This window comes from Coregonus clupeaformis, chromosome 15 (assembly GCF_020615455.1).
Source record: "Coregonus clupeaformis isolate EN_2021a chromosome 15, ASM2061545v1, whole genome shotgun sequence".
Taxonomy (NCBI): Eukaryota; Metazoa; Chordata; class Actinopteri; order Salmoniformes; family Salmonidae; genus Coregonus; species Coregonus clupeaformis.
In genome coordinates, this window is record NC_059206.1 from 28,317,755 (window position 1) to 28,389,843 (window position 72,089).

Genomic DNA, 72,089 nt, shown 5'->3' on the forward strand with positions numbered 1-72,089 from the left:
AAACTCTGAAATGTCCATCCCCAACTACAAAATGTTCTGTCTAGATAGAACTGCCAAAGGGGGCTGAGTTGCAATCTACTGTAGAGATAGCCTGCAGAGCTCTATCATACTATCCAGGTCTGTGCCCAAACAGTTTGAGCTTCTACTTCTAAAAATCCACCTTTCCAGAAATAAGTCTCTCACTGTTGCCGCTTGCTACAGACCCCCCTCAGCCCCCAGCTGTGCCCTGGACACCATATGTGAATTGATTGCCCCCCATCTATCCTCAGAGTTCGTACTGCTTGGTGACCTAAACTGGGATATGCTTAACACCCCGGCCGTCCTACAATCTAAACTAGATGCCCTCAATCTCACACAAATTATCAAGGAACCTACCAGGTACAACCCTAAATCCGTAAAAATGGGCACCCTCATAGATATCATCCTGACTAATTTACCCTCTAAATACACCTCCGCTGTCTTCAACCAGGATCTCAGCGATCACTGCCTCATTGCCTGCTTCCGTAATGGGTCCACGGTCAAACGACCACCCCTCATCACTGTCAAACGCTCCCTAAAACACTTCAGCGAGCAGGCCTTTCTAATTGACCTGGCCCGGGTATCCTGGATGGATATTGACCTCATTCCGTCAGTAGAGGATGCCTGGTTGTTCTTTAAAAGTGCTTTCCTCTCCATCTTAAATAAGCATGCCCCATTCAAAAAAATTCAGAACTAAGAACAGATATAGCCCCTGGTTCACCCCAGACTTGACTGCCCTTGACCAGCACAAAAACATCCTGTGGCGTACTGCATTAGCATCGAACAGCCCCCACGATATGCAACTTTTCAGGGAAGTCAGGAACCAATATACACAATCAGTTAGGAAAGCAAAGGCTAGCTTTTTCAAACAGAAATGTGCATCCTGTAGCACTAACTCCAAAAAGTTTTGGGACACTGTAAAGTCCATGGAGAATAAGAGCACCTCCTCCCAGCTGCCCACTGCACTGAGGCTAGGAATCTGTCACCACCGATAAATCTACGATAATGGAGAATTTCAATAAGCATTTTGCTACGGCTGGCCATGCTTTCCACCTGGCTACCCCTACCCCGGCCACCAGCTCTGCACCCTCCGCTGCAACTTGCCCATGCCCCCTCCCGCTTCTCCTTCACCCAAATTCAGATAGCTGAGGTTCTGAAAGAGCTGAAAAATCTGGACCCCTACAAATCAGCTGGGCTAGACAATCTGGACCCTTTCTTTCTAAAATTAGCCGCCGAAATTGTAGCAACCCCTGTTACTAGCCTGTTCAACCTCTCTTTCATATCATCTGAGATCCCCAGAGATTGGAAAGCTGCCGCGGTCATCCCCCTCTTCAAAGGGGGTGACACTCTAGATCCAAACTGTTACAGACCTATATCCATCCTGCCCTGCATTTCAAAAGTATTTAAAAGCCAAGTTAACAAACAGAACACCGACCATTTCGAATCCCACGTACCTTCTTCGCTATGCAATCTGGTTTCCGAGCTGGTCATGGGTGCACCTCAGCCATGCTCAAGGTCCTAAACGATATTATAACCACGATCGATAAAAGACAGTACTGTGCAGCCGTCTTCATCGACCTGGCCAAGGCTTTCGACTCTGTCAATCACCGTATTCTTATTGGCAGACTAAATAGCTTTGGTTTCTCAAATGACTGCCTCGCCTGGTTCACCAACTACTTCTCAGACAGAGTTCAATGTGTCAAATCGGAGGGCCTGTTGTCTGGACCTCTGGCAGTCTCTATGGGGGTGCCACAGGGTTCAATTCTCGGGCCGACTCTATTCTCTGTGTATATCAATGATGTTGCTCTTGCTGCTGGTGACTCTCAGATCCACCTCTACGCAGACAACACCATTTTGTATACATCTGGCCCTTCATTGGACATTGTGTTAACAAACCTCCAAGCAAGCTTCAATGCCATACAACACTCACCTTCCGTAGCCTCCAACTGCTCTTAAACGCTAGTAAAACTAAATGCATGCTCTTCAATCGAACGATGCTTGCACCCGCCTGCCCGACTAGAATCACTACTCTCGGCGGGTCTGACTTAGAATATGTAGACAACTACAAATACCTAGGAGTCTGGTTAGACCGTAAACTCTCCTTCCAGACTCACATTAATTATTTCCAATCCAAAGTTAAATCTAGAGTTGGCTTCCAATTTCGCAACAAAGCCTCCTTCACTCATGCTGCCAAACATGCCCTCGTAAAACGGACTATCCTACCGATCCTTGACTTCGGCGATGTCATTTACAAAATAGCCTCCAACACTCTACTCAGCAAATTGGATGTAGTCTATCACAGTGCCATCCGTTTTGTCACCAAAGCCCCATATACTACCCACCATTGTGACCTGTACGCTCTCGTTGGCTGGCCCTAACTACATATTCGTCGCCAATCCCACTGGCTCCAGGAAATCTATAAATCTCTGCTAGGCAAATCCGTGCCTTATCTTAGCTCATTGTTCACCATAGCAACACCCACCCGTAGTATGCGCTCCAGCAGGTATATCTCCTTTGGCCGCCATTCCTTCCAGTTCTCTGCTGCTAATGACTGGAACGAACTGTAAAAATCTCTGAAGCTGGAGACTCTTATCTCCCTCACTAACATTAAGCATCAGTTGTCAGAGCAGTGTACCGATCACTGCACCTGTACACAGCCCATCTGTAATTAGCCCACCCAACTACCTCATCCCCATATTGTTATTTATTTTGCTCATTTGCACCCCAGTATCTCTATTTGCACATCATCTTCTGCACATCTATCACTCCAGTGTTAATACTAAATTGTAATTATTTTGCTCTATGGCCTATTTATTGCCTTACCTCCATAACTTACTACATTTGCACACACTGTATATATATTTTCTATTGTGTTATTGACTGTATGTTTTGTTTACCCCATATGTAACTCTGTGTTGTTTTTGTTTTTATCGCACTGCTTTGCTTTATCTTGGCCAGGTCGCAGTTGTAAATGAGAACTTGTTCTCAACTGGCCTACCTGGCCATATAAAGGTGAGAAAAAAAGAGGAAAAAAAACATAACGAGAAAGCTTCAGCAATGTATTACATCATCCATGATAAGCTTATTCCATTAAATGCCAATGGAGCTCTACTGAAATACTCCAGTCTCAGTCTCTGTTTTGGGCCTGTAATGGGCTGTGTTTCACCTTGAAGAAAACCCTGATGGCAGGAACATGGCTGGCACACAGTTTATTTATTTAATATTTTCTTAACTCTATTTTTTGAACTGCATTGTTGTTTAAGGGCTTGTAAGTAAGCATTTCACGGTAAAGTCTACACCTCTTGTATTCGGCGCATGTGACAAATAACATTTTATTTTATTTTATTAAAGTTCAGCACTTGAACTGTTTTAGGATGTCAAAATAGGCTGAGGAGGAGGAAACACACAGGAAGAAAGATAACTCCAACCCTCTTCTGAATGGTCTAGGTTTTTTATCTAGATGTTCTATCCAGCTGGGAGAAGAGAACTGAGTGCCACCAAGAGCTACGGAAGGGTGGATACTGGACAGAGATCCTGTCGCTATCTATCCCACCAATTAAGTCGCCATAGGGCATAGCATGAGTCATATATTATTTGTCTGTGCAAAATGTCCCCTGGCATTTAGGCTACTATTCTTTACATTGCAATGCACATTGGTTGTGTAGGTCTGGTGACTTTTAAAGTTTGAAATGAAATTAAGGTTAGAAATTAACTTCATTAGTTGATGTTGAGAGTAGGCCTATAGTGAATTGACTTATATATCTGTAGATAGTCCAATGATGGCAGAGACAGTGAGACAAAATATATTTATAACTAACCCAAGATAGTTCATCCGTTTCATTTTCAATGTGAGCAAATTAAGCATAGTGGGTAGCACAAGCAAGGAGATAGGCAGAGCCTAGCATGAGCTAGCGAGATCCTATGGCGCGATCTAACATGTATTTGCATATTTCTGTTAGGGAACGCCTTCTATGTGAAATGCGCATGTGCAATAACTAAATTCGCCCTTGCACTCCTTGTAAACAACGACATTTTTTGAATGGTCAAATGGTCAAGTCTTCAAAACGTAGTATACTCTGTTCGTGACAGATTGTAGTTTTGAGACCAGAAAAATGTATTCAGATCGAGCTTTTCTTCGAGGAGAAAATCAGCAAAATGTCGGCCCAGTTCCATCTCGCTCCATACTCACTTGGATTCCTCTCCTCACCAATTGGTGGGGGGTGGAAATACCAACCGGATGCTTCAGATTTATACATCCGGTGAAACATCTGGCTTCTTGTTCTATCTATGGTGAGACTGTAGGCATGGTCCGTGCTATCGAGAATCCTTGGGACGTCCCTACCCCATTGAAGTTGACATTTAAAATAGTTAAGTTTACGGTTAGGTAAGGGTTATGGTTAGTGTAAGGTTTCGGGTAGGGACGTCCCAAGGATCAATAAAACTTAAATAAAATGTATTTATAAAGCTCTTTTTACATTAGCAGATGTCACAAAGTGCTTACACAGAAACCCAGCCTAAAACCCCAAGAGCAAGGAATACAGATGTAGGATCCCGGATAGCACTGACCCTGTAGGCATAGGCTACACAAGCATGTAAAAAACGTCATCATTTTCAACCAATGGGGACGCGCTACATACAGAAAATATATATACCCTTTCAATTACTCCGACGTTGCTACAGCAGAGTGGCGCAGCGGAAGCGTGCTGGGCCCATAACCCAGAGGTCGATGGATCGAAACCATCCTCTGCTAAAAGTTTATTTTGCCCTCTAAATTTCAAATACTTTATAGAATATACTCAGTAAACTATAAAAGTAATAGTTTGCAACTATTTGTCTTAATGTCAAATGTAATCCTAATAAATACAAACAGCTGCTGACTGTCACAGAATGCCTACCTAATCTACATTTCTTTTAAAAAAACAAGAATAGGCTAGTTTTGGAATAGAAATATACAGCGCAAAACTAAGACTACTAATTAAAAAGTGTATTGACAACAGATTATAAAGCACGTGCAAATTAATTATGACATACAACATTAATAAAATACTCTTGGAGATGTGAATAAATCTTGTCCGTAATCATACCAATTAATTGATGAACGTGGGTTCAGAACGTCCTCTTTCGCCGTTTAGACTTCTACAGCCAGAGAGAAGTCTAAATTAATTGCTTGCATTATAAAGGTGACTTAAAAAAAGCTGAATTGCTTCATCCACTCCAGTCAGTTCGCAGGATACATAGGCTACGCTTACTGAAAATAGGAAAAAAGGACATTAACCAATACTACTCCACTATAAAATAGAATATTGCACTGTTTTGTAAATTGCCATATGTTTAGCGCGTCTTCTGGAATGTTGTGAACCTGTCGTTGGATTACCGTTCATGAGAGTGCATGAGAGAACCCATTGGAGGAGAAGGTCAGAGGGGCGGGACCACTGGCTTTCTCATCCAATGGGTTTTGAGAAGGAGTCGAGAGTGGGCTCAAGGGTTGGTGGTGGAGAAGCGAAACAGAATCGATCGTTCTATATTGTAGGCAGTTTAGCAACAGCTGTGCTGGACTGTGGTCGACATGGATGATAGTTCTGATGGTATGGGTGGGGATGATTAAAGTCAAGGACCTGGATGGTCTGTGGTGAAAAGGAAAAGGAAAATAATGTCCCTGCCATAAGCGCTGCTAACAGCAGTGGCACTTCTAGTGTTGAGAGCGTGAAGAGGGTGAAGATAGTGAAAACCAAAGTAATGATGTGTCGGAGAGTGAAGTTGTAATCGTGTTTGATGCGACCACGGGGTCGCATCTACACCCTATTCGATTAACCAATGCCATTAAGAAAGAGATAGGTGAAGTCACATTAGCCTGGTTAATTGGTAATGGTAGACTGTTCATATTCAGTGCTGACCATGTTCAGCAAGCCGTGGCGATTTTAACATGTAATTCTTGGAGGGGCAAACAAATTATATATATTTTTAGATGCATTTATGCAGCAGCATACAATACATTTTTGGACTCACGTTGTTGTGGTGTGCTCACTTGAACAGGAAGGTGGTGTGGCGGTCCTTGTGGGCAAATTCTGTCATCAAAGTCTGGCATTATGGATTTATGTTGCTTTCAAGACAACTGGGAACTCGGAAAAAAAACAAGGTCGAATCATGACGTCAGTGAACTTCAGGTCGGCGCTCTAGAAAGAGGCCCGAGTTCCCAACTTGGAATTCCGAGTTGGATAACCGTTGAAAACATATTTTCCCAGTCTGAGCTTGTTTTTTTCAGAGTTCCCAGTTGTGTTGAACTCACTGAAGTCTGAGATTTCCCAGTTCTGAGTTTCCAGTTGTTTTGAATGCGGCAGAAGTCATGTTGGATTAACAGCATGGCCAACGTATTCAACCTTTTCTGGCCCATGGCATGTGAATGTTTATCCTTTTAAACTTGGAAAAGAGACCCTTAAACCCAGACTTGGACCACACACCCACTCCACTGAATAGCAGGCTAGTGATTGCTTTGCAACGCTTGCAGTTAGCCGCTGATCCCTTCCAAACCACTCATTGTTGAATTTGCGATTTCCAACTTGTTGTGTAATGTTTATGTCCAATGGCCGATGAGCACCGATACGTTTGATCTATAATTGCTCTTCATATGACAAGGATTGAAAAGAATTTGCCAGTAGATTGTCAACGTGATTCATGATGATGACTGCTTGTCTAGCTTGCTAGCTAAGATTTTGAAAGTATAATGCTGACATGATCAGTCCAATCAAAGCTACGATAGATATGCGATTTGACGTCATTTTATCTGTGGCCAATGACCTTGAGCCTTCTTGGATGGGCATTTCTAATGTAACTCTATAGCAGCACCCAATGGGCTTGAATTTTTGAGCTCTCCCCATAGATTTTGCGGTGACGTAGTGTCCCCATGAGTGACAGAACAATGAGCCAATCACGGCGCAACTAGAGAACATTACCAACCCCTACGCTCTGTGTTTTCCGCTGGCTGCCCCACCACCACAGAAAGCAGTGAGCTAGGCTGAAACACCTGCATTTTGGAACTGCCTAACTCAAGAAAGCAAAAAAGAGACCATGTTTGCATGCGGCTTTATTAACTCAATTATTATTATTTTTACATTGTTTGCAAACTGATATGTGACACGTATTAATGCCGAAATAACATGCAAAACAGGCAAAAATATAACATTTACAGTACCAGTCAAAAGTTTGGACACACCAACTAATTCCAGGGTTTTTCTTTATTTTTACTATTTTCTATATTGTAGAATAATAGTGAAGACATCAAAACTATGAAATAACACATATGGAATCATGTAGTAACCAAAAAAGTGTTAAACAAATCAAAATATATTTTATATTTGAGATTCTTCAAAGTAGCCACCCTTTGCCTTGATGACAGCTTTGCACACTCTTGTTATGTTTTTTTTTTTTCATCTTTCAGTGGAATGCCAGAAGCCTTATTGCTAACGGTCAGGAGTTTAAGAAATATGTAATTGATTTAGAGATCAAACCTGATATGATATGTGTTCAAGAAACGTGGCTTACACCACATCTTGATGTTATTATTCCTGGTTATTGTTCAATCAGATCTGATAGATCAATTGGACAGGGTGGTGGTTGAGGTAGTTCATAAGGGAAGGCCTTGTATATCGTAATATACCTGTCCAATCTGAATAGGAATGTGTGATGATGGAAATCTACAGTGCAGGTAGTAATATTAAGTTGCAACATTTTTACAACCATTGTCATCAACTATCTGTAGCGATGTTGATGAAATATCAGGAGGATTGGACTCTAGAGAGATACTGTGAGGCGACTTTAATGCACATAATAGTTAATGGGGAAACACACATACAGATGCTAATGGTATTATTGTGGAAGATATGATGGAAACGAGCATTAGTATGTCTTAATGATGGATGTGGTACAAGAGTTGATGTTTTTAGAGGGGTTACATCCTGCCTGGACCTCACACTGGCTTTTAACTCTATTACATCTATGAGTGAATGTAATGTAATGAATGATACTACTGTTGGAAGTGATCGTTTCCCGATTCCGTGTATCATGAACTGTGATTTTACTATTCCAGATAGGGTACCATTCAGAAAATGGTGCTTTCATAAAGCAGAATGGGAAAAGTTTGATGATTATTGCTTAAAGTCTATTAGAGAGTTGAATGTGCTGCCTCTGTGAACTCTCTGATTTTGAGTTCTGCAAATTTAAAACTGTTGAATTCGACTGGAATAAAACTAAACACATAATGTTATTTCACTCTAATAAGTTAACATTTTGTCCATCACACCAATTAAGTCACCATGGGCATAACATGAGTCATCTTCTTAGTCTGTACAAAATGCCCCCTTGCCTTTAGGCTAATATTGCAATGCACATTGATTGTGTAGGTCTGCTGACTTTTAAGATTTGAAATTAAATGTTTAGAAATGAACTTCATCAGTTCATGTTGTGAGTAGGCCTATAGCGAATTGGTTTATATACAGTATATAGTCCAATGATGGTCAGATAGTCAAATTATGCACAGTGGGCAGAACAAGCAAGGAGGTGGGCAGAGCCAAGCACGAGCTAGCGAGATCCTATTGGCGCGTTCTAGGGAATTCCTTCTCTGTGAAGTGCGCATGTGCAATAGCTAAATTTGCCCTTGCACACCTTGTAAACAAAACAAATTATTAAACTTGGCAAATGGTCAAGTCTACAAAACTTAGTGCACTCTATTCGTGACAGTTTGTAGTTTTGGGATCAGAAAAGTGTATTGAGATCGGGCTTTTCTTCGAGGAGAAAATCAGCAGAATGTCGGCCCAGTTCCATCTCCCTACATTTTCTCCCACTGCCGGCTACTGGGCTTCCTCTCCTCACCATATTTGGTGGGGAGTCGAAAGTCCAACCGGATCCTTCAGATTTATACATCTGGTGAAACATCTTCCTCCTTGCTCTATCTGTGGTTAGAATGTAGGCATAGGTTACAGTACACTACCATGAGAAAGAAATGTGAAAACATTTTCGAACGGTGGGAGCGCGCTACTTATAGAAAAGGTATAAATCATAGAAATGGCAAAAAGTCGCTATAGCAGAGTGGCGCAGCGGAAGCGTGCTGGGCCCATAACCCAGAGGTCGATGGATCGAAACCATCCTCTGCTAGGAAGTGTTTTGCCCCCTCAATTTAAAGAATGTACTCAGTAAACTATAACAGTAATCGTTTGCAACTATTTGTCTTCATCTGAAATATAATCCTAATAAATACAAACAGCTGCTGACTATCACAGAATGTCTACCCAATCTACATTTCCTTTAAAAAACAACAATAGCCTATTGGAATTTAAATACACAGCGCAGAACTAGGACAAACTAGTTGAAAAGTGTATTGACAACATAGAATATAAAACAAATTGGTTATCAAATACACAATTAATAAAATACTATTGGATAGGTTATGAATACATCTTGTCCGTAATCATACCAATTCATTGATGAACGCGGGTTCAGAACGTCCTCTTTCGCCGTCAGCAGATAGGCTGTAGAAGTCTAAATGAATTGCTTGCATTATATATAACGGTGACTTTAAAAAAGTTGAGTTGCTTCATCCACTCCAGTCAGTTCGCAGGATACATAGGCTACGCTTACTGATAATAGTAATAAAGGACATAAACCAATGTTACTCCACAAGAAAACAGAATATTGCACTATCCCTACACTTTGTTTTGTGAGTTAGCGTTAGGTTTAGTGCGTCTTTGGGAATGTTGTGAACTGTCGTTGGATTACCGTTCATGAGAGAGCGCAGTGGCCATTGGCCACTCCTCCGTCCGCCAGGCAGCTCAGTGTGTGTGCGTGACTGCCGTAGCTTCACCCAAGTGGGTGCTTCATTTTGGTAGTAGTGAAGTAGTAGCTAGCTAGCTACACCAGTGGCTATGGGGAGTGATTCATGCCAAAATTAAGCCTAGTGAAGCTACTGATATCTCTCACCAAGTCATCTAACATCTTCCTAGTGCCATAAGATACCGCCATGAATTAACATGGACTGTCAATGCAGACAAGTTTTTTTCTAAGGTGTCAAATTGCCTACCCCTTCACTTCACTTTCATGTCACGTGACACATACACATCATGTAGACATAGTATTTAGGTCTTGTACATGTGACACTGACATTTCAAGTGTCAGTTTGTGTGTAAGTTGATTATGAAAGATCTCTCCATGAATGCCTCTACTGACGTCTACCTGTACATTATTTTTAAAATATATTTTTAATTGCCAGAGTAATCTATAAAAAATATATTAGGCAAGTTGATTTGCAGCCAGCCACCATTACTGTGTAGATGAGGGCTTCTTTGTCGGAGGGAGACCTATTCAGAAATAAGAGGTAGCCTAGGTCTCTAGTGGCGCGTTCAAAACAACTGGATATTCAGAAAAAAAACTAGCTCCGACTTGGAATAATAGTTTTGAACGGTCATTCAACTCGGAATTCCAATTTGGAAACTCTGGCATCTTTCTCCAACTTTCCGACCTGAAAATCATTGATGTCATGATTTGACCTCGTTTTTTTCTCAGAGTTCCCAGTTTATCTGTTTAACAGACACAATCACGGTCACCATGCACTTCTTAGACTATCAATTTCTGTGGAAATGTCTTATTGTTAAAAGCAGGACTTGAATTGAGGTGGTATGTGAGGATATAGGCATATGGTCCAGATTATATAAAGCGATCTCAGCTATAACAATTATTAACTCAAAAATGATTTCTGCATAGTCTACTAGCCTATCGAAGGTCTTGCTCAGCCTCAACATGGGTTCATGGTAGGCCTATAGACTTATGAAAACATTCACCTTTATATGTAAAGCAAGTGTCATTATCCCACAGAAATTATGGTTGTTTTAAATGCTCTGTAATTTAGAATATTAGCGGTAGGCTATGCCTAGTATAGAAGCGGTATGGGTCTATTCATAGACCAAACAGTTGAACAGATAAATACATTTTATTTTCTCAACAGAATCGCATTGAATCAGGCTATTAATTTCAGAGCAGTTTCGTTATTACACAACCTATAGCCAAAACGGTACCTAAAACACCCCGGCCTATTTTGATCACAGATTATGACAAAGCCTGAACATTTCTGCTATATTTCTCATTGATTTAGCCCACTATTGATTACAGATTTGATACACATGAGGGCATATCATTAATCTGGATTTGACAAACAATAGCCTGACTAGGATCCTTTGACTTTTCCCCAAGTCTATACAGTGCCTTCGGAAAGTATTCACACTCCTTGACTTTTCTACATTTTGTTAGGTTAAAGCCTTATTTAAAAATGATATATATGTATATATTTTAATCAATCTACACACAATACCCCATAAGTCTGTTTCTGCTTTAGTCAACTTATCGGGCCAAAATAGTTTTTCAATCAACTTCTGCCTGAGCGTTATGTGCACTCAGGATCCAAACAATACTGAAATATCACATTTATATAAGTATTCAGACCCTTTACTCAGTATTTTGTTGAAGCACCTTTGGCAGTGATTACAGCCTTGAGTCTTCTTGGGTATGATGCTACAAGATTGGCACACCTGTATTTGGGGAGTTTCTCCCATTCTCTGCAGATCCTCTCAAGCTCTGTCAAGTTGGATGGGGAGCATTGCTGAACAGCTATTTTCAGGTCTCTCCAGATTTGTTTGATCGGGTTCACGTCCGGGCTCTGGCTGGGCCACTCAAGGACATTCAGAGACTTGTCCCGAAGCTACTCCTGCGTTGTCTTGGCTGTGTGCTTAAGGTTATTGTCCTGTTGGAAGGTGAACCTCTGCCCCAGTCTGAGGTCCTGAGCGCTCTGGAGCAGGTTTTCATCAAGGATCACTCTGTACTTTGCTCCGTTCATCTTTGCCTCTATCCTGACTAGTCTCCCAGTCCCTGCCGCTGAAAAACATCCCCACAGCATGATGCTGCCACCACCATGCTTCACCGTAGGGATGGTGCCAGGTTTCCTCCAGAAGTGAAGCTAGGTATTCAGGCCAAAGAGTTCAATCTTGGTTTCGTCAGACCAGAGAATCTTGTTTCTCATGGTCTGAGAGTCTTTAGGTGCTTTTTGGCAAACTCCAAGCGGGCTGTCATGTGCCTTTTACTGAGGAGTGGCTTCCATCTGGCCACTCTACCATAAAGGCCTGATTGGTGGAGTGCTGCAGAGATGGTTGTCCTTCTGGAAGGTTCTCCCATCTCCACAGAGGATCTCTAGAGCTCTGTCAGTGTGACCATAGGGTTCTTGGTCACCTCCCTGATCAAGGCCCTTCTCCCGTTTGCTCAGTTTGGCCGGGCAGCCAGCTCTAGGAAGAGTCTTGATGGTTCCAAACGTATTCCATTTAAGAATGATGGAGGCCACTGTGTTCTTGGATTGGGGACCTTCAATGCTGCAGAAACTTTTTGGTACCCTTTCCCAGATCTGTGCCTCGACACAATCCTGTCTCGAAGCTCTACGGACAATTCCTTCGACCTCATGGCTTGGTTTTTGCTCTGACATGCACTGTTAACTGTGGGACCTTATATAGACAGGTGTGTGCCTTTCCAAATCATGTCCAATCAGTTGAATTTACCACAGGTGGACTCCAATCAAGTTGTGGAAACATCTCAAGGATGATCAATGGAAACAGGATGCACCTGAGCTCAATTTCGAGTCTCAAAGCAAAGGGTCTGAATACTTATGTAAATAAGGTATTTCATTTTTTTTATTTATTTTTATATATTTGCAAAAATGTCTAAAAACCAGTTTTCACTTCGTCATTATGGGGTATTGTGTGTAGATTGCTGAGGATTGTTTTTTTATTTAATCCATTTTAGAATAAGTCTATAAAGTTACAAAATGTGGAAAAAGTCAAGGGGTCTGAATACATTCCGAAGGCACTGTATGTGTTCCCAAGTAGGCTAAATGTAGTCCTATTAATAAGGTGTGAATGTTTTTCTATTAATTTGCATAGGCGAACCGTTGTGATTAATTATATTTACTATCTTCTGCTTTTTATGAATAAACAGGCATCAGCAAAAATAAGAATTGGTTTCAATGCTCCGCATGGGCCCTTTGATTTTTAATTTGTTTTCCATAAATGACTACTGCTTTATAGTTGACCACGTTTTTAAGGTTACGCCTAGGCCTATTCCTTGTAAAGATTAGGCTATGTGTATTGAGTACCATACAAAAAATTCCAGCCAAGGAGGTGTGTGGCAAAGACCCACTAAATGCATGTTTCTGTCTCCCGACAAATCATGCACATTTATTGTGTCGTGTGAATTGTTTAGGCTACCCTTTGTTCATGTTGATAAATTCCCCGTTATGTACAGTTGAAGTCTGAAGTTTACATACACCTTAGCCAAATACATTTAAACTCAGTTTTTCACAATTCCTGACATTTAATCCTAGTAAAAATTCCCTGTCTTAGGTCAGTTAGGATCACCACTTTATTTTAAGAATGTGAAATGTCAGAATAATAGTAGAGAGAATGATTTATTTCAGCTTTTATTTATTTCATCACATTCCCAGTGTGTCAGAAGTTTACATACACTCAATTAGTATTTGGTAGCATTGTCTTTCAATTGTTTAACTTGGGTCAAATGTTTCGGGTAGCCTTCCACAAGCTTCCCACAATAAATTGGGTGAATTTTGGCCCATTCCTCCTGACAGAGCTAGTGTAACTGAGTCAGGTTTGTAGGCCTCCTTGCTCGCACACACTTTTTCAGTTCTGCCCACACATTTTCTATAGGATTGAGGTCAGGGCTTTGTGATGGCCATTCCAATACCTTGACTTTGTTGTCCTTAAGCCATTTTGACACAACTTTGGAAGTATGCTTGGGTTCATTGTCCATTTGGAAGACCCATTTGCGACAAAGCTTTAACTTCCTGACTGATGTCTTGAGATGTTGCTTCAATATATCCACCTAATTTTCCTTCCTCATGATGCCATCTATTTTGTGCACCAGTCCCTCCTGCAGCAAAGCACCCCCACAGCATGATTCTGCCACCCCCGTGCTTCACGGTTGGGATGGTGTTCTTCGGCTTGCAACCAACCCCTTTTTCCTCCAAACATAACGATGGTCATTATGGCCAAACAGTTCTATTTTTGTTTCATCAGACCAGAGGACATTTCTCCAAAAAGTACGATATTTGTCCCCATGTGCAGTTGCAAACCGTAGTCTGGGTTTTTTAATGGCGGTTTTGGAGCAGTGGCTTCTTCCTTGCGGAGCGGCCTTTCAGGTTATGTCGATATAGGACTTGTTTTACTGTGAATATAGATACTTTTGTACCCGTTTCCTCTAGCATCTTCACAAGGTCCTTTGCTGTTGTTCTGGGATTGATTTGCACTTTTCGCACCAAAGTACGTTCATCTCTAGGAGACAGAACGCGTCTCCTTCCTGAGCGGTATGACGGCTGCGTGGCCCCATGGTTTTTATACTTGCGTACTATTGTTTGTACAGATGAACGTTGTACCTTCAGGCGTTTGGAAATTGCTCCCAAGGATGAACCCGACTTGTGGAGGTCTTGGCTGATTTCTTTTCATTTTCCCATGATGTCAAGCAAAGAGGCACTGAGTTTGAAGGTAGGCCTTGAAATACATCCACAGGTACATCTCCAATTGATTCAAATGATGTCAATTAGCCTATCAGAAGCTTCTAAAGCCATGACATCATTTTCTGGAATTTCAAGTAGAAATAATTTGGTTTAAATTGTGAAAAACACTGCAAACCAAAGCGAATTAGATATTATATACCAGATTGTGGTTCCCCAGGTCTTGAAAATAACTGTGCCAGTGTTTGGTACAAATCCATGAAACAAACAAATATATATTTTGGATACTACTGCCCACATCTGTTTTTCAACAGTACAAAACAAAATCAACAGAAACATACATATTTCTTTTTAAGCTACATTCCTCTCATCATTGACATACATTTTCATCAACAATGACAAAAAGGAGACACGAGGGCACTCCACACTCATTTTAGATCCCATGGGGTCTTTATTTTCATATGCTGTCACCCACATCACTATCTCCTTTGCCATCTTCCATTTCAACATATACACAGAGGGACACATCACACTCATGTCTTTTCTTGGAACTCCATCCATACACACACACATACACACACACTACTGTAGCATCTTGTTTACATTTCTCACATTTTAGGCATCCAACTGAGGCCTTGAAAGGATCATGTTGTACTGAGATGGGCATATGGGTATGTACAGTCCTTTTCTGTGTGGCGGCAAATTAGTTGAACAGGAGAAGCGGATGTGGTTGCTTGTGGAGGGAGAGCGGTGGGGGTGTTGGGTTGAACAGCTGCAGTGAAGCTGATCAGTTGCTCTGGCTCATCACATCTTCTTGACTAAAATAAAGACAGATTTAGACATTAGTTTGACATTGCCATAGTTCAACAGCTGAAAATCCTTCATTAACATGATCCCAGAGACAGCAAGACATTCAGTATTTACTAGCCTACCCATCCCTATTTACAATTTCATTAATCAATGAAATACATTATACTATAGCATATTCAATGACGTTATTACTGTAGACTATAGGCTACTCCTGTATCTTGTACAATACCGTAATCATTGAATGAAGTAGCGTACCCATCCACATTTACATTTTCATTTATCAAATAAATAAACAATACCAGCACATACAGTTACATTATTGTAGAATAGGTTACTCCTGTATCCACACTATAATAGGATACTGTTATGATTTCATTGGCCTTGTCAAGCGGGATTTTAGGTCTTCAATCGAAGTTGTATGTTTTACCTCCTTTCCCTCCTTTCCCCATTTAATTCAGTGTGGGTGTGAATGTGTAGGCCTACTGACAGTGCAAAAATAAACCCACAGCTCCAGCACACAATGGCATGTAGGGGTAATGCATTACAATGTAAAATATATATATATCCTATAGCACCACGTGTGTATATTTTCATTTACAATTTAATTCATCCATGAAATAAATAATACTAGCACGTCAAATTACATTATTATTGTACACTAGCCTACTCCGCTATCGACACAGTAAATAATATTGCCTACGTGCCTTCGACAATACGTTATCAAGTCAGCAAAAAATAATTTGTTTCAAATAAACCAAACTTGCCTTATTTTACATTTTAGTAGACGCTCTTATCCAGAGCGACTTACAGTTAGTGAGTGCATACATTATTTTTCATACCCCCTGTGGGAATCAAACCCACAACCCTCATGCTCTACCAACTGAGGTACATCCCTGCCGGCCATTCCCTCCCCTACCCTAGGCCAATTGTGCGCTGCCCCATGGGTCTCCCGGTCGCGGCCGGCTACGACAGAGCCTGGATTCGAACCAGGATCTCTAGTGGCACAGCTAGCACTGCAGCCTTAGACCACTACGCCACTCGGGAGAACCGACTTATCAACACAGTAGGCCTAAATATTTCATAACATTATCACAACTTAAATATACTTACTCCTCAATCAGATCAAGGACATCTTGGTAATTATTTTAATTGTCTCTAAGGAAACTATCTGGGGCAGACACTTGAAAATCGCGTCTGCCGCTTGTTGTGTGGTGTACCATTTCTTTGCCATAGTTTTTCCTGTTAAAAAACAAACAAATGAATGTCTGTGTTGCCGACGATCTCTCAAATACCGTGCCCATCTCTCACTCTATGAACGGTCACCGCTATCAGGATTCCTTGGGACATCCCTACCCTGAACCCTGAACCCTAAACTCTAACCATAACCCTTACCTAACACTAAATTTATGTAGCGGGTGATGTTGGACGGAGTCAGACGCAGGAGAGGAAATCACGGAATAAATGGCTTAATCAATAAACAGAGGTACACAGCAATGCGTAATACACACCAGTGCGGACAAACAGCGCACTGGGGAAATAAAGGCACACGGGTGAATAACCCAGCGATACACAATAGAATCGAGCTCCACCGAGCTATAATCTCCTCTACAATAAACAAGACGAAACAAATGGAATGAAGATATGAGGAGCGGCAGTGGATAGAAGGCAGGTGACGTTGAACGCCAAAGCCTGCCCGAACAAGGAGAGTAGGCAGCTTGGGAGGAAGTCGTGACAACTTAACCCTTACCTTAACCATTTCATTTTACATTTCCACTTGATTGAGGTAAGGTAGGGACATCCAAGGATCCCAGATAGCACGGACCCTCTGGGAAATCCTATGAACTCGTCTATTAGACTGAAAGTCACGAACACAACTCCTATTGGTTGTCTGACATACTGGGAACTGACAACAACACAGTCTGTAAGTGGCTAACAATGTTTAGATCTGTATACAGCGAGATGCGATAACGTACCATCCCATGAGGTGTTGAGGGAAAGCCAGATTACCTATGGATTGGACCTAATCTTTTCTAGGCCATGATAACCGGAAATACACAAGTTGTAGGCGACACTATAGCTCGATGTGGCTACACCGGAATCTATGGTTGAGATTTAATTAATATAAATATGCACCTTATGATTTTTATTAACATGCAGGCGTCACACAGACTTTAGTAAGGCATTGGTATGATGACATGCTAGTTACACGGTCAATGGTAGGAAACAGCATCATTTTATTAATGTGCAGGCGTCACACAGAAGTTAGTAAAGCATTGGTATCACGTCATGTCAGTCAGACGTTTAATGGTAGGCGACAACCTGGCGCCGACAAAGATGGTGGCCTCACGACCTAGCTCTTAGGAAACGTTGTGGTATTTAGTTTTTTTGTGTATTATTCTTTACATTATTAGCTTAGAAAGGGTTTTGTATCATTACATACAGCCGGGAAAAACTATTGGATATCAGAGTGGCGGTAACTCACCAGCATTACGACCAGGAATATGACTTTCACGAAACAGAGCCTTTGTTTGATCTCCCAAGGGCAATTGAACTGATCCCAGCGGCTGACCCAAAACATCGTTGGCGGAGGAGAGGCACTCGGAGCGGCCTGCTGGTTCGATTTAGGAGGCGCGCACACCACCCACCGCTTCCAAGTATACTACTCGCTAATGTTCGGTCTTTGGATAACAAAGTCAACGAGCTCAGGGCAAGGATTTCTTTCCAGAGAGACATCAGGGCCTGTAACATACTTTGTTTCACGGAAACATGGCTCTCTGGGGATATTCTGTCGAAATCGGTCCAGCCAGACGGGTTCTCAGTTCATCGCGCAGACAGAAATAAATATCTCTCCAGGAAGCAGAAGGGCGGAGGTGTGTGTTTTATGATTAACGGCTCATGGTGTAATTGTAGTAACATACAGGAACTCAAGTCCTTTTGTTCACCCAACCTAGAATACCTCACAATCAAATGCTGACCGTATTATCCCCCAAGATAATTTTCTTCGGTTATAGTCACGGCCGTGTATATCCCCACTCAAGCCGATACCACGACGGCCCTCAAAGAACTTACATTTACATTTACATTTACGTCATTTAGCAGACACTCTTATCCAGAGCGACTTACAAATTGGTGCATTCACCTTATAGCCAGTGGGATAACCACTTTACAATATGTTTCCTTTATTTCTTTCTTTGGGGTGGGGTACGGGGTGTAGAAGGATTACTTTATCCTATCTCAGGTATTCCTTAAAGAGGTGGGGTTTCAAGTGTCTCCGGAAGGTGGTGAGTGACTCCGCTGTCCTGGTGTCGTGAGGGAGCTTGTTCCACCATTGGGGTGCCAGAGCAGCGAACAGTTTTGACTGGGCTGAGCGGGAACTATGCTTCCGCAGAGGTAGGGGGACCAGCAGGCCAGAGGTGGATGAACGCGATGCCCTCATTTGGGTGTAGGGACTGATCAGAGCCTGAAGGTACGGAGGTGCCGTTCCCCTCACAGCTCCGTAGGCAAGCACCATGGTCTTGTAGCAGATGCGAGCTTCAACTGGAAGCCAGAGGAGTGTGTGGAGGAGCGGGGTGATGTGAGAGAACTTGGGAAGGTTGAACACCAGATGGGCTGCGGCATTCTGGATGAGTTGTAGAGGTTTAATGGCACAGGCAGGGAGCCCAGCCAACAGCGAGTTGCAGTAATCCAGACGGGAGATGACAAGTGCCTGGATTAGGACCTGTGCCGCTTCCTGTGTAAGGCAGAGTCGTACTCTCCGAATGTTGTAGAGCCTTGATGTTAGCGGAGAGCGACAGGGTGTTGTCCAGGGTCACGCCAAGGCTCTTCGCACTCTGGGAGGAGGACACAACGGAGTTGTCAACCGTGATGGCGAGATCATGGAACGGGCAGTCCTTCCCCGGGAGGAAGAGCAGCTCCGTCTTGCCGAGGTTCAGCTTGAGGTGCTGATCCGTCATCCACACTGATATGTCTGCCAGACATGCAGAGATGCGATTCGCCACCTGGTTATCAGAAGGGGGAAAGGAGAAGATAAGTTGTGTGTCGTCTGCGTAGCAATGATAGGAGAGGCCATGTGAGGATATGACAGAGCCAAGTGACTTGGTGTATAACGAGAATAGGAGAGGGCCTAGAACTGAGCCCTGGGGGACACCAGTGGTGAGAGCACGTGGTGCGGAGACAGATTCTCGCCATGCCACTTGGTAGGAGCGACCGGTCAGGTAGGACGCAATCCAAGAGTGAGCCGCGCCGGAGATGCCCAACTCGGAGAGGGTGGAGAGGAGGACAAGAGCAGAGGAGAGAGAGTTAGCTTTAGCAGTGCGGAGAGCCTCCATGACACAGAGAAGAGCAGTCTCAGTTGAATGACCAGTCTTGAAACCTGACTGGTTTGGATCAAGAAGGTCATTCTGAGAGAGATAGCAAGAGAGTTGGCTAAAGACGGCACGCTCAAGAGTTTTGGAGAGAAAAGAACTTCACTGGACTTTATTCAAACTGGAAACCACATATCCTGAGGCTGCATTTATTGTAGGCGGGGATTTTAACAAAGCAAATTTGAGGACTAGGCTGCCGAAGTTCTATCAACATATCGACTGTTGTACTCGGGCTGCTAAAATCCTCGACCATTGTTATTCAAACTTCCGGGATGGTTATAAGGCCCTCCCCCGCCCTCCTTTCGGCAATCTGACCACGACTCCATTTTGCTCCTCCCTTCCCATAGGCATAAACTCAAACAGGAAGTACCCGTGCTAAGGACTATTCAATGCTGGTCTGACCAATCGGAATCTACGCTTCAAGATTGTTTTGATCACGCGGACTGGGATATGTTCCAGGTAGCTTGCGAAAATAATTTAGACGAATACACTGAAACGGTGACTGAGTTTATCAGGAAGTGTATAGGAGATGTTGTGCCCACTGTGACTATTAAAACCTACCCTAACCAGAAACCGTGCATAGATGGCAGCATTCGCTCAAGACTGAAAGCGCAAACCATCGCATTTAACCATGGCAAGGGGACTGGGAATATGGCAGAATACAAACAGTGTAGCTACTCACTCTACAAGGCAATTCAACTGGCAAAACATCAGTATAGAGACAAAGTGGAGTCGCAATTCAACGGCTCAGACACGAGACGTATGTGGCAGGGTCTACAGACAATCACGGACTACAAAAGGAAAACCAGCCATATCGCCGACACCAACGTCTCGCTTCCAGACAAGCTAAACACCTTCTTCGCCCGCTTTGAGGATAACACAGTGCCACCGCATTCAACAACATAGTACCCTCCAAGCTCATCATTAAGCTCGAGGCCCTGGGTCTGAACTTCCTGACGGGTCGCACCCAGGTGGTGAAGGTAGGAAACAACATTTCCACTTCGCTGATCCTCAACACTGGGGCCCCACAAGGGAGCGTGCTCAGCCCCCTCCTGTACTCCCTGTTCACCCATGACTGTGTGGCCAAGCACGCCTCCAACTCAATCATCAAGTTTGCAGACGACACAACAGTAGTAGGCTTGATTACCAACAATGACGAGACAGCCTACAGGGAGGAGGTGAGGGCTCTGGGAGTGTGGTGCCAGGAAAATAACCTCTCACTCAACGTCAACAAAACAAAGATGATCGTGGACTTCAGGAAACAGCAGAGGGTGCACCCCCATATCCACATCGACGGGACCGCAGTGGAGAAGGTGAAAAGCTTCAGGTTCCTTGGCGTACACATCACTGACAAACTGAAATGGTCCACCCACGGAGACAGTGTGGTGAAGAAGGCGCAACAGAGCCTCTTCAACCTCAGGAGGCTGAAGACATTTGGCTTGGCACCTAAAACCCTCACAAACTTTTACAGATGCACAATTGAGAGCATCCTGTCTGGCTGTATCACCGCCTGGTACGGCAACTGTACTGGCCGCAACCACAGGGCTCTCCAGAGGGTGGTGCGGTCTGCCGAACGCATTACCGGGGGCAAACTAGCCGCCCTCCAGGACACCTACAGCACCCGATGTCACAGGAAGGCCAAAAAGATCATCAAGGACATCAACCACCCGAGCCACTGCCTGTTCACCCCGCTATCATCCAGAAGGCAAGGTCAGTACAGGTGCATCAAAGCTTGGACCGAGATAATGAAAAACAGCTTCTATCTCAATGCCATCAGACTGTTAAATAGCCATCACTAGCACATTAGAGGCTGCTACTGCCTATTGAAATCACTGGACACTTTATGAAATGGAACACTAGTCACTTTAATAATGTTTACATATCTTGCATTACTCATCTCGTATGTATATACTGTATTCTATAATATTCTACTGTATCTTAGTCCATGCCGCTCTGTCATTGCTTGTCCATATATGTATATATTCTTAAATTCCATTCCTTACTTAGATTTGTGTGTATTGGGTATATGTTGTGAAATTGTTAGATATTACTTGTTAGTTATTACTGCACTGTCGGAGCTAGAAGCACAAGCATCTGCTAAGCACGTGTATGTGACAAATAAAAATTGATTTGATTTGCCTAGGATTATATTTGGCCTGTATCACCCCTCAAAAGTGGCTGAGCTCTAACTTCATCTGAGTCCTACTATGGAGAAGCCACACAGATGGCAAGGACAGCTAGACACCATGCTGCCTGCCTGCCCCTGGCTTGTTTCAGCGACCATCTTTGCTTGCTTTCCCCCTTTGACCTCCTTCCTCTGATGACCACTCAAGACACTCTCCCGAGTGGCACAGAGATCCTGGTTTGAATCCAGGCTCTGTCGTAGCCGGCCGCGACCGGGAGACCCATGGGGCGGCGCACAATTGGCCCAGCATGTTCCAGGGTAGGGGAGGGAATGTCCGGCAGGGATTTAGCTCAGTTGGTAGAGCATGGCGTTTGCAACGCCAGGGTTGTGGGTTCGATTCCCATGGGGGCCAGTATGATTTTTTTTTTTTATAATGTATGCACTCACTAACTGTAAGTCGCTCTGGATAAGAGGGTGTGCTAAATGCCTTAAATGTAAGACATTAACTTTCCTGACCCTCTCATGACCTTCCATTTAAAACATTGCTTGTTTTTTTGGCTATGTTTAAAGCGTATTAAACTTATTTATGTAATAAATAGCGTTATAAAAGTTGAATACATTTTCATTATTATTAGTAGAATTGCTCTGGTTAATAATTGCCACGTCATATTGCAGGAGAGACGCCTGTTGCTCAGCAACCGCAAGCGCCACGGACATGAAGGAAACAATATTGCGGAGGCAAGACAGAAAAGTATCGAGTATGGGGTTCTAGAAATAAGAATTTCATGGAACTTTCTTGAGGTGAGCGTTCTTCAAAGAATTTTGTGACACTGGCACATCATGCATGTTGAATTGTTTTGGCAATTTCTCAAGAAGACATTCACCATTAAAGCATCTACAGCCCTACTGTAGATGCTTCAATGCTCATAGGAGGATACCACTCACAACATAAACAATCTCGATGAAGTCAATAATAATAATATTATTATTATTATTGTAATTCTAATTTATTCAACTTATATAGTGCTTTTCAAAGAATCTCAAACCGTTTCCTCCCCGGGTGGATATGTTAGACATTATTACACATTTAACACATTGTGCCACTGTCAAATTCGTGATAAATAATTCAGATCCTTCAGTGAATTACCTACCGGTATGTATCAAATTGATAAATATCAATATTCATCTGCAGAAAACATCTCCTCGGTATCATGTCACGCTCAGCGGCCAAATCTCGCGATAAGAGTCGTGCTGCCATCTTGGTTCCGGCACCCGCTCTTCCTCGCCCTCCCTCGGTCCAGAATGTGGAGACGGTGGACATCGTCCCAGGTCGCCTCACGGAAGCCGCTTGGGTCACCATGACAACACAGGACAATGGGGAGGAGGTGGTGGCGGAGATCATGGGAGAGCTGGAGGCTGCAGTGATGGACAGGTGCTATCAGGTGTACCTGCAAAAACAGGTGTGTAGCTGTCACTGACAGTGGTGCACTATTGAGGGCAGGTGTAGGCAACTAGATTCAGCCGCGGTACGATTTTTGTCGGAGCCGGAACATAATTGTAATAATTTCTACACTGCAAATTGACTAGAACTAAGCCCAAAAAGAGATTGTACAGTATTTGAAAATAACAATAATTCTATACCCTGATTACATTGAGACATGATCACCTAAAGGGAACTGCCAAAATAAAGGAAACACCAACATAAAGTGTCTTAATAGGGTGTTGGGCCACCACGAGCCAGAACAGCTTCAATGCTCCTTGGCATAGATTCTACAAGTGTCTGGAACTCTATTGGAGGGGTGCGACACCATTCTTCCACAAGAAATTCCATAATCTGGTGTTTTGTTGATGGTGGTGGAAAGAGCGCTGTCTCAGGCACTGCTCCAGAATCTCCCATAAGAGTTCAATTGGGTTGAGATCTGGTGATGGAGACAGCCATGGGATATGGTTTACATCGTTTTCATGCTCATCAAACCATTCAGTGACCACTCGTTCCCTTTGGATGGGGGCATGGTCATCCTATGGGGGCAAGCCATGGTAGCGAAAATAATGTCCCAAATAATGGCCTACCCAGAATTTGTATACATGATCCTAAGCATGATGGGATGTTAACTGCTTAATTAACTCAGGAACCACACCTGTGTGGAAGCACCCACTTTCAATATACTTCATATTCCTCATTTCCTCAAGTGTTTCCATTATCTAGGCAGTAACCTGTATGTTTCTTTTTTTATTTGTGGGAATATATTTTTTGCTAAATTCCTGGTGATTTAACAGTCTATTTTCAATTTGTTTATTTTTTATTTTTTATAATTTAGGGAATAGGGTGTCATTTGGAAGGACCTTTCTATGCCCCTAACCAGTCGAAACACCAACTTACATGTGCCTGACATCTCAAACAAATGATTCTCTCTCTCTCCTTCTGTCTCTGTCTCTCTCTCTGAGTCTCTGTCCAGCTGGTGCCGTTCACAGCGTCCTGGGCCTATGAAAGCCTGGTGCAGATGGCTGACTGGCTGTTCCTGGCAAGGGATGAGGGTGAGGGGCCAGAGAGTGCCCCCTTGTGGGGGGAGGACACAGAGCCTGAACCCTGTAAGAGCGACTCATGGGCCGAGGGCTGTGTTCCTGTCCGGTACACCAGTGTGAGCTCACACACACCCCTTTTGCAGGTAACAATTGATGCATAAACACACATATGTAAAGTACCAGTCAAAAGTTTGGACACACCTACTCATTCCAGGGTTTTTCTTTATTTTTTTACTATTTTCTACATTGTAGAATAATAGTGAAGACATCAAAACTATGAAATAACACATATGGAATCATGTACTATCCCAAAAAGTGTTAAACAAATCAAAGTATATTTTATATTTGAGATTATTAAAATAGCTACCCTTTGCCTTGATGACAGCTTTGCACAATTTTTTGGTTACTAGATGATTCCATATGTGTTATTTCATAGTTTTGATGTCTTCACGATTATTCTACAATGTAGAAAATAGTACAAATAAAGAAAAACCCTGGAATGTGTAGGTGTGTCCAAACTTTTGACTGGTACTGTATGTCACAAGCATGCTTGCAACATCACACGCATGATACATGATGATACACACTAATACCTGATGTGTTTTTGTGTCTCTGCAGAAGTTGCTGGATTTTCACCTGGCAGAGTCAGCTGATCCATGGGACTCAGATACCCAGAGCAAGCCCCAGTCTTCCAGTAGACAGGACAGCAAGCCCCAGTCTCCCAGTAGACAGGAATGCAGGCCCCAGTCTCCCAGTAGACAGGAGAGCAAGCCCCAGTTTCCCAGCAGACAGGACAGCAAGCCCCAGTCTCCCAGTAGACAGGACAGCAAGCCCCAGCCTCCCAGTAGACAGGACAGCAAGTTCCAGTCACCTACAAAGCCAGAGCCTCCAGACAGAGAGAGAACAGTCCTACCACAACAAATAATAGTGGATTCAACTGAACCTGAGGAGCCAGAAAAGGCAGAGAAGATAGAACCAGAGGAAGTCCAACCCTCACCTTTCCTCACTGTAGCCACCTATAAAGCCTGGAGGAGGAAACAGTCCCAGACCCAACCATGCACACACAAGGCCCTACCACCACCTCTGAAGACCTACAAACCCTTGTTCACCCCTAGTGGACCAACCCAGCAGTTCCAGCACCTCTCTGTACCCCAACTTCGGGGGCGTAGACCACGAGAGGTCCCAGTCCCTAGGAGACTGGACCCCGCTAGACTACCGCAACACCACGTCTGGCCCGAGGTGGAGGTCCTGGAGCCTCAGCCCTCACACCGCTCCAAGGAGAGAACAGGGGGGCTCACCGCCCTCCTCCGGCCCAACCAGGACCATCACAGCATGGCACGCCGAGCCACCATCACACCCCTGACTGCCCACACCCACCAGGCTTTACCCAGCAAGACCCGGAGGAAGAGTCTCCACCATGGTGTCCAGATACAGAGGCACGTGCTCCGAGGCGGTACCCAGCCAAGGGGCTCGACTGTGGGCTACACTCCGCTCTCCACTGGCCTCGATCTGGATACCATTGAGCTGGTGCCAGGAGTGGCAATTGGGGACCCAGTATGTGGGACTGGGGAGAACAAGCCGTCCTGGGTTTCCCGTCTGCCTGAGCTGATTCCCATCAGAAGCAGCCTCCCGGCCATGTTGTGGTCCCTGGATCAGGTGGTGGGGGGGCGGAGCCCTCGAGTCACTGCCACCACTGTTAAACATTGGGCATGAGGAGAGATAGGAACCACTGCAGTTTCAATCACACTGCAGCCTAATGTACTGTCATTTGATGAATAGGTGCTGATTTGCTTTTATTTAATTAATGGAAGATGTGAATTGCATTTTCCATTCTAAGTTTAATTTCAGCAATTCCAGCATGTATAAGCCCTCTTCCAAATGTTGTGGTTGTTTGAGAAAGGCCACCTAGCATCTAAACCTATTTAAATCAGGGACTGCATTTGAGTTTGTGTATTTATTTTGATGGTTTTCTTCTGTGAGACAGTGCTCCCATGTTTTGTCAGATGAATTTGAACCCCTTCCCCCCATGTATTGTTACATTGTTACATAGTTACGTAACAACATTTTACATAGTTATATTGTTACATGATTGTTACTGATCAGCTGTTTGTTTTCAGTTTTGCCTTGTTCATAGATGTCCTGAGGTTCGATGTTAATGCAGTTCAATACTTGACCACATGATGGCAGTGTGGATCATATTGTAACATTTCTGTAACATTGAACCAAGACTGTGACATGACAACAGATGACCAAGGAAAATACATTATTCACCATTGTTCAGGTCTAGCTCAACGCTTCATACACGTACTTTATTTTTGACATATTTTATATTTTGCAATGACATTCATTCTCACCACCGATAACTGAGTGTTATCAACTGTTGAGAAGAGTATTTAAAAAAACATCTATGACTAGTATCCCTTTAAGGCAATTATTCTGTGTTGATGAGTTCCTGCATAGTGATAAGGGCACTGTTTTACTGTTTTTACAGCAAGCAATACTAAAATATCCCCCAGCTAATTTTGCACTATATGCATGAATAGTTTACAGACCAGCACACCAGGGACCGTATGTGGCCCCTCAACATAAACATCTTACTTTTACTATATATTACTTATATTTTTGATAATTTATGTATGATATTGATGTATTATGTATATGGTTCTGTATGTTCTGGCTAACATTGCAAGCATAATAAGAGTTGGACATAGGCATCAGAGGGCCCTCGCTAAGGGGCCCCACTGCTGATTGACATGTGCTCTCAAATCAAAATCGAATCAAATGTATTTATTTTTAAAGCCCTTTTTACAGCCCTTGTCACAAAGTGCTTATAGGTTGTGTATTCAGTTTCAGAGCACTTCTTTAAAAGCTGGTACATATTGAGAAAATAGCTCATATACTCATAGATGTGGAGCTTTTCATGCAAATACTGTATAACCCATTGGAAAATAGCCTGTTTGTGGATGAGCCTTATGCATACATAGTAGAGTAACATACTATTTCATGACTAGTTTGGCTAAGAGAAACTGATCATAATAATATTATCCCAAATAGGCAAAGTTGTGGGCGGTGCATTGGTCAGGGTTTTGTGTATCAGTAATTTTTCTGACTTTTATACGAGCAGTATATATTTTCTTTTAAACGACACAATCCCCATCCAGTAAGAGGATTTGATATGCCTGGTAAAACGTTAAATACCATGTGTGATGATTTACTGCATATTCTGGCTCTCACAGTGCTCCACACAACATGAAAGCCATGGTGATGATTACAGCTTCAGTTCTACTGCTGGGTTCTTAGCTTGACTACAGTCACAGTCATCCATCTTAACTAAGTTTTCAGCTCATTGTGTATAAAAAATATGAATGTACTTAACTATATTGATTACGTTTCATGTAACACCACGCTAACAATAAGATGAGATTAAAGTTTGGTTACACTTTACTTATAGCCTGCAGGTATAATGCAGCTATAATGCATGGTCAGACTTGCCTTATAATGTTTTATTATCCTTTCAGAAGTCTCTCTTCCCTTTGGGATTTAGTAACATTGCATTACCTCCTACCCACAGTGGCCAGCTCTGATTAAGCAGTTTCAGCACCCCTTTTCTAGTAGTTTGTTGTATTTGCCCAACACCCCTTATTTCTCATCGTATTGGTACCTCCTAGTCACTTCACTTTTACCAGCCAATCATAGTTCACCATTATGGAGCCAGATACCTGCCAAAAGGTTGAAGGTACGTATCGTTAGGATCGTAAGAAAATCCATATGTAAATTGTTAGGGACGTAAGAAAAGCCATGCGTGAACATACAAACACCATTACATACGATTACGGACTAACAGATCTTGTCTTGCAATTCTGACATACAATAATACCTTTCAGAGTTTTGGCAGTTTCATCTCACCAACAAAAAAAACATACTCCAAACGACCTGTGAGGAGTGCTACACGAACAAGCATAACGCAGTATAAAATATACAGAAGTCAGGGAAACCGGAAAGAGGTATCCTGCACGTTTTCAAGTTTCCATTCTCTATTACTCCTCAGTTGAGTTTACTTCACATTTAGGTAGCTAATGTAATGGATTTGTTTGTCAGCGCGAGTCTAGATAGCACTAGCTGTATTATGCCTACAACAGTGATGTTTCAGTCCGCAAGGTGTATCTGTACAGCATGGGCATATCTCTGGGTGATGTGGACATCCCCATGCATGCACCTTATCAAAATATGACTAATTCAATATAGCACCATCCCATTCTCTGGGCTCTGTCTGCAATCATAATCAGTAGTATATACCAGGAATAATAAAATATATAATAACAATAGATGTTTGGGGAATCTATGAATGATGTATGACCACTGGAGTCTTTGCCACTCAAAATATTTTTTTTATAGAATATTTTGATATTTATTTCATCACCAAAAAAAATCCTAAGCATATTCTGTAGGAGGGGTTAATATGAATTTAAAATCATTTGACATGATTTATATGAATTTAAAAGAAATGTTCAACAAAATAGTTGAAGAAGCATATGCAGTGGTTGATAGGGAAAACAGATCTGCCAATAAGAATAGGCCATAGATAGTCTTGACCATTTGGGTCCCCTTGGCTATTTTGCTCAGGACAGGTTATAGCCAAGACTTAATCAATATTTTGTTTTGTCTAATTTATTGATATGGATATACAGTGGCTTGCGAAAGTATTCACCCCCCTTGGCATTTTTCCTATTTTGTTGCCTTACAACCTGGAATTAAAATGGATTTTTTGGGGGGTTTGTATCATTTGATTTACACAACATGCCTACCACTTTGAAGATGCAAAATATTTTATATTGTGAAACAAACAAGAAATAAGACAAAAAAACAGAAAACTTGAGCGTGCATAACTATTCACCCCCCCCCCAAAGTCAATACCTTGTAGAGCCACCTTTTGCAGCAATTACAGCTGCAAGTCTCTTGGGGTATGTCTCTATAAGCTTGGCACATCTAGCTACTGGGATTTTTGCCCATTCTTCAAGGCAAAACTGCTCCAGCTCCTTCAAGTTGGATGGGTTCCGCTGGGGTACAGCAATCTTTAAGTCATGCCACAGATTCTCAATTGGCTTTGACTAGGCCATTCCAAGACATTTAAATATTTCCCCTTAAACCACTCGAGTGTTGCTTTAGCAGTATGCTTAGGGTCATTGTCCTGCTGGAAGGTGAACCTCCGTCCCAGTCTCAAATCTCTTGAAGACTGAAACAGGTTTCCCTCAAGAATTTCCCTGTATTTAGCGCCATCCATCATTCCTTCAATTCTGACCAGTTTCCCAGTCCCTGCCGATGAAAAACATCCCCACAGCATGATGCTGCCACCACCATGCTTCACTGTGGGGATGGTGTTCTCGGGGTGATGAGAGGTGTTGGGTTTGCACCAGACATAACGTTTTCCTTGATGGCCAAAAAGCTCAATTTTAGTCTCATCTGACCAGAGTACCTTCTTCCATATGTTTGGGGAGTCTCCCGCATGCCTTTTGGCGAACACCAAACGTGTTTGCTTATTTTTTTCTTTAAGCAATGGCTTTTTTCTGGCCACTCTTCCGTAGCGCCCAGCTCTGTGGAGTGTACGGCTTAAAGTGGTCCTATGGACAGATATGCCAATCTCCGCTGTGGAGCTTTGCAGCTCCTTCAGGGTTATCTTTGGTCTCTTTGTTGCCTCTCTGATTAATGCCCTCTTTGCCTGGCCCGTGAGTTTTGGTGGGCGTCCCTCTCTTGGCAGGTTTAATGTGGTGCCATATTCTTAAAAATTTTTAATAATGGATTTAATGGTGCTCCGTGGGATGTTCAAAGTTTCTGATATTTTTTTATAAACCAATCCTGATCTGTACTTCTCAACAACTTTGTCCCTGACCTGTTTGGAGAGCTCCTTGGTCTTCATGGTGCCGCTTGCTTGGTGGTGCCTCTTGCTTAGTGGTGTTGCAGACTCTGGGACCTTTCAGAACAGGTGTATATATATACTGAGATCATGTGACACTTAGATTGCACACAGGTGGACTTTATTTAACTAATTATGTGACTTCTGAAGGTAATTGGTTGCACCAGATCTTATTTAGGGGCTTCATAGCAAAGGGGGTGAATACATATGCACGCACCACTTTTCCGTTATTTATTTTTTAGAATTTTATGAAACAAGTTATTTTTTTAATTTCACTTCACCAATTTGGACTATTTTGTGTATGTCCATTACATGAAATCCAAATAAAAAATCCATTTAAATTATAGGTTATAATGCAACAAAACAGGAAAAACGCCAAGGGGCATGAATACTTTTGCAAGGCACTGTAGCCTCTGCGTGATGGGGTTGTGCAATGCAAATGGCTATAACAAGCCTACATGCAGAGTGGAATTCACTAATACAACAGTCAAAATGCCTAATATAAGACCTACAGTCCGTGTTCCCAAATACTGGAAAAAGTGTGATTCGTTAGGTTACATGATCCCCACAATAGCCCCACATGGCCATTAAATAACACACAACAGCATGGCATATTTAGATGTAGGAATAGGCCTAGCCTAAATCATATTTACTTTCTATTTTGCAACTCAGGCGGTTATTCTAGACAAGGCTCTTCTGTGTCTTTATCATTCTCACAGAAGTCATTTAATGAAGGCCCAAGCCTATACTACGTCATCTACTGGTATAATGTCGTTATTGAATGAAGTTCAAAAACAACTCTAGACTTTTATTTTGGAAATGAAACCAGAAGCTGCAAAGCAACTCTAACGTCTGGGCTAGAGTTGATTGATTGACTAGCAAACTTCGACTACCTACATTTGGTTCATGTCCTTTGCAGATGCCACACTACTGACAAAAGTTTGTACGCATAAAAAAGATCTGTAACCGAGTAAAGGGAGACGTAAAGTAAGAATTTAACGTGTAAATGTTCACTCATAGTCATAACATAGTCATAACGTATGTTTATTTTAATGTTTCATGCATGGCTTTTCTTACGATCCTAACAATATACATATGGATTTTCTAACGAGCTTAACGATACGTATGTTCAACCTTTTGCAGGAAGCTGGCTCCATACACCATTCCCTGAGCACCTCACTAAACCCAGCTCCTATGTTTATTGTATTTGACCAGTGTTTAGTGTGTGCATCTAATTGTAAGTACTGTCCAAAATGTCATTGCTTTGGTTGGGTGTTGCTAAGGCAGTCGAGTTATTATTTACCATGTTTATAAGTGACTTTCCTTTTCCATGTGCCTCATGCTATTTTTAGCTTGCTAGCCAAGATGTTAGCCAGTCATGCTAGCTCATTTATGCAGTGTGCCACATGCCTCGTTTAGGATATATATTATTCTGTTAATACTGTTTGCTTATAAACATAGTATCGTTAATAGGCATGTTTATGGACATTTACAACCTTTATGTAGCCTCATGCTACCATGTATTTTATTTAGGCTTATGTAGCATGTAGCCTAATTTTGCCTGTGCCTTCCTTGTGGCACAGTTACTACATTCCAGTCATGTTTTCAGTTATTATACTTACCAGTATTTGGGTCTTTATCCTGTAAGTGTAATTCTATAGCCTGTGTATTTGGTTTTGCCCCTTACATTATATCTTCGTATAAGCATTATAGAGATTGTGGGCCCCACATTATTTTAAGTGCATCTTATGAAGGCTTCATATAGGCTTCATAAGCACTCCACAGTCTACTGGGCCTATATATTGTATGTATGCCTTTACTCATGGTTATATGTTTTTTCTATCTTTCCATAGAACCACTTTTATACACTCTCACTTTTACTGTGAGCCATCATTACAGAGGAGTGTGATGTGGTGAACCTTTATCTTTAATAACCTGTCTGACAATACTGTGAGCTCCAAAAGTATTGGGACAGTGACACATTTCTTGTTGTTTTGGCTCTGGGCAGACTTGATACAAAATAGTCCAGTATTGCAATGCTTCACTGGATCAATCTGAAACTTTGCACACACACTGCTGACGTCTAGTGGCCAAAATCTAAATTGCACCTAAACTGCAATATTATATTGTGGCCTTTCTCTTGCATTTCAAAGATGATAAAGAAATCATAATAAAAAACGCATGTTTTCACTTCAAAGTGTTTCCTTTCAAATGTAGCTCAGATCCTGAGCTACAGGCAGTTAGATTTGGGTATGTCATTTTAGGCGAAAATGACAATAACTATGAGGTTAAAGTGCAGAATGTCAGCTTTAATTTGAGGGTATTTTGATCCATATCAGGTGAACCGTTTAGAAATTACAGCACTTTTTGTACATAGTCCCCCCATTTTAGGGGACCAAAAGTATTGGGACAAATTCACTTATATGTGTATTAAAGTTTTTGGTCCCATATTCATAGCACACAATGACTACATCAAGCTTGTGACACATTTATTGGATGCATTTGCTGTTTGGTTGTTTCAGATTATTTTGTGCCCATTGGAAATTAATGGTAAATAATGTATTGTGTCATTTTGAAGTCACTTTTATTGTTAATAAGAATATAATATATTTCTAAACACTTTACATTCATGTGGATGCTACCATGATTACGGATAATCCTGAATTTATTGTGAATCATTATGAGTGAAAAAGTTACAGAAGCACAAATATCATACCCCCCCCCAAAAAAATGCTAACCTCCTCTGTTATTGTAATGATGTCCCTGTAATTGTAAGCATGTCTTGGGGGTATGATATTTGTGCATCTGTAACTTTCTCACTCATCATAAAAATTGGTGGACTATGTACAGAAAGTTCTGTAATTTCTTAATGGTTCACTCGATATGGATGAATATACCCTCAAATTAAAAGCTGACAGTCTGCACTTTAACCTCATAGTCATTGTATAATTTCAAATCCAAAGTGCTGGAGTACAGAGCCAAAACAACAAAGCATTTGTCACTGTCCCAATACCTTTGGAGCTCACTCTAGATAAATCAGATCATTTTAGTTGCATGGAGAATGATTGACACCAGATGTATTTGGTGATTCCTCCTGTTCTCCTGCCTCAAAGGTCACGCCATACAGGAATTCCAAATGTCACACACACACCTCTGAAGTTTAAGCAGCAGAATGAGTTTGACTGGGTTTGGCCATATCACTCATTGATATTGCCTCCCTAGACCTGAGAGAATTTCACTGATGACATTTAGTCTCCCTCTGAAAATGTAGAGAGTGGAAGGATTTTACGATAAAAAAAAAATCATTTTGTGGTGGATAATAGTCTGGGATAGTTTTCACCGTCAGTGGTTTCCTGAACTCAAGTTACTGTGAGGACACTCAACAAAGAGTTGCAGTATGTGGTGTGTAGAGGCACGTAGATTGCTCTGAAAAGTAAGCCCTTACCGCATAATAATCATTCAAGATCAGCAAACAAACTTGGAGGAAATCCAGTGACCACATTTCAGTGTCCATAAGGTTGCTAGTTCAAATCCCAGAGCCGACTACGTGAAAAATCTGTCTATCTGCCCTTGAGCAAGGCACTTAACACTATTTGCCCCAGGGTCGCTGTCAATAATGGCTGATCCCTGGCTGTGACCCCACTCTCTGAGGGTGTCTTGGCGAGTGGGGTATGCAAAAAACACATTTCCATTTCCACACTTGTACACGTATGAAACAAGACAAATATACAGTGGGGGAAAAAAGTATTTAGTCAGCCACCAATTATGCAAGTTCTCCCACTTAAAAAGATGAGAGAGGCCTGTAATTTTCATCATAGGTACACATCAACTATGACAGACAAATTGAGAACAAAAAATCCAGAAAATCACATTGTAGGATTTTTCATGAATTTATTTGCAAATTATGGTGGAAAATAAGTATTTGGTCACCTACAAACAAGCAAGATTTCTGGCTATCACAGACCTGTAACTTCTTCTTTAAGAGGCTCCTCTGTCCTCCACTCGTTACCTGTATTAATGGCACCTGTTTGAGCTTGTTATCAGTATAAACGACACCTGTCCACAACCTCAAACAGTCAAACTCCAAACTCCACTATGGCCAAGACCAAAGAGCTGTCAAAGGACACCAGAAACAAAATTGTAGACCTGCACCAGGCTGGGAAGACTGAATCTGCAAAAGGTAAGCAGCTTGGTTTGAAGAAATCAACTGTGGGAGCAATTATTAGGAAATGGAAGACCTCACCCCGTGGGGTCAAAATGATCACAAGAACGGTGAGCAAAAATCCCAGAACCACACGGGGGGACCTAGTGAATGACCTGCAGAGAGCTGGGACCAAAGTAACAAAGCCTACCATCAGTAACACACTACGCCGCCAGGGACTCAAATCCTGCAGTGCCAGACGTGTCCCCCTGCTTAAGCCAGTACATGTCCAGGCCCGTCTGAAGTTTACTAGAGTGCATTTGGATGATCCAGAAGAGGATTGGGAGAATGTCATATGGTCAGATGAAACCAAAATATAACTTTTTGGTAAAAACTCAACTCGTCGTGTTTGGAGGACAAAGAATGCTGAGTTGCATCCAAAGAACACCATACCTACTATGAAGCATGGGGGTGGAAACATCATGCTTTGGGGCTGTTTTTCTGCAAAGGGACCAGGACGACTGATCCGTGTAAAGGAAAGAATGAATGGGGCCATGTATCGTGAGATTTTGAGTGAAAACCTCCTTCCATCAGCAAGGGCATTGAAGATGAAACATGGCTGGGTCTTTCAGCATGACAATGATCCCAAACACACCGCCCGGGCAACGAAGGAGTGGCTTCGTAAGAAGCATTTCAAGGTCCTGGAGTGGCCTAGCCAGTCTCCAGATCTCAAACCCATAGAAAATCTTTGGAGGGAGTTGAAAGTCTGTGTTGCCCAGCGACACCCCCAAAACATCACTGCTCTAGAGGAGATCTGCATGGAGGAATGGGCCAAAATACCAGCAACAGTGTGTGAAAACCTTGTGAAGACTTACAGAAAACGTTTGACCTGTGTCATTGCCAACAAAGGGTATATAACAAAGTATTGAGAAACTTATTTTCCACCATAATTTGCAAATAAATTCATTAAAAATCCTACAATGTGATTTTCTGGATTTCTTTTTCTTATTTTGTCTGTCATAGTTGACGTGTACCTATGATGAAAATTACAGGCCTCTCTCATCTTTTTAAGTGGGAGAACTTGCACAATTGGTGGCTGACTAAATACTTTTTTCCCCCACTGTAAGCACCCCCTATTTGACATGAAATACAGTAGTTGACGCGAGTTTCAGTTAACTCTGTGGTCCATTAGTGTCCATTTTCTAATTTATGGGATTTTGCGCTTATTATGTCTGTTGTTTTCTGTTTTCTCTCTCTTACGCAACACCTTACGAGAACATCTTATCCTCAGCTTGGAAAATGACCACATATCTTCATACTTCTGGTATTTTCTATCTGCCAGCTTCCACTGCTGTTTCATATTGAAGGAATGAACAGAACTTGAACAGATTAAGAGCAGTGTTTGTTGGCCAATGCTTGGTTTCTTACGAGAATAGCTGTGATATATTGATCTCATGTGTCTTCTCTTAACCAGTCTGTTAATGTGAGCCAACAGTAGTAGAGTAAGCAGGCACTAGGCGGTAGAGCTTTTTAATAAAGAACAGATCAGAGGAACTCCTCTTGACCCTCCCTGTCCTCAAGACGACCGCGAAATGTAGGCCTACAGTACACCTGCCTACGTGTTATCCACTATATCCTCTTTTACCCTCTTTTCACACTTTATCAGCAAATCATGCTAGCAGGCCACAGCTGACTTATGCCTGACGAAATGTATTGAAAACCAATCGACATGACAGTGTGATATGGTATAGGCTGTGGTTACGATATAGAACCATTACTGCTTTGTTCGAGTAGGATACCTCATAATTTGGTAACAAATGTAGAGGCAAACACGTCATGGTTTTGGATCTGTATTTAGAGGTAAACAAATAGTCAGTCACCTATTTTATGTTTGTTTGTTGGACATTTACCACAAACACGTTGACTTTTGTAATCAGGCAATTGAAGGTTTACCTGAAGCAGTCAACCATGTTGGTTCTTTTTCTCACAGTGTACCGTAAAGTGGTCCAAAGTTAGATTTGGCTCAGGTCCCAGAAACACAGGCACATATGGTACACATCTGGTAGAAGTTAACATGTGGAAAAACCTAGCACACCACCTGTAAGTCTGCGGAGCTGAGGGAAAGAACATGAAAGTGATTGTGAAGATTTTAGTCATCTGTTCAGCATAGCTCTTTGAAAGATCTCAGTCACATTTTATAATGATAGTGTCATACTCGCAATGCTGCAGCGCCCCTGTAATGTTAATGCAGTCCTACAGACTGTATGGTTTGGTTAGTGTCAGTGTCTGCTATAAAGTGCCTTCGGAAAGTATTCAGACCACTTGTCTTTTTCCACATTTTGTTACGTTCCTGCGTTATTCAAAAATATATGAAATTGTTTTTTTCCCTCATCAATCTACACACAATACCCCATAATGACAAAGCAAAAACTAGGTTTTTAGAAATGTATATAAAAAGAACAATGGAAATAATACATTTACATAAGTATTCAGACCCTTTACTCAGTACTTTGTTGAAGCACCTTTGGCAGCGATTACAGCCTCGAGTCTTCTTGGGTATGACGCTACAAGCTTGGCACACCTGTATGTGGGGAGTTTCTCTCATTCTTCTCTGCAGATCCTCTCAAGCTCTGTCAGGTTGGATGGTGAGCGTCGCTGCACAGCTATTTTCAGGTCTCTCCAGAGATGTTCGATTGGGTTCAAGTCCGGGCTCTGGCTGGGCCACACAAGGACATTCAGAGACTTGTCCCGAAGCCACTCCTACGTTGTCTTGGCTGTGAGCTTAGGGTCGTTGTCCTGTTGGAAGGTATACGTTCGCCCCAGTCTGAGGTCCTGAGCGCTCTTGATCAGATTTTCATCAAGGATATCTCTGTACTTTGCTCCATTCATCTTTTCCTCGATCCTGACTAGTCTCCCAGTCCCTGCCGCTGAAAAACATCCCAACACCATGCTGCCACCACCATGCTCCACCGTAGGAATGGTGCCAGGTTTCCTCCAGATGTGACGCTTGGCATTCAGGCCAAAGAGTTCAATCTTGGTTTCATCAGACCAGAGAATCTTGTTTTTCATGGTCTGAGAGTCTTTAGGTGCCTTTTGGCAAACTCCAAGCTGGCTGTCGTGCCTTTTACTGAGGAGTGGCTTCCATCTGGCCACTCTACCATAAAGGACTGATTGGTGGAGAGCTGCAGATATGCTTGTCCTTCTGGAAGGTTCTCCCATCTCCACAGAGGAACTCTGGAGCTCTGTCAGAGTGACCATTGGGTTCTTGGTCACCTCCCTGACCAAGGCCCTTTTCCACCGATTGCTCAGTTTGGCCGGGCGGCCAGCTCTAGGAAGAGTCTTGGTAGTTCCAAACATCTTCCATTTAAGAATGATGGAGGCCACTGTGTACTTGGGGATCTTCAATGCTGCAGAAATTTTTTGGTACCCTTCCACAGATCTGTGCCTCGACACAATCCTGTCTCTGAGCTCTACGGAAAATTCCTTTGATCTCATGGCTTTGTTTTTGCTCTGACATGCACTGTCAACTGTGGGACCTTATATAGACAGGTGTGTGCCTTTCCAAATCATGTCCAATCAATTGAATTTACCACAGGTGGACTCCAATCAAGTTGTAGAAACATCTCAAGGATGATCAATGGAAACAGGATGCACCTGAGCTCAATTTCGAGTCTCATAGCAAAAGGTCTGAATACTTATGTAAATACGTTTTATTTTATTTTTTTGTTAGTTAACATTTCTAAAAAACCTGTTTTCTTTTTGTCATAATAGGGTATTGTGTGTAGATTGATAAGGAAACATTTGAATTTAATCAATTTTAGAATAAGGCTGTAACGTAACAAAATGTGGAAAAAGTAAAGGGATCTGAATACTTTCCGAAGGCACTGTATGTGTAAAATGAATGTGTAAAATATACATGTAGATATAAGGATAGTTTAGATTATAGTTCTGTGTTCATAGAATTCAGTAGAACTACACTGAACAAAAATAAGAAAGGCAACATGCAACAATTTCATAGATTTTACTGAGTTACAGTTCATTAGGACCTAATCTATGGATTTCACATGACTGGGAATACAGATATGCATCTGCTGGTCACAGATACGTTAAAAAAAGATAGGGGTGTGGATCAGAAAACCAGTCAGTATCTGGTGTGACCACCATTTGCCTCATGCAGCGCAACACATGTCCTTCGCATAGAGTTGATCAGGCTGTTGATTGTGGCCTGTGGAATGTTGACCCACTCCTCTTCAATGTGCGAAGTTGTTGGATATTGGCGGGAACTGGAACACGCTGTCGTACACGTCAATCCAGAGCATTCCATACATGCACAATGGGTGAAATGTCTGGTGAGTATGCAGACCATGGAAGAACTGGGACATTTTCAGCTCCCAGGAATTGTGTATAGATCCTTGCGACATGGGGCCGTGCATTGTCATGCTCAAACATGAGGTGATGGCAGTTGATGAATGACACGACAATGGGCCTCAGGATCTCATCACGATATCTCTGTGCATTCAAATTGCCATCGATAAAATGCAATTGTGTTCATTGTCCGTAGCTTATTCCTGCCCATACCATAACACCACCACCACCATGGTGTCAACGATGTAGTGATGGTGTGGTGGGGAATCAGGCGCAGAAGCAGAGGTACAGTCCAACAAGACTTTACTATGCAAAATAAACCACAAACGGCAGGAGGCCAAACAGACGCGCACAGGCGTCAACACACGATCGCACGAAAACACAGTGCGCAAAACTCTCCTAAACAGAGGAGGACACTACTAATACTGGCGTACTGGAAAAATAACACAGCTACGCAACCATCTGACAAGCGACAATTACACACAACACTATACACACAAACAGGGAACTAAATAGGGTGCATAATGAGACCTAACACAAAACAGGTGTGGCTAACAGACAAAACTAATCAAACAGGAAACACAGAACATAGAACGGTGGCAGCTAGAATTCCGGAGACGACGAACGCCGAAGCCTGCCCGAACAAGGGAGAGAGGCAGCCTCGGCCGAAACCGTGACAGTACCCCCCTTGACGCGCGGCTCCAGACGCGCGCCGACTCCGGCCTTGGGGACGACCCGGAGGGCCGCGGCGCAGGGCGCGTCGGATACCCCCGATGGAATTCCGTCAGGAGCGACGGGTCCAAAATGTCTCTCCTCGGCACCCAGCACCGCTCCTCCGGACCGTACCCCTCCCACTCCACTAGATACTGAAGACCCCCCTCCGACGTCTAGAATCCAAGATGGATCTCACGGTGTACGCCGGTGCCCCCTCGATGTCCAACGGGGCGGAGGAGTCTCCAAGATCTCATGTTCTTGGAGTGGGCCCGCACCACCGGCCTGAGAAGGGACACATGGAACGAGGGGTTAATACACTTATACTCCACTGGTAACTGTAATCTATAACAAACCTCGTTCAACCTTCTCAGGACTTTAAATGGCCCTACAAACCGCCGACCCAGTTTCCGACAGGGCAGGCGGAGGGGCAGGTTTCTGGCAGAGAGCCAGACTCGATCTCCAGGTGCGTACACAGGCCCCCTCACTGCGGTGTAGGTCGGCGCTCGTCTTCTGTCGACGTATGGCACGCTGCAGATGGACGTGTGCAGCGTTCCCACGTCTCCTCCGAGCGCCGCACCCACTCATCCACAGCGGGGGCCTCGATCTGGCTCTCATGCCATGGTGCCAGAACCGGCTGGTACCCTAAAACACACTGAAAAGGGGTTAGTTGGGTGGAGGAGTGGCGGAGAGAGTTCTGTGCCATCTCGGCCCAGGGCACATATCTCGCCCACTCCTCCGGCCGGTCCCGGCAGTATGTTCTGAGAAACCTGCCCACATCCTGGTTTACGCGTTCCACCTGCCCATTACTCTCCGGGTGGTAACCCGAGGTGAGGCTCACCGAGACCCCCAACCGCTCCATAAAAGCTCTCCAGACTCTGGAGGTGAATTGGGGACCCCGGTCAGCCACAATGTCCTCGGGCACCCCGTAGTGCCGGAACACATGAGTGAATAGTGCTTCGGCGGTCTGTAGGGCAGTAGGAAGACCCGGCATGGGGAGCAAACGACAGGCCTTAGAGAACCGGTCCACAACGACCAGGAGTGTAGTATTCCCTTGAGAGAGGGGAAGGTCAGTTATAAAATCCACCGAGAGGTGGGACCATGGTCGTTGTGGAACGGGCAGGGGCAGTAACTTACCCCTAGGCAGATGTCTAGGCGCCTTACACTGGGCGCACACCGAGCAGGAGGAAACATAAACCCTCACATCCCTGGCCAACGTGGGCCACCAATATTTGGCACTAAGACAGTGCACTGTCCGGCCGATACCCGGATGTCCAGAGGAGGGTGACGTGTGAGCCCAATAGATCAATCGATCCCGACACTCGAGCTCAGAATCGAGCTCCCACAACACCGGTGCCACTAGACACGACTCCGGCAGTATGGGAGTGGGCTCCACGGACCTCTCCTCCCCGTCATACCGCCGAGACAGCGCATCTGCCTTACCGTTTTGTGACCCAGGGATGTAGGTGATCTTAAAAGAGAAACGGGTCAAAAACATACTCCATCTAGCCTGTCGAGGGTTCAGCCTCCTCGCTGCCCGGATGTACTCCAGGTTACGGTGGTCCGTCAAAATGAGGAAAGGGTGTTGAGCCCCCTCAAGCCAGTGCCTCCACACCTTAAGGGCTTGTACCACAGCTAACAGCTCCCTGTCCCCTACGTCATAATTTCGCTCCGCCGGGCTGAGCTTCTTGGAATAGAAGGCACAGGGGCGGAGTTTAGGTGGCGCGCCTGACCGTTGTGAAAGCACGGCGCCAATACCGGCCTCAGACGCGTCCACCTCTACCTGAAATGGTAAAGAGGGATCCGGATGCGCCAGCACCGGAGCCGAGGTGAACAGGTCCTTCAGCTTCTCAAACGCCCTGTCCGCCTCGACTGACCACTGCAGACGCACCGGGCCCCCTTTAAGAGAGACGTGATGGGAGCTGCCACTTGCCCAAAACCCGGATAAACCTCCGGTAGTAATTCGCAAACCCCAAAAACTGCTGCACCTCTTTCACAGTGGTTGGTGTTTGCCAATTACGCACGGCTGACACTCGGTCTACCTCCATCTTCACCCCTGACGGACAACTGATACCCCAAAAAGGAAATCGACTCCTGGAAAAACAGACACTTCTCTGCCTTGACATACAGGTCGTGCTCCACCAGCCTCCGCAACACCCTGCGCACCAGGGCCACATGCTCGACACGGGTAGGTGAGTACACGAGAATGTCATCTATGTACACCACGACTCCCTGTCCCTGCATGTCCCTGAAGATCTCATCCACGAATGATTGGAAAACTGACGGAGCATTCATCAACCCGTATGGCATGACTAGATACTCGTAATGGCCCGAGGTGGTACTAAAGGCTGTTTTCCATTCATCATCCTTCCTGATGCGCACCAAGTTGTACGCGCTCCTGAGATCTAATTTCGTGAAGAAACGCGCCCCATGCAACGACTCAGTCATGGTCGCAATCAGCGGGAGTGGATAACTATACTTCACCGTAATCTGATTGAGACCACGGTAATCGATGCACGGACGCAAACCCCCATCCTTCTTCTTCACGAAAAAGAAACTCGAGGACGCGGGGGAAGTGGACGGCCGTATGTATCCTTGTCTCAGTGATTCGTCTATGTAAACCTCCATAGCTTTCTTCTCCTCCTGAGACAGAGGATACACATGACTCCGTGGGAGCGCAGCTCCTGCCTGAAGGTCTATCGCACAATCCCCCCTGCCTATGGGGTGGCAACCGCGTCGCCCTCGCCTTACTAAACGCAATAGCCAAATCCCCATACTCAGGTGGAATGTGCAATGCGGGCACCTGGTTTGGACTCTCCACCGAGGTAGCCCCTATGGAAACGCCCAAACATCTACCCACACACTGAGCAGACCACTCCATCAGAGCCCTCTCCTGCCACGAAATAACGGGGTTATGGGTACTTAACCAGGGCATGCCCAGCACCACCGGATACGCAGGAGAGTCAATCAGAAACAGTTGAATTATCTCCTGATGACTCCCCTGCGCACACATCCTAAGTGGCGCCGTGACCTCCCTGATTAAGCCCGTACCCAACGGACGACTATCTAGGGCGTGAACGGGAAAAGGAACATCAACAGGGAGAAGGGGAAACCCTAACTCTAAACAAAACTTCTTATCAATAAAATTCCCAGCCGCGCCTGAATCTACCAGCGCCTTATACTGGGAATGAGGTGCCACCTGCGGAAAACGCACAGGCATACAAAAATGGGCAACAGTGAGCTCTGGGTGAGTGGGGCGCCTACTCACCTGGAGGGAATCCCCAGTGCGGGACCTGTCGTCATCTCCCCGAGGAGGCCATCCCCAGCACCTAGCCGCGGTGTGTCCTCCCCGACCACAGTTGGTGCAGTGGATGGACCCCCTCACCTGCCGACTCCTCCTATCTCTAGCGCCAGCGCCCCGAGCTCCATAGGACACGGCTCGGATGCGCTGGAGGGTGAAATGGACGGACCCCCCTCAGGACGTCCGCGGGTGGCCAATAGGTTATCTAACCTGATTGACATGTCGACCAGCTGGTCGAAAGAGAGACTGGTGTCCCTACAGGCCAGCTCCCTACGGACGTCCTCTCTTAGGCTACATCGATATATATCGACGAGGGCCCGCTCATTCCACCCTGCATCAGCCGCTAGAGTACGGAATTCAAGCGCGAATTCCTGAGCACTCCTCCTCCCCTGCCGGAGGAAGACCAGACGCTCCCCGCCGCTTTCCCCTCCGGGGATGGTCGAACACCGCCCTAAAGCGGCGGGAGAACTCGTCGTAGGTGATACTCGCGGCGTCGATCTTCCTCCACTCCGCGTTGGCCCATTCCAACGCCTTCCCGGACAGGCAGGATATCAGGGCAGACACGCTCTCATGCCCCGAGGGTGCCGGGTGTACGGTGGCCAGGTACAACTCCACCTGGAGGAGGAATCCCTGACACCCAGCCGCGGTTCCGTCGTAGGCCCTCGGGAGAGCGAGTCGGATCCCTCGGTGTTCTGGCGCTGGAATGGGCAGGCTGGCCGATGGTGCTGGCTGGGCTGGCGGTGAGGAAGGTGTTGGAGGTGCGCCCCAGCCTCGGAGCGTGGTGATTACCTCCTGCAGGGCGGTTCCCATCTGGAGGATCTGTTCCTGTTGCTCCCGAACCTGGACCTCCAGTCTCGTCGGCGCTGCTTCGGCTCCCGCTGATTCCATGTTTAAGGTGTGTAATTCTGTCAACGATGTAGTGATGGTGTGGTGGGGAATCAGGCGCAGAAGCAGAGGTACAGTCCAACAAGACTTTACTATGCAAAATAAACCACAAACGGCAGGAGGCCAAACAGACGCGCACAGGCGTCAACACACGATCGCACGAAAACACAGTGCGCAAAACTCTCCTAAACAGAGGAGGACACTACTAATACTGGCGTACTGGAAAAATAACACAGCTACGCAACCATCTGACAAGCGACAATTACACACAACACTATACACACAAACAGGGAACTAAATAGGGTGCATAATGAGACCTAACACAAAACAGGTGTGGCTAACAGACAAAACTAATCAAACAGGAAACACAGAACATAGAACGGTGGCAGCTAGAATTCCGGAGACGACGAACGCCGAAGCCTGCCCGAACAAGGGAGAGAGGCAGCCTCGGCCGAAACCGTGACACATGGGGCACTCTGTTCACAACGTTGACATCAGCAAACTGCTTGCCCACACGATGCCATACATGCTGTCTGCCATCGCTTAGGTTTACCTCAACTGTACTCATATCCTTCCATAACCTTTTCTGTACATAATGCCCTGAATCTTTTCTACAACGCCCGGAGAACTGCCCCCTTTATTCCATGTACCCAACGCACTAGAAGACCAGTTCTTAAAGCCTTTAGTCGTATCCTTATTCTAGTCCTCCTCTGTTCCTCTGGTGATGTAGAGGCTAACCCAGGCCCTGCAGCCCCCAGTATCACTCCTACTCCCCAGGAGCTATCATTTGTTGACTTCTGTAACCGTAAAAGCCTTGGTTTTCTGCACGTAAATATCAGAAGCCTCCTTCCTAAGTTTGAGTTATTCACTGCGTTAGCACACTCCGCCAACCCTGATGTTCTAGCAGTGTCTGAATCCTGGCTTAGGAAGGCCACCAAAAATTCTGAAATTTCCATCCCCAACTATAACATTTTCCGTCTAGATAGAACTGCCAAAGGGGGGTGGAGTTGCAATCTACTGTAGAGATAGCCTGCAGAGCTCTATCATACTATCCAGGTCTGTGCCCAAACAGTTTGAGATTCTACTTCTAAAAATCCATCTTTCCAGAAATAAATCTCTCACTGTTGCCGCTTGCTACAGACCCCCTCAGCCCCAGCTGTGCCCTGGACACCATATGTGAATTGATTGCCCCCATCTATCCTCAGAGTTTGTACTGCTTGGTGACCTAAATTGGGATATGCTTAACACCCCGGCCATCCTACAATCTAAACTAGATGCCCTCAATCTCACACAAATTATCAACGAACCTACCAGGTACAACCCTAAATCCGTAAACATGGGTACCCTCATAGATATCATCCTGACTAACTTACCCTCTAAATACACCTCCGCTGTCTTCAACCAGGATCTCAGCGATCACTGCCTTATTGCCTGCGTCCGTAACGGGTCCGCGGTCAAACGACCACCCCTCATCACTGTCAAACGCTCCCAAAAACACTTCAGCGAGCAGGCCTTCCTAATTGACCTGGCCCAGGTATCCTGGATGGATATAGATCTCATTCCGTCAGTAGAGGATGCCAGGTTGTTCTTTAAAAGTAATTTCCTCTCAATCTTAAATAAACATGCCCCATTCAAAAAATACAGAACTAAGAACAGATATAGCCCCTGGTTCTCCTCAGACTTGACTGCCCTTGACCAGCACAAAAACATCCTGTGGCGTACTGCATTAGCATCAAATAGCCCCCGCGATATGCAACTTTTCAGGGAAGTTAGGAACCAATATACACAATCAGTTAGGAAAGCAAAGGCCAACTTTTTCAAACCGAAATTTGCATCCTGTAGCACTAACTCCAAAAAGTTTTGGGACACTGTAAAGTCCATGGAAAATAAGAGCACTTCCTCCCAGCTGCCCACTGCACTGAGGCTAGGAAACACTATCACCACCGATAAAGCTACAATAATCGAGAATTTCAACAAGCATTTTGCTACGGCTGGCCATGCTTTCCACCTGGCTACCACTACCCCGGCCACCAGCTCTGCACCCTCCGCTGCAACTTGCCCATGCCCCCCCGCTTCTCCTTCACACAAATCCAGACAGCTGATGTTCTGAAATCTGGACCCCTACAAATCATCTGGGCTAGACAATCTGGACCCTTTCTTTCTAAAACTAGCTGCCGAAATTGTCGCAACCCCTATTACTAGCCTGTTCAACCTCTCTTTCGTAACGTCTGAGATCCCCAGAGATTGGAAAGCTGCCGCGGTCATCCCCCTCTTCAAAGGGGGTGACACTCTAGATCCAAACTGTTACAGACCCATATCCATCCTGCCCTGCCTTTCGAAGGTTTTTGAAAGCCAAGTTAACAAACAGATCACCGACCATTTCGAATCCCACCGTACCTTCTCCGCTTATGCAATCCGGTTTCCGAGCTGGTCATGGGTGCACTTCAGCCACGCTCAAGGTCCTAAACGATATTATAACCGCGATCGATAATAGACAGTACTGTGCAGCCGTTTTCATTGACCTGGCCAAGGCTTTCGACTCTGTCAACCACCGCATTCTTATTGGCAGACTAAATAGCCTTGGTTTCTCAAATGACTGCCTCGCCTGGTTCACCAACTACTTCTCTGATATAGTTCAATGTGTCAAATCGGAGGGCCTGTTGTCTGGACCTATGGCAGTCTCTATGGGGGTGCCACAGGGTTCAATTCTTGAGCCGACTCTTTTCTCTGTGTATATCAATGACGTCGCTCTTGCTGCTGGTGACTCTCAGATCCACCTCTACGCAGACGACACCATTTTGTATACATCTGGCCCTTCATTGGACACTGTGTTAACAAACCTCCAAACGAGCTTCAATGCCATACAACACTCCTTCAGTAGCCTCCAACTGCTCTTAAACACTAGTAAAACTAAATGCATGCTCTTCAACCGAACGCTGCTTGCACCCGCCCACCCGACTAGAATCACTACTCTCGACGGGTCTGACCTAGAGTATGTGGACAACTACAAATACCTAGGTGTCTGGTTAGACTGTAAACTCTCCTTCCAGACTCACATTAAGAATCTCCAATCCAAAGTTAAATCTAGAATCGGTTTCCTATTTCGCAACAAAGCCTCCTTCACTCATGCTGCCAAACATGCCCTCGTAAAACTGACTATCCTACCGATCCTTGACTTCGGCGATGTCATTTACAAAATAGCCTCCAACACTCTACTCAGCAAATTGGATGTAGTCTATCACAGTGCCATCCGTTTTGTCTCCAAAGCCCCATATACTACCCACCACTGTGACCTGTATGCTCTTGTTGGCTGGTCCTCACTACATATTCGGCGCCAAACCCACTGGCTCCAGGCCATCTATAAATCACTGCTAGGCAAATCCCCGCCTTATCTTAGCTCATTGGTCACCATAGCAACACCCACCCGTAGTATGCGCTCCAGCAGGTATATCTCACTGGTCATCCCCAAAGCCAACACCTCCTTTGGCCGCCATTCCTTCCAGTTCTCTGCTGCCAATGACTGGAACAAATTGCAAAAATCTCTGAAGCTGGAGACACTTATCTCCCTCACTAACTTTAAGCATCAGTTGTCAGAGCACCTTACCGATCACTGCACCTGTACACAGCCCATCTGAAATTAGCCCGCCCAACTACCTCATCCCTATATTGTTATTTATTTTGCTCATTTGTACCCCAGTATCTCTATTTGCACATCATCTCTTGCACATCTATCATTCCAGTGTTAATACTAATTGTAATTATTTTGCACTATAGCCTATTTATTGCCTTACCTCCATAACTTGCTACATTTGCACACACTGTATATATATTTATTTCTGTTGTATTTTTGACTTTGTTATGTTTTACCCCATATGTAACTCTGTGTTGTTGTTTTTATCGCACTGCTTTGCTTTATCTTGGCCAGGTCGCAGTTGTAAATGAGAACTTGTTCTCAACTGGCTTACCTGGTTAAATAAAGGTTAAATAAAAAAATAATTTAAAAAAATCTGCCCGGTACAGTTGAAACTGGGATTGATCCGTGAAGAGCACACTTTCCAGCGTGCCAGTGGCCATCGAAGGTGAGCATTTGCCCATTGAAGTCGGTAACGATGCCGAACTGCAGTCAGGTCAAGACCCTGGTGAGGACGACGAGCACGCATATGAGCTTCCCTGAGATCGTTTCTGACAGTTTGTGCAGAAATTATTTGGTTGTACAAACCCACAATTTCATCAGCTGTTTGGTTGGCTAGTCTCAGACGATCCCGCAGGTGAAGAATCCGGATGTGGAGGTCCTGGGCTGGCGTGGTTACACGTGGTCTGCGGTTGTGAGGCCGGTTGGACGTACTAAAACGACGTTGGAGGCGGCTTATCGTAGAGAAATTATCATTCAATTCTCTGGCAACCACTTTGTTGGACATTCCTGCAGTCAGCATGCCAATTGCACTCTCCCTCAAGACTTGTGACATCTGTGGCATTGTGTTGTGTGACAAAACTGCACGTTTTATGGTGGCCTTTTATTATTTCCAGCACAAGGTGCACCTGTGTAATGATCATGCTGTTTAATCAGCTTCTTGATATGCCACACCTGTCAGGTGTATGGATTATATTTTCACAGGAGAAATGCTCACTAACAGGGATGTAAACACATTTGTGCACAAAATATGAGTTAAATAAGCTTTTTGTGCTTATGGAAAAATTCTGGGATCTTTTATTTCAGCTCAAGAAACATGGGACCAACACTTTACATGTTGCGTTTATGTTTTTGTTCAGTATAGAATCTTAACTATAAAGGCAAAACATAGGAACAATTGTTAAACTGTATACTGGTGCTCAACTTCCTTTGATGGCTTTATCTAATTTAGGTGTCCTATCGTTTCTTGGATCCACATTTCAAATGCGTGAGAGGTGACAATTCTTCAGCTTTGAGCCTTTTGTTTTCCTGTTTATCTGTGCCACAGCATCACTATAGCAGTTTTGTCAGCAAGGCTGCATAAAGGAAGACTGTTTTTGTTTTGTTCTTTTCTAGATTTGAAGGAATTGCTGATGTTGAAAGTGACACACATACTGAAGCTGCAGATACAGTGTGTGTATGTGTGTGTGTGTGTGTTTGTATGTGTGTGTGTGTGGGTGTGTGTGTGTGTGTGTACTGTTGACAAACCGTCTCAGTAAACTCTACGGTGCATTAGTGGTTATTCTCTGATTTATGGGTTTTTGCCTCCATGATGTCTGTTGTTTTGTTTTTTATCTCTTATGCAGCACCTTACGAGAACAACCGTATCCTCAGCTTGGAAAATGTCCACATATCTTCATACTTCTGGTATTTTCTATCTGCTAGCTTCCACTGCTGTTTCATATTGAAGGAATGAACAGAACTTGAACAGATCTTGTAACAGATTATGAGCAGTATTTGTTATACTGTTGGCCAATGCCTGGTTTCTTACGAGAATAGCTGTGATATATTGATATCATGTGTCTTCCTTTAACCAGTCTGTTAATGTGAGCCAACGGTAGTAGAGTAAGCAGGCACTAGGCAGTATAGCTTTTTAATAAAGAAAAGATCAGAGGAACTCCTCTTGACCCTCCCTGTCCTCAAGACGAGTGCGAAACATAGGCCTACAGTACACCTGCCTACGTGTTATCCACCATATCCTATTTTACCCTCTTTTCACACTTTATCAGCAAATCATGCTAGCAGGCCACAGCTGACTTATGCCTGACGAAATGTATTGAAAACCAATCGACATGACAGTGTGATATGGTATAGGCTGTGGTTACGATATAGAATAACCATTACTGCTTTGTTCAAGTAGGATACCCCAGAATTTACTACTAACAAATGTAAAAAGGTAAACAATTCAAGGTTTTGGATCTGTATTTAGAGGTAAACAAATAGTCAGTCACCAATTTTTAGTTTGTTTCTTGGCCATTTACCACAAACTCGTTGACACTTTTTAATCAGACTGTTGAAGATTTACCTGAAGCGGTCAATCATGTTGGTTCTTTTTCGCACAGTGTACCATAAAGCTGTCCAAACTTAGGTTGGATTTCAGTAATCTTTTTTAGTCATTGTAGTCATCTGTTCAGCATAGCTCTTTGAAAGATCTCACTCACATTTTATAATGATAGTGTCATACTGGTAATGCAGCAGCGCCCCTGTAATGTTAATGCAGTACTACAGACTGTATGGTTTGGTTACTGTCAGTGTCTGAGCAATATGTGTAAAATGAATGTGTAAAATATATATGTAGATATAAGGATAGTTTCGATTATAGTTCTGAGTTTATAGAATTCAGTACAACCAGAATCCTAACTATAAGGGCAAAACATAGTAAAAATAGTAACATCTAGGTGCCATATAATCTCTTGGATCCTGACACAAATTCAACAAAGCACTACATTTCAAATGCGTGAGAGGTGACAATTCTTCAGCTTTGAGCCTTTTGTTTTCCTGTTTATCTGTGCCACAGCATCACTATAGCAGTTTTGTCAGCAAGGCAGCATAAAGGAAGACTGTTTTTGTTTTGTTCTTTTCTAGATTTGAAGGAATTGCTGATGTTGAAAGTGACACACATACTGAAGAAGTTGACAAACTGTCTTGATCGATCCTTACTGTCTCCCAAGGTTGAACCTGGTGGTATATGATGAATGATTGAGTGATTGATTGAGTAGTTACACTTTATTAATCCCCACAAAGAAATGTGTTTGTCATCAAGGCAAGATATAAAATCTATAAGAAGATACACTCTTAGAAATTTTTTTGGTTCTCCCACCTTTTGAAGAACCCCTTCCATAGAGTGTTCTACATGGAACCCAAAAGGGTTCTACAAGGAACCCAAAAGGGTTCTCCTATGGGGACAGTCAAATAAACTTTTTTGTAAGAGTGTACTACACACACACATATATATTATGTACATAAAGAGGGTTTAAAATGGGTCAAGGTAAGAATATTCATGAACTCATGCACTGTCCTTGGTGGTTAGGATGGACAGTTTGAGCCTTTCCTCTTGCTCCTCCTTCGCCTCCTCTTGCTTCTTCTCCCGTGCTTCTCCCTCCACATGGTACCCCACCATCAGCTGGTACACAATCACCCCCACCACCGCACCAATGAAGGGGGCAAAGATGGGCACAAAGAACCAGTAGGCATTAGCCCTGTGGGTGACCAAGACAGAGACAAGGTTGTATGTCTATGGAGATTAAATAGTGAAAGCAGAGCTATTATCTTTAATGACGTGTGGTTAGATAGAATGTCTCATAACACATGCATTAAGGCATTATTAGAAAGAAAGAAAGAACATTGAAAAAAATACAGAAAAATTAAAACGGGAGAAGAATCCAAAAGAGACTCACGTGAATACCTCACCACCCCAGCCAGCTAGGGCAGTAAAGATGCGTGGGCCCAGGTCCCTGGCAGGGTTGACAGCGTAGCCCGAGTTGAAGCCCATTGACAGGCCTATGACCAGCACCACGAACCCCACCGTGAAGGCCTCCAGGCTCCGGGGGATGGGGTTATTGTAGGGGTCCACGATGGCCAGGATACACACGATCAGAGCTGCTGTGCCTATCATCTGTAACACAGCCAGGCTCAGTTTTACATGGTTGTTGCAGGCATGTTGTCATGTACTACGGTTTCCATACAGGATAATATTCCATATAACTACTTGTGATTCTGAGGCTGTCCTAATACGGAATACTAATATACTATAGTATACTAATAGTGTGAATGTACCTGGTCAAAGAATCCATTAACCAGAGTGAGATGTTTGGAGGGATATGTGGCAAAGATCCCAGCAGTGGCATTCTCACCCACAACGATCAGTGTTCCATGGCCATAGTCCCACAATGCATCTGGAGAAACCATGGCAACATGTAAGAGATCACAATGTGTGTGGTATCATCTACAGTAGCTGTAGAACCTTGAAACTCCCTTTGGGAGAAAATAACAGTTATTTTCAGTCTGTCTAAACTTTGACAGTCTTGAGAATGTTTTCGGTGGAATATGGCCACCGGAAAAACTTGTTGTTGTTGTTGTTGTTGTTGCTGCTGCTGTTTGGACATTTCTGATAATATAAATTATCTGAATCCCACTAACCAAAATACATGCCAAATATGATCCCAGCTCCCAGGAAGGCCCCTATAGTCTGGAACAAGAAAAACACAGGGAATTTCCTCCAAGGTTCTCTCCCCAATAGACAGAGGGCGAAGGTCACCGTTGGGTTCAGGTGGCCTCCTGTGACAAAGAACAATTTGGAAAATGGTGAATGGCCATTTCTCAATTTCATTCTATTCTATTCCATGTTCTCTGTGTAGAAAACACCCAAGACCATCTCTCTTAAAATCAAGTCTCTGAGTGAGAGAGAAAACAACCAGACCCTATCAAGACCAAAGATGATTCTCTTCAAATCTTTTCTTGGAGGGAAAAAAGGGACCTGAGACTATCTGCCGTAATAGTAGGTAGAATGCCTCTTAGGACGGGATGTCTCAGTGACACAGTAAATTGGAGAGATTCATTTTATTTTTAAGGCTGCCATGTGTATTAGAGGGCAACAGCCTTATTATAGAGGCATTGAAAATGTGGGCACAAATGAACTGCGGAAATCTCTGTGCCTTTGCTTTGAAAGATGAATCCTTGTATAGTGAATCAAGTAATAACGCATTTTGCGATTTCACACTTTCCTTTCAATCATGGACCCAATGGCTTTAAAATTCAAGGGGCAAGCCAGCATCATTCTTCTTGTCTCTGTGAGCTTCTCTGATGTCTACTGTTTGCTTACTGCTCTCTCTCTCGCTCTCTCACCCTTTCTCTCTCACCCCCCCTCTCTCTCGCTCTCTCTCTCTCTCTCTCTCTCTCTCTCTTTCCTTGTCTCTGACTGTCTTACCTCAAAGAAAACACATCTGCAAGGGTAAATATTGCACTTTAGATTAGTGTCAGTTTACCTTAGGTAGAATGTGTCTGTCACAACAGGCAACTGATACTCCCAATAGACTCGCTACTGTCAGACAGTAATGTCTGGAGTAATGAAACCTTCTTGTCCTGACCTTGATTTCAGAGGAAGTAAGAGTAATAATGCACCCCCCTCACCTGAGATCTGTCCGCTGACCAGGATGCCCAGTGTGGCAGCGAAGCCAAAGGCAAAGTTGACGGTGAGGAACATTCCATGGGAGCCACCACTCAGCACCAGCTGGGCCACCGCACCACAGCCAAACATCTAAGGAGAAGGGAGAGAGACAGGTTAGAGGAGAAACACTGTGCATGGGTAACCAAACCCATGTGAACATTGCAGTGTTGTTGTGTTATGTTTTGTTGAATACATGTTTAAACATTATACATATCCCCTGTATACACTATAAATAAGGGTCATCATCACCATCAACATCATCAACAAGTTTACTTTGGCATGCATATCCTGTACCAGTCCAGTCTGTTTCTGCTGTAGTCAACTTGTCGGGCCAAAATAGTTTTTCAATCAACTTTTGCCTGAGCGCTATGTGCACTCAGGATCCAAAAAATGCCTGTGGTCGAGCGGTGGTCTAGTACCATCTCAAATATGTTTCTTGGACTCTGTATGGCACTCAGACAGACAGACAGTAGAAAATAGGTCACCCAAGACGATCAATGCCTTTAACAGCTTGACCTGAGTATCACCCCGCTTGCTGTGCCATGCATGTGACCATTTAGCCTACTGATCTTGACTGAGGTGTGGCTTCCATTGACCCGAGAGGCCATGTGTGTGTTGATATGGGTGGGCTACGGAGCCCAGGGGTCCTGGTGGTGGCCGGGCCGATCATATTTTCAACAAAGCAGCATGGTGGATCATACAGAAACATACAGTGCATTCGGAAAGTATTCAGATCCCTTGACGTTTTCCAAATGTTTTAACGTTACAGCCTTAAATGGATTCAATTGTTTTTTTTAACCCCTCATCAATCTAGATACAATACCCCATAATGGCAAAGCAAAAACAGATTTTTATACATTTTTGCAAATGTATAAAAAACAACAACTGAAATATCACATTTACATAAGTATTCAGACCCTTTTCTCAGTACTTTGTTGAAGCACCTTTGGCAGTGATTACAGCCTCAAGTCTTCTTGGGTATGATGCTACAAGTTTGGCACACCTGTATGTGGGGAGTTTCTCCCATTCTTCTCTGCAGATCCTCTCAAGCTCTGTCAGGTTGGATGGGGAGCGTCGCTGCACAGCTATTTTCAGGTCTCTCCAGAGAAGTCCGGGGTCTGGCTGGGCCACTCAAGGACATTCAGAGACTTGTCCCAAAGCCACTCCTGCGTTGTCTTGGCTGTGTGCTTAGGGTCGTTGTCCTGTTGGAAGGTGAACCTTCACCCCAGTCTGAGGTCCTGAGCGCTCTTGAGCAGGTTTTCATCAAGGATCTCTCTGTATGTTGCGCCGTTCATCTTTCCCTCGATCCTGACTAGTCTCCCAGTCCCTGCTGCTGAAAAACATCCCCACAGCATGATGCTGCCACCACCATGCTTCACCGTAGGGATGGTGCCAGGTTTCCTCCAGACGTTACGCTTGGCATTCAGGCCAAAGAGTTGAATCTTGGTTTCATCAGACCAGAGAATCTTGTTTCTCATGGTCTGAGAGTCCTTTGGGTGCCTTTTGGCAAACTCCAAGTGGACTGTCATGTGCCTTTTACTGAGGAGTGGCCTCCATCTGGCCACTCTACCATAAAGGCCTGATTGGTGGAATGCTGCAGAGATGCTTGTCCTTCTGGAAGGTTTTCCCATCTCCACAGAGGAACTCTGGAGCTCTGTCAGAGTGACCATCGGGTTCTTGGTCACCTTCCTGACCAAGGCCCTTCTCCCCCGATTGCTCAGTTTGGCCGGGCGGCCAGCTCTAGTAAGAGTCTTGGTGGTTCCAAACTTCTTCCATTTAAGAATGATGGAGGCCATTGTGCTCTTGGGGACCTTCAATGCTGCAGAAATGTTTTGGTACCCTTCCCCAGATCTGTGTCTCGACACAATCCTGTCTCGGAGCTCTATGGACAATTCCTTGAACTTCATGGCTTTGTTTTTGCTCTGACATGCACTGTCAACTGTGGGACCTTATATAGACATCTGTGTGCCTTTCCAAATCATGTCCAATCAATTGAATTTACCACAGGTGGACTCCAATCAAGTTGTAGAAACATCTCAAGGATGATCAATGGAAATAGGATGCATCTGAGCTCAATTTCGAGTCTCATAGCAAAGGCTCTGAATACTTATGTAAATAACTTTCTAAAACCTGTTTTCGCTTTGGCATTATGGGGTATTGTGTGTAGATTGATGAGGAAACAAATTAATTTAATCAATTTTAGAACAAGATTGTAACGTAACAAAATGTGGAAAAAGTCAAGGGATCTGAATACTTTCTGAATGTATGCCGAGTTTCCTTGGGAAGATATCATCTTTCTATATGCATTTGATCAACGATGTGTTGTGGTGGGTGGGTCATGGTGCCTATTGACGATACTATCTATATAATCTACTTGTGGAGCCTTCTTTAGAGCAGAGAAGACCTGCCTTCAGGCAGTCAGGGCCTGTGGAGTTCTGTTTGCCAGGGAGGCATAAGGCTTCACTCAGTAGTGTGGCCAAACAGTGGATCAGACATCAGTTAGACCTCTCACGCTGCAGGCTAGGAAAATACCAGATGGCAAAACCACCCCCTCTCAGTTTGTATCTTCTCTCCAGCTACTGTTATTGTTCTGTGTGAGGGTTAACATTGGAAACAGCTGACCCCAGGTAGCTGTTTTATTTGGATTTAGCGGAATACCAACGGGGATGCCAGGGCCTTACCTACGTGGACGAGTTGGTTCCATGACAATACTTTTTCACCTTAGAGGGCAAGGCTAGGTTTTGAGTTTTTCCTAAAGCAGGTATTCAGGAGAATATGGTCATTAATGAATTATAGATCGTTTAACAGTTTAATGAATTTGTATATTTTACAGAAAGATGAAGTTAATTATTGTAAATATGGAATGTAATATCTAAAAGGAAGCATGAATAATTATGTGATAATCTCTCTTTCCCTCAGAATAAATTACCTTGCTATACGGAAAACAATTTAAAGTTCTTTAAATGTATCAATTTAAAGTTCTTTAAATGTATCAATTTAAAGTAAAGGATGTTTATTTTCAGTGTATGTTTTTCATGTAGAAGACTTGAGAGGTTAATTAAAATGTGATAATAAAATAATATTGATAAGCTGATAATATAATTCACAGTGTCAGTTCTGCTTGTATTGCCACTGCGAACAATGTGGGAAGAGCTATCCTTTTACATTCACAAGCTCAAAGCATTGCTTTAAACAGCACATTTACATTAAGATGAAATTTCACAAAAGTGAAATTAATGTGAAATTAATTAGAAAACAAGCAATTAAGTCGTTAGAGGATATTAGATACTTAATTAACAATCGCTTTGCTTAATTACATGCTTCATCCATATTTTTGAAGACATTATTTTCATACCCACAAGCTATCAATCAACTCCTACTTGTTGGATAGATAATGATAGTAAGGTACTGTGTTTCCAATTCACATTCACCCACTCACTTTAACAGGGTTTTACATACATAGGTAATACTATTGTAGTAATGAAGAACAGTCCCCACTCACCACCAGTATGAGGGTTCCCAGGCACTCTGCCAGAGCCTGGCGTAGCAGCATGTGACGGATCTGAAAGGTCCTTGCGAGCTTGTCCATAAGTGCCTTCTGTTTTCCCATGATGCAGCTGTGGGTCGTCCAGTGACAACAGGGTTGGTTGTGGAGGAGCGGGGCTGACTAGGAATGTGTGTCAAGGAGGGCCGTGTGTCAACTCTATAAGCACTCAGAGAGGGATCCCTCCCTCGTTGAGAAAAAAAATGAAAACATGTCTCTCCTGGATTCTGAACGCCTCCCTCCACATCTCCACCCATTTCTTTTTTTTTCTTTTTTTTTCTCGGTAAGTCCCCTTTTTTCTACTTTTTCCTCCCCTGTTTTCTTTACCTTTTCCTCACTTTAATTCAGATGGATTAGTACTACAACTACTACTACTTGGTGTTTTGAAACTTGGTCAAACTTGTCGCCTCCTTGTATGCAGCCAAAACTACAGCCTCTACAAAGAGGTCTGAACCTTCACGTCACAGCAGGTAGTTTGATAGTGTAACTGGTTCAAGCTATAATCCATGTGTTCCCCCTTAATCACTAAAATAGTTTTACGCAGGGTACTTACATTCCCCTATTTAGCAGATGTTATTGTGGGTGTAGCGAAATGTTCCAAGCTCCAACAGTGCAGTGATATCTAACAATACACAACAATACACACAAATCTAAAATAACAAATAATGGAATTTAGATATTGGCGGGAACTGGAACATGCTGTTGTACACGTTGATCCAGGGCATTCCAAACATGCTCAATGGGTGACATGTCTGGTAAGTATCCAGGCCATGGAAGGACTGGGACATTTTCAGCCTCTAGGAATTGTGTATAGATCCTTGCGACATGGGGCCGTGCTTTATCATGCTGAAACATGAGGTGATGGCAGTTGATGAATGGTACGACAATGGGCCTCAGGATCTCGTCACGGTATCTCTGTGCATTGAAATTGCCATTGATCAAATGCAATTGTGTTCGTTGTCCGTAGTTTATGCCTGTCTGCCTGCCCATACCATAACCCCACTACTACCATGGGGCACTCTGTTCACAACGTTAACATCAGCAAACTACTCACCCACACGACACCATACACTTGGTCTGTGATTGTGAGGCCGGTTGGACGTACTGCGAAATTCTCTAAAACGACGTTGGAAGCGGCTTATGGTAGAGAAATTAACATTCAATTATCTGGCAACAGCTCTGGTGGACATTCCTGCAGTCAGCATGCCAATTGCTTACTCCCTCAAAACTTGAGACATCTGTGGCATTGTGTTGTGTGACAAAACTGCACATTTTAGAGTGGCATTTATTGTCCCCAGCACACCTGTGTAATGATCATGCTGCTTAATAATCTTCTTGATATGCCACATCTGTCAGGTGGATGGATTATCTTGGCAAGGGAGCATTGCGCACTAACAGGGAATTAAACAAATTTGTGTAACAAAATTCGAGAGAAATAACCGTTTTGTGCGTATGGAACATTTCTGGGATCTTTTATTTCAGCTCATGAAACATGGGACCAACACTTTACATGTTGCGCCTATATTTTTGTTCAGTGTATGTGATGGGATGTATAGACATTACGGACAGTATGTGGATACAATATGTAGTATATCTGTAGAATACAGCAATAGTTTAATAGAATTGCCTTGACTAGAATACAGTATAATACATAATAGAATGAGTAAAACAGTATATAAACATTATTAAAGTGACCAGTGTTCTATGTCTATGTACATAGGGCAGCAGCCCCGAGCCGACTAGGTAAAACCTCTGTCGATGTATTCTTGAGCAAGGCACTTAACCCTAATTGTTCCTGTAAGTCGCTCTGGATAAGAGCGTCTGACAAATGTCATATTGGAGTCACTTTTATTGAAAGTAAGAATAGAAAATGTTTCTGAACACTTCTATATTAATGTGGATGCTACCATGATTATGGATTATTATGAATGAATCGTGAAGAATGATATGTGAGCCTCTGTACAGAGGCACAAATATCATACAGGTGTAAGAACTTAATTTGACCAGTACTGTCATAGCAAAATAATCCTGCAGCAACAGGATTTTAACATTAATCCATAATGTTGCTTGATCGGTGGTTAGGCTATTAGCTGGCCAAAATTAGGCTGCAATAATATCTTATCTATTAACTTAGAAAGAAAATCACCCCACTCATCATTCACCATTCAGTTCTTTTGGGGAAAACAAAACAAAAACAAACAAAAAATGCAAATGCATCCAACGAGTTTCTAGAATCACAAGTTTGATATAGTCATTGCATGCTAGGAATATGGGACCAAATACTTTAATACACTATAACTGAATTTGCCCAAATACTTATGACTTATTGAAATGGGGGGACCAGATACGTCATTTGCTTTAATTTCTAAACGGTAAAACAGAAATATATGAAAATACTCTTGAATAAAAGGTGACATTCTGTACTGTCGCTTCACATGAAACTCATATCCAAAATGCTGGAGTAAATGTTAGCTTCACTGTCTAAATACATATGGAGGGGAGTGTATATTGTACAATTACCATACACAATAGCATTACTGATTTGGAAATTATATACTTAAACGGCTTGGCAAAAAAACAATATTAAAACAGCTGAATTCTCCCAACAACACAGAAAGGGCCCCGGGTGCATTTTTTTTATCCGTTCAATCTAATTTGAGATTTTTCTGGCTACAATAATTATCAGTTTAGCTTAAACCAATTCTCCAGAACTCAGGGAAATGCTATATTGGAGTCAAATCAGACCACATTCTGGGATTTGACAGTTTGGCTGGGAATGGAACAGTACCAGAGGGTCTGGTCAGAGTTATTACTCTGTGCTCTGTATGTGGTCGACTGGACCATTCTCTAACTCCTCAGGGTTAACAAAGTGGCTCTTTAACACCATACTAGGGCCAGGAGTTTTTCGTGACCATGTGACTTGACTAGAAATAACTCTGGGCGAAAGTTATGAGGCTTTAAGCATATATAGTTGAAGTCTGAGGTTTGCATACACTTAGGTTGGAGTCATTAAAACTCGTTTTTCAACCACTCCACACATTTCTTGTTAACAAACTATAGTTTTGGCAAGTTGGTTAGGACATCTACTTTGTGCATGACACAAGTCATTTTTCCAACAATTGTTTACCGACAGATTATTTCACTTATAATTCACTGTATCACAATTCCAGTGGGTCAGAAGTTTACATACACTAAGTTGACCGTGCCTTTAAACAGCTTGGAAAATTCCAGAAAATGATGTCATGGCTTTAGGCCATCTGGCCCCAGGCTTATTGACATCATTTGAGTCAATTGAAGGTGTACCTGTGGATGTATTTCAAGGCCTACCTTCAAACTCAGAGCCTCTTTGCTTGACATCATGGGATAATCAAAAGAAATCAGCCAAGACCTCAGAAAAAAGATTGTAGACCTCCACAAGTCTGGTTCATCCTTGGGGGCAATTTCCAAATGCCTGAAGGTACCACGTTCATCTGTACAAACAATAGTACGCAAGTATAAACACCATGGGACCATGCATCCGTCTTACTGCTCAGGAAGGAGACGCGTTCTGTCACCTAGAGATAAACGTACTTTGGTGCGAAAAGTGCAAATAAATCCCAGAACAACAGCAAAGGACCTTGTGAAGATGCTGGAGAAACAGGTACAAAAGTATCTATATCCACAGTAAAACGAGTCCTATATCGACATAACCTGAAAGGCCGCTCAGCAAGGAAGAAGCCACTGCTCCAAAACCGCCATAAAAAAGCCAGACTACATTTTTTTTTTTTTTTTTTTTAGTCATTTTAGCAGACGCTCTTATCCAGAGCGACTTACAGTTAGTGCATACATTATTTTATCGAACCCACAACCCTGGCGTTGCAAACGCCATGCTCTACCAACTGAGCTACATCCCCTGCCGGCCAAATCCCTCCCCTACCCTGGACGACGCTGGGCCAATTGTGCGCGCCGCCCCATGGGTCTCCCGGTCGCGGCCGGCTACGACAGAGCCTGGATTCGAACCAGGATCTCTAGTGGCACAGCTTGCACTGCAATGCAGTGCCTTAGACCACTGTGCCACTCGGGAGACTACGGTTTGCAACTGCACTTGGGGACAAAGATCATACTTTTGGGAGAAATGTCATCTGGTCTGATGAAACAAAAATAGAACTGTTTGGCCATAATGACCATCGTTATGTTTGGAGGAAAAAGGGGAAGGCTGCAAGCCAAAGAACACCATCCCAACCGGGAAGCACAGGGGTGGCAGCATCATGCTGTGGGGGTGCTTTGCTGCAGGAGGGACTGGTGCACTTCACAAAATAGATGGCATCAAAAGGAAGTATAATTATGTGGATATATTGAAGCAACATCTCAAGACATCAGTCAGGAAGTTAAAGCTTGGTCGCAAATAGGTCTTCCAAATGGACAATGACCCCAAGCATACTTCCAAAGTTGTGGCAAAATGGCTTAAGGACAACAAAGTCAAGGTATTGGAGTGGCCATCACAAAGCCCTGACCTCAATCCTATAGAAAATTTGTGGGCAGAACTGAAAAAGCGTGTGCGAGTAAGGAGGCCTACAAACCTGACTCAGTTACACCAGCTCTGTCAGGAGGAATGGGCCAAAATTCATCCAACTTATTGTGGGAAGCTTGTGGAAGGCTACCCAAAAATTTAAAGGCAATGCTACCAAATACTAATTGAGTGTATGTAAACTTCTGACCCACTGGGAATGTGATGAAAGAAATAAAAGCTGAAATAAATCATTCTCTCTACTATTATTCTGACATTTCACATTCTTAAAATAAAGTGGTGATCCTAACTGACCGAAGACAGGGAATTGTTACAAGGATTAAATGTCAGGAATTGTGAAAAACTGAGTTTAAATGTATTTGGCTAAGGTGTATGTAAACTTCTGACTTCAACTGTAACTAGGGCCCAGAGTCTTTCCTTTCAGATTGTATGGTTAGTGAAACTCATGCCCCTAACCATTCTCCATGTCTGGCTTATTGTGTTGTAGCTATACAGTAGGATATACAGTGGGATCTAATTCTGAGAGAACAGGTTGTAACTGATATCCTGAGGCTATGTCTCTGTCCTGGAATCAGAGGAGACCTACTTTTGTCACCTCCACTAAAGGACCACAAAAGTGTTAAGGAGGCAGGATCAGAGGGGTTTTGTCCTGACTAAGAAAGTAGCACCCCGCCCCTTTTAGAGGGAAGTTCATAGCCTTTTGTTTGTGTCATTCTTGTTATTTTTTTATCTCTTTATTTTTTATTTAAAAATGTAGGTGGTAGGTCAGCTTTAATATTTCCGATAGATTGTAACTTCCATCAATGTAATTGTCTGCATCACTTCCAATCCCCCATATGTTTTTTTCTCTCGCAAATAGATATATATATATATACATATGTACATATATACATATATATATATATATATATATATATATATATATATATATATATATATATATATACATACACACATATATATACACACATATACATACACATATACACATACATACACACACATATATATATATATACATACATACATATATACATACATCCATTCACACACACATATCCTTTTAAAAATATATTTCCCTTCATTACTTTCCAACCCCACCACCCCTTCCCCAATTGGAGTAAACTAGTGAACAACAACGCTTAGGCCTCTACTTCCAGCCCATACATACTATATACATTTTATGGACACAGTCAAATTCTACAATAATTATATTTTGTTTGTTTTTACTCCTGAACTCCCTCTGATCATTTTCATGATGTCCATCTGGTTTGCTTCTATATGCATATTTTTCTAACTGTGCTCTTTCACAAAAGCTCTCAACCTATAACCTATATACTTATTATGGACACAGAATGCTTTACATTAGTTATCTTGTTGTTATTAGTTGTTGTTATTAGTCCCATCCTTCAGCTCCATTCAACACCTCCCATCTATCTCGTAACACCATCCATATTGGATTTCTATTTGCCATATATTTTTTAACTGTACTGTGATGTTTTACAAAAGTTCTGAACCTTTCTATTCTCATTGTTTCTACAGATCGTAAATTGAAAATATTTGTTTTTGCTAAAAGTATTATAATATTATTGATCGATTGACTATGACTTTTCAGATCACCCAGTAGTGCTATCTGCAGGGTTAGCTCCAGGTAAATATTGCAATCCTTTAGCCATTCCTGGACCTGTGTCCAAAAACAAGCTATAAATGGACAGTACCAAAACAAATGATCTAATGATTCTGTCTCTTCGCAGCAAAATCTGCAGAGCTGGGAAGATTGTATCCCCCATATAAATAACATTCTATTGGTAGCAAGAATTTTATATAATAATTTAAATTGAAAAATGATATGTTTTGAATCCGGCGTCATTTTGCGTATCAATTCATAAACACTATGCCATGGAATCGGTACGTCAAAAATTTCTTCCCAACTATTTTGCAATCTATATGGGATGGCTGTCAATCCTTTGGTCCTTAAATGAAACTGGTATACTTTTTTATTTATCACAATTTTCTTTAACCAATTATATTCTTTAATGCAAGGCTGACAGACAAGTTCCTTACTTTTTCCCCCTTCCACTTTCCTTTTCCATTTTTGCGGTAATGCTGCAATTATTTGGTTGTAATTTTGGGTAGAGCAGACATTTCCATATGTTTTTGATAGCTGCATGTGCGACATAACTCCACCAGTCCTACCGATAATATAATTTACGAAGATTATACAATTTTTAAACATGTTGTCAACAAAAAAAAGTTTTTTGATCAATTAGTATATTTGAGTTTAACCACAATATTTGTTGCATTATTTGTTCTGTCGTTTCTGGAGGATTAAATTGAATTGTGTCATTCTTACTGTACACATACTGTACTCACACCCAGGCATGCACGCACAAACACACAGACAAATATCCCAAGTTAAGTCATACAGTAAGAGGGAGGACAGGATGGGAAAGGGAGGATGTTACCCAACATTCGTGTCCAAGTATTTCCTTGGAGAACTATTAAAATCACTGTGGAGAAAATAGATTACATTAGTTAGTCATGGTTTCAATCAGCTCAACCACTAGCTATGTTTCAAAGTGTAAATCATATTGCTAGCCTATGCATTAATGTGTATGCATAATGGTGGTCCATGGGTGTGCTGTCGAGATAGAGGAAATAACATGGTCAGTGATGTAACAGTGAGGACACACACACACACACACACTGGCATATTGTACTGGGACTGGATTTTCTCTCATTCGCTCAGATTCCGGTTTACTATATAATGGTCTCTCCATGTTCTCTGTGCAAGTATTCAGAGCTGGCAAGCTTCATGTCTCCCCTGCTTTACATCCAAACATTCCACCTTGTCATACCGCAACTTAGAATAAAAGAACACTGTCTACTTGATTTTACCCTCTCTTTAAGCATTATACATTAGCAACATGATATTACACACTGTGCTCTTGATTTAATTGCCAGCAGGTTTTTACAAATCGTACTTGCTGCTCTGTGTAGTCTCTTGGGTATTTCTGCCTTTTATGGTGAACAATACAGTGGAGGTTCGTAGAATGTTGTTGGCAAACTTTTCCCCTTGACACTGCGGTCCAACGCAGGAGAGATGTGCTACTGTATCCACTCATGGGCTATTCAGGGTTAGGCTCCTTTTTCTCCATAGATACAAACACCTTATCAGACACTGGCGTGTGTTAAAGCATCTAGACCTCTCACAAACTCTCTGAACTGTGGATTAGAAACCAAACGAACTCAATCTTTGGTATCTCCTTGGCAAATACAAACGCAATATACCGATCCTAAACTAATGAATATGAAATGTAATGACTCAGGTTGATGCTTGATGCGGAACATGCTTTGCAGAACATGCTGAATATGTATTTGTTCACACCTACAGAACTGCATAACTACAACAGCGCCGGAAGAAGATGGCTGCCGTTTTACAGCCCTCTAACCAATTGTACTATTATGTGTGTTTTTCCGCGTTATTTGTAATTTATTTTGTACATAATGTTTCTGCCATCGTCTCTTATAACCAAAGAGAGCTTCTGGATATCAGGACAGCGATTACTCACCTCGCATTGGACGAATACTTTTTCTTCAACGAGGCGTTCGCGAAGGATATTCTACAGACACCCAACAAGGCCCAGATCCCCGTCATTCGCGTGAGGAAGAGACGGAGATATCGTGGACGCAGATCCGGGTGCCTTGTAAGGATCCGACGGCGTGCGAGTAAACTGCCTCTCCCATCAATCCTATTAGCCAACGTTCAATCTTTTGAGAATAAAATTGACGATTTAAGATTACGGTTATCCTACCAACGGGACATTAAAAACTGTAATATCTTATGTTTCACGGAGTCGTGGCTGAACGACAACAATGACAACATTCAGCTAGCAGGCTATACGCTACATCGGCAGGACAGAACGTCTGACTCTGGTAAGACAAGGGCGGCGGTCTGTGTATATTTGTAAACAACAGCTGGTGCACAAAATCAAATACTAAGGAAGTCTCGAGGTTTTGCTCGCCTGAGGTAGAGTATCTTATGATAAGCTGTAGACCACACTATTTACCAAGAGAGTTTTCATCTATATTTTTCATAGCTGTCTATTTACCACCACAAACCAATGCTGGCATTAAGATTGCACTGAATGAGTTGTACAAGGCCATTAATCAACAGGAAAACGCTCATCCAGATGCAGCGCTCCTAGTAGCCGGGGACTTTAATGCAGGGAAACTTAAATCCGTTCTACCTCATTTCTACCAGCATGTTAAATGTGCAACCAGAGGGGAAAAAACTCTAGACCACCTTTACTCCACACACAGAGACGCATACAAAGCTCTCCCTCGCCCTCCATTTGGCAAATCTGACCATAACTCTATCCTCCTAATTCCTGCTTATAAGCAAAAACTGAAGCAGGAAGCACCAGTGATTCGGTTAATAAAAAAGTGGTCAGATGACGCAGATGCTAAGCTACAGGACTGTTTTGCTAGCACAGACTGGAACATGTTCCGGGATTCTTCAGACAGCATTGAGGAGTACACCACATCAGTCACTGGCTTCATCAATAAGTGCATCGATGATGTCGTCCCCACAGTGACCGTACGTACATACCCCAACCAGAAGCCATGGATTACAGGAAACATCCGCACTGAGCTAAAGGGTAGAGCTGCCGCTTTCAAGGAACGGGACTCTAACCCGGACGCTTATAAGAAATCCCGCTATGACCTCCGACGAACCATCAAACAGGCAAAGAGTCAATACAGGTCTAAGATTGAATCATACTACACTGGCTCTGACGCTCGTCGGATGTGGCAGGGCTTGAAAACTATTACAGACTACAAAGGGAAGCACAGCCGCGAGCTGCCCAGTGACACAAGCCTACCAGACGAGCTAAACCACTTCTATGCTCGCTCGAGGCAAGCAACACTGAAGCATGCATGAGAGCACCAGCTGCTCCGGACGACTATGTGATCACGCTCTCCGTAGCCGATGTGAGTAAGACTTTTAAGCAGGTCAACATTCACAAGGCCGCAGGGCCAGACGGATTACCAGGACGTGTACTCCGAGCATGTGCTGACCAACTGGCAAGTGTCTTCACTGACATTTTCAACATGTCCCTGACTGAGTCTGTAATACCAACATGTTTCAAGCAGACCACCATAGTCCCCGTGCCCAAGAACTCTAAGATAACCTGCCTAAATGACTACCGACCCGTAGCACTGACGTCTGTAGCCATGAAGTGCTTTGAAAGACTGGTCATGGCTCACATCAACAGCATAATCCCAGAAACCCTAGACCCACTCCAATTTGCATACCGCCCCAACAGATCCACAGATGATGCAATCTCTATCGCACTCCACACTGCCCTTTCCCACCTGGACAAGAGGAACACCTACGTGAGAATGCTATTCATTGACTACAGCTCAGCATTCAACACCATAGTGCCCTCTAAGCTCATCACTAAGCTAAGGATCCTGGGACTAAACACCTCCCTCTGCAACTGGATCCTGGACTTCCTGACGGGCCGCCCCCAGGTGGTAAGGGTAGGTAACAACACATCTGCCACACTGATCCTCAACACGGGGGCCCCTCAGGGGTGCGTGCTCAGTCCCCCTCCTGTACTCTCTGTTCACCCATGACTGCATGGCCAGGCACGACTCCAACACCATCATTAAGTTTGCCGACGACACAACAGTGGTAGGCCTGATCACCGACAACGATGAGACAGCCTATAGGGGAGGAGGTCAGAGATCTGGCCGTGTGGTGCCAGGACAACAACCTCTCCCTCAACGTGACCAAGACAAAGGAGATGATTGTGGACTACAGGAAAAAAAAAGAGGACTGAGCACGCCCCCATTCTCATCGACGGGGCTGTAGTGGAACAGGTTGAGAGCTTCAAGTTCCTTGGTGTCCACATCACCAACGAACTATCATGGTCCAAACACACCAAGACAGTCGTGAAGAGGGCACGACAAAGCCTATTCCCCCTCAGGAGACTAAAAAGATTTGGCATGGGTCCTCAGATCCTCAATTAATTCTACAGCTGCACCATCGAGAGCATCCTGACTGGTTGCATCACCGCCTGGTATGGCAACTGCTTGGCCTCTGACCGCAAGGCACTACAGAGGGTAGTGCGTACGGCCCAGTACATCACTGGGGCAAAGCTCCCTGCCATCCAGGACCTCTATACCAGGCGGTGTCAGAGGAAGGCCCTCAAAATTGTCAAAGACTCCAGCCACCCTAGTCATAGACTGTTCTCTCTGCTACCGCACGGCAAGCGGTACCGGAGTGCCAAGTCTAGGTCCAAAAGACTTCTCAACAGCTTCTACCCCCAAGCCATAAGACTCCTGAACAGCTAATCATGGCTACCCGGAATATTTGCACTGCCCCCCACCCCATCCTTTTACGCTGCTGCTACTCTGTTAAGTATTTATGCATAGTCACTTTATCTCTACCCACATGTACATATTACCTCAACTACCTCAACTAGCCGGTGCCCCCGCACATTGACTATGCAACGGTACCCCCCTGTATATATAGCCTCCCTACTGTCACTTTATTTTACTGTATATATAGCCTCCCTACTGTCACTTTATTTTACTTCTGCTCTTTTTTTCTCAACACTTTTTTGTTGTTGTTTTATTCTTACTTTTTTTGTTTAAAATAAATGCACTGTTGGTTAAGGGCTGTAAGTAAGCATTTCACTGTAATGTCTGCACCTGTTGTATTCGGCGCATGTGACCAATAAAATTTGATTTGATTTGATTTGGTGTCCCAGCCGAGGCGAGCTGAGCTGAGTCTGCCTGTCTCTGTAGCAGAGCTGAATGTGCGACTAAAATGGCATCCTATTCCCTACATAGTGCACTACTTTTGCTCTGGTCAAACGTAGTGCACTATATAGGGAATAGGGTACCATTTGGGACTCAGACAAGGTCTCCTTATTCAAGCATCGCCTATAAGCCTCCTGGGACCTGCGATATAGGATATCAGCTTTACAATCTCTCTATTCTGGCCCTCAGATAAGGTAGGTAGGTAGGTATGTTCTCTGAATATGAGACCGTTCAGTCTGGATTACCGTCGCATTACAGACAAAACACACAGAGGAGGTGACACGCACATACACACCAATGTAAAGGCACAAATGCATACAAACACGCATGCATGTTCATTTGTACTTGCCCAATTGTGCATGCAGACGGACGGACAGGCGGTCAAATGGTCAAACAGAATTGTGTGAATGTTTTGTGTTATAGTGATAGGAGGGAACTCAGTATAGCAATATAGAGTTGTGTGTTTCTACCCAGCTTTAGGTTTTGTGACGATAACCTATTGTCATTACCTATATCCATTGACTTAACACTGGCTGTGTCAACATCCATTTCCCCCTCACTTTACCGTAACTAACCAGTAGGCGGCAGCATTTGACCACAACTGAAACCAGAGTCCAGCTCAGCACCATGGTGGTGGGTTACTATACCTTCTACACTGGAGTAGCACACACCCCCACAAGCTTTATATATACTTTCATAATACTAATACTACAGGAAATTAGCTTTAAAACTGCAGAAATTTCTCTCAGACTCATGGAAAAATGTGTAGAATAGCAGGAAATGAGCTCAGTGATTCTTGAAAGTTGGGACAATCCTTGTCCGGCAGGGAAACCTTATTTTTATAGTTGTTATTTATTTATTTTTGCATTATTTGAGCTTTAAAATGTACATTTAGGGGAATTTTATAATATAAAATATTAGATGTTTTGAATTTTCTAAGTACTTTCAATATTATTACTTTCCATGTCGGCTCTATGCCTGGAAATGCCCTTGTCCGGAGCAAAGGATCCCAATTTCAAACTCTCTAAAAAAGTGTTTGAATTTTAAAATTGGCAAAAATGTATATTAAAGGGATACTTCAGAATTTTGGCAATGAAGCCCTTTATCTACTTCCCCAGAGTCAGATGAACTCGTGGATACCATTTTTATGTCTTTGCGTGCAGTATGAAGAAAGTTGCTAACTAGCATTAGTGCAATGACTGAAAGTCTAATAAACTTCCAGTCATTGCGCTAACACTAGTTAGCATTAGCTTGCAAAACTACTTATTATATCCTTCATACTGGACACAGAGACATAAAAATTACAGTGGGGAAAAAAAGTATTTAGTCAGCCACCAATTGTGCAAGTTCTCCCACTTAAAAAGATGAGAGAAACCTGTAATTTTCATCATATGTACACGTCAACTATGACAGACAAATTGAGAATTTTTTTTCCAGAAAATCACATTGTAGGATTTTTAATGATTTTATTTGCAAATGATGGTGGAAAATAAGTATTTGGTCACCTACAAACAAGCAAGATTTCTGGCTCTCGGAGACCTGTAACTTCTTCTTTAAGAGGCTCCTCTGTCCTCCACTCGTTACCTGTATTAATGGCACCTGTTTGAACTTGTTATCAGTATAAAAGACACCTGTCCACAACCTCAAACAGTCACACTCCAAACTCCACTATGGCCAAGACCAAAGAGCTGTCAAAGGACACCAGAAACAAAATTGTAGACCTGCACCAGGCTGGGAAGACTGAATCTGCAATAGGTAAGCAGCTTGGTTTGAAGAAATCAACTGTGGGAGCAATTATTAGGAAATGGAAGACATACAAGACCACTGATAATCTCCCTCGATCTGGGGCTCCACGCAAGATCTCACCCCGTGGGGTCAAAATTATCACAAGAACGGTGAGCAAAAATCCCAGAACCACACGGGGGCCCTAGTGAATGACCTGCAGAGAGCTGGGACCAAAGTAACAAAGCCTACCATCAGTAACACACTACGCCGCCAGGGACTCAAATCCTGCAGTGCCAGACGTGTCCCCCTGCTTAAGCCAGTACATGTCCAGGCCCGTCTGAAGTTTGCTAGAGTGCATTTGGATGATACAGAAGAGGATTGGGAGAATGTCATATGGTCAGATGAAACCAAAATAGAACTTTTTGGTAAAAACTCAACTCGTTGTGTTTGGAGGACAAAGAATGCTGAGTTGCATCCAAAGAACACCATACCTACTGTGAAGCATGGGGGTGGAAACATCATGCTTTGGGGCTGTTTTTCTGCAAAGGGACCAGGACGACTGATCCGTGTAAAGGAAAGAATGAAGGGGGCCATGTATCGTGAGATTTTGAGTGAAAACCTCCTTCCATCAGCAAGGGCATTGAAGATGAAACGTGGCTGGGTCTTTCAGCATGACAATAATCCCAAACACACCGCCCGGGCAACGAAGGAGTGGCTTCGTAAGAAGCATTTCAAGGTCCTGGAGTGGCCTAGCCAGTCTCCAGATCTCAACCCCATAGAAAATCTTTGGAGGGAGTTGAAAGTCTGTGCTGCCCATCGACAGCCCCAAAACATCACTGCTCTAGAGGAGATCTGCATGGAGGAATGGGCCAAAATACCAGCAACAGTGTGTGAAAACCTTGTGAAGACTTACAAAAAACGTTTGACCTGTGTCATTGCCAACAAAGGGTATATAACAAAGTATTGAGAAACTTTTGTTATTGACCAAATACTTATTTTCCACCATAATTTGCAAATAAATTCATAAAAAATCCTACAATGTGATTTTCTGGAAATGTTTTCCTCATTTTGTCTGTCATAGTTGACGTGTACCTATGATGAAAATTACAGGCCTCTCTCATCTTTTTAAGTGGGAGAACTTGCACAATTGGTGGCTGACTAAATAAAAAATTTCCCCACTGTCTATCCACAAGTTCATCTGACTCTGCTGAAGTACTTAAAGTGCCTCATTGCCAAAGTCCCAAAGTATCCCTTTAACTGAAACATTTTTGTATGTGGTTTCTTGCAATAGCCCTCTGTGACTTTAAATAATATTTATCTCAAAACGTTCAATCCTAAAAGATGTGTCCAGAAATTTAGTTTACTCATTCAATTAATCAGGAATGAGCAGGGTCAGCTATACCATAAGGACCCCTTATTCATGTTCTCATTACATATAGTGCAACAAGACCACTCATGGTCTGTAAAGTTCTCTACTTTTGATAGATTTTTAAAAAACTATATTGGAATCACCATGGTCACAACCATAAACTGTCAACTCCATCTGCTGATAGATTAAAATAGAATATGAATTTTGGTTTAAATATGTTAAAAAGCAACTGAGGAAAAACTAAAGTGCTCTGTGCATACCACTTGAATGAAGAAGAAAAATGAAAATGTTGTAAACATCAACTCCATCAGATTTTTGTCTAACGTCAACTCCATCAGAGTTCAAAAATATCTGATAGAATGGTTATGTTTTTAATGGGTATTTTCAAATGAATAATTTTCCATATTTTACAAAAGTTTGTGTTGAACTTTTATTTTTAGAGGTAAAAATATTTATGTTTTGAATATCTGTTGTCAACCCCGTCAGTGGCTTGTCAACTCTGTCACTGATGGCTAAGCCCCTTAGGCTTGATTTTTTTGTAAATATTTGGAAAACAATATTGTAATCATTGTTCTGCAACATATTCTTAAACAATTTAAGTATTTGCTGTGCTAGACCTAAGGGATAATGTTTGTTTTCTAAATGTTGTTTTATGTTCTAAATCTAGAAAAACATGCCAAAATGCTAATGAAATTAGCCCTGGAGCATTTAATAGTGCTATAAAACAAAACAAAAATAAGTTTGGAGATTTGTATTACAGATTTGAATAATATAATGTTATAATTAAAGAATGAAGGCCTTTAAACACTTGTTGGACAATAATTGTAAAAATGGTATGGCTTTTATGGTGTCTGACAGAGTTTACATAAATCCAGTTAGTTGCATTTTATGAATATCTAATAAATACAAATAGGAGGTTGTTCCTTTACATGGTGTGAAAGCTGATAATTTGGTCTATCAAAATACATTTTTCAAATGTTTTTATATTAATACAAATATTTGAAATGATCTCATCTTTCAAGAATCCCTAAGCTATAAAACACCAACATTTTCTCTCAGCCTCATGGCAAAATGTGTAAAATAGCATGAGATTAGCTACAGTATAAAACTGATTTTTCTTTTTTTATATCTGCCCCATGGCAAAAAAAGTACAATCCTAAAAAAAAGGAGAGGGAAAGAGGAGGGAAAACAAAACTGCCCTTAGATTGCAGGGGACCCAGCAAAACTGCGCAACGACACTGACCTTCTACCCTCTGGAGGGGCTACAGGCAGGCAGGCAGACAGGAGCCCTGGAA

The 72,089-nt window shown here is 43.2% G+C and overlaps 2 protein-coding genes across 5 annotated transcripts; one reads left to right on the forward strand and one right to left on the reverse strand.

Annotated features, from left to right (window-relative positions):
* The first annotated feature begins 22,569 nt into the window (after nucleotides 1-22,569).
* On the forward strand, nucleotides 22,570-27,873 carry LOC121582605 (uncharacterized protein C2orf81). 2 transcript variants are annotated; one of them, XM_041898530.2, is made up of 4 exons: nucleotides 22,570-22,666; nucleotides 23,058-23,325; nucleotides 24,322-24,531; nucleotides 25,007-27,873. In XM_041898530.2, exons 2-4 carry the CDS (start codon nucleotides 23,077-23,079, stop codon nucleotides 26,099-26,101), a joined length of 1,554 nt encoding a protein of 517 aa, XP_041754464.1. In that variant the 5' UTR covers nucleotides 22,570-22,666; nucleotides 23,058-23,076; the 3' UTR covers nucleotides 26,102-27,873. The 2 variants fall into 2 exon arrangements, with proteins under 2 accessions (XP_041754464.1, XP_045081327.1); XM_045225392.1 differs by lacking the exon at nucleotides 22,570-22,666 and having other exon boundaries at nucleotides 23,027-23,325.
* A 22,509-nt stretch (nucleotides 27,874-50,382) lies between these two features.
* LOC121583342 (aquaporin-3-like) lies at nucleotides 50,383-56,522 on the reverse strand. 3 transcript variants are annotated; one of them, XM_041899522.1, is made up of 7 exons: nucleotides 56,321-56,398; nucleotides 55,500-55,570; nucleotides 52,782-52,908; nucleotides 51,792-51,929; nucleotides 51,429-51,547; nucleotides 51,050-51,267; nucleotides 50,383-50,851 (listed from the first exon to the last, which is right to left on the reverse strand). In XM_041899522.1, exons 3-7 carry the CDS (start codon nucleotides 52,906-52,908, stop codon nucleotides 50,659-50,661), a joined length of 795 nt encoding a protein of 264 aa, XP_041755456.1. In that variant the 5' UTR covers nucleotides 55,500-55,570; nucleotides 56,321-56,398; the 3' UTR covers nucleotides 50,383-50,658. The 3 variants fall into 3 exon arrangements, with proteins under 3 accessions (XP_041755456.1, XP_041755454.1, XP_041755457.1); XM_041899520.2 differs by lacking the exon at nucleotides 55,500-55,570 and having other exon boundaries at nucleotides 56,321-56,522; XM_041899523.2 differs by lacking the exons at nucleotides 51,792-51,929; nucleotides 55,500-55,570 and having other exon boundaries at nucleotides 56,321-56,522.
* Between the last annotated feature and the right edge of the window lie 15,567 nt (nucleotides 56,523-72,089).

What these genes read in the sequence shown, in the direction of transcription:
- LOC121582605 (XM_041898530.2), top strand. Translation starts at nt 23,077, where the DNA reads ATGTCACGCTCAGCGGCCAAATCTCGCGATAAGAGTCGTGCTGCCATC. An exon ending in AGGTGTACCTGCAAAAACAG is followed by an intron (nt 23,326 to 24,321) that starts GTGTGTAGCTGT and finishes GTCTCTGTCCAG; the next exon opens with CTGGTGCCGTTCACAGCGTC. An exon ending in CACACACACCCCTTTTGCAG is followed by an intron (nt 24,532 to 25,006) that starts GTAACAATTGAT and finishes GTGTCTCTGCAG; the next exon opens with AAGTTGCTGGATTTTCACCT.
- LOC121583342 (XM_041899520.2), bottom strand. Translation starts at nt 56,428, where the DNA reads ATGGGAAAACAGAAGGCACTTATGGACAAGCTCGCAAGGACCTTTCAG. An exon ending in TGGGAACCCTCATACTGGTG is followed by an intron (nt 52,909 to 56,320) that starts GTGAGTGGGGAC and finishes CCTTCTCCTTAG; the next exon opens with ATGTTTGGCTGTGGTGCGGT. An exon ending in GGTCAGCGGACAGATCTCAG is followed by an intron (nt 51,930 to 52,781) that starts GTGAGGGGGGTG and finishes TCTTTGTCACAG; the next exon opens with GAGGCCACCTGAACCCAACG.